Here is a 72,089-nt window from a genome sequence, read left to right as displayed (position 1 = left end):
TCAAGCCAAAAAGCCTGAGACTTCAGCCTAAAGTGAGAACTTACATCCCTGTTTTTGTGCTCAAATGTTTCCTTTTCCAAAACCACCCGTGGCCCCACCCTACCCCATCCTGTGCCTATAAAACCCCCAGACCCAGCTGGCAGAGAGAGGAGAAGCAGCTGGAGGTCAGAACTATGATTGAACATCAGAGAGAAGCAACTTGACTTCAGAGGGACAGCTTGATGGCGCAACTTTGGAGAAGAATCCAGCCAGAGATGGCCAGACTTCAGGGGAAGATTACCAACCTGCCCCATCCCTTTTTCACTGATAGCCACTTTTATCAGCAATGAAATCCCCTCCTTTTACCATCCTTCAATTTGTTCATGCAACCTCATTTCTCCTGGATGCCAGACAAGAGCTTGGGAATCATGAGTGCAGATACAAAAAGGCTGTCACACACACTTGCCCTTTGCCCTTGCTGGTGGAAGGCAACTGCCTCATAGGAAAAGGCAGAGGGTCAACTGAGCTGTTAATATTTAAGCCATCATGGACAGCAGACCTAAAAGAGCACTGTAACACTCCCTCTGGGGCTTCAGGGGTCATGAGCACCCCCCTTAGATGCTGCCATGGGCCCTGCATGGACTTTCCTCCTGCCAGCACCCAAAAGCATTTACCCTGGCTCCTGTACCCACTCACCTGCGTGTTCCTACCCACAAAGGGGTGGAGCGCAGGGGGTCTGAGTGAGTGGAATTTGTTCTGGTCAGTGCCAAAGTGGCTGGCTAGTTCCAGCACCCATGCACTTCAGTTCCCACCTTGTTTGCTGGCGGGCTCCCTCCCATGAGGAGTTGAGAGCTGCGGGCTGAGTACATGAGGCACCCTCTTCACAAGCCCCATGAAGGGTCAGGGAAATAGCCTGCTTCATACTGTTACCTAAAACTTACAGGACACATTTTTCCTGCTATAATGAATGACAGATAATATCAAATGCAGTAATGTCCTGTAAATACCAATAGAATTCAGGAAGTAGAATCAATCTGTTTCACCGAGTATTTTGGGAGTGGGGGGAATGTGTGCATGAGTTTATTAAAAAGCCTCACTACATCAGGGGAAGGTTTCTCTTTCACTTAACTAAATAAAGTTGCAGATGCTCACATGTATATTATATATAACTGTGATCTTTACTGGAGTCAAAACCAATAAATGTATTTTCAATTTCAAATAAAAATTCCTACTTTTCAATAGGAATTTTATCATTTTTACATCATTTTTAAGAATATTTTTCTAAATAGAGTATCAAGAAAAAACTATTCATTTGGAAACAAATTTCTTGAAATGTCTGGTTTTACAACTTCAGGACCAAAGATGTCATTAGTTTTTTAAGGTACTTTTTAGTGGTCTGAAACTTGAAAACTTGAAACAATATTTAAAATGAAAATATACATAGTAAAGTTCTTGGGTATATTTTTGGTTTGAAAATTATTTTTAGAACCTATGCTAAAGAATAAGGTTTTTCAGCAGCGTATTTTTAAAAATTAAATTCAAATTCACACTTGTATTGATTTATTTGGTGAGTTCAGAAAACTGAGGATGAAGTTTTAAAAAATGAAATGTTTTCTTTAAAATGCCTGATAGTAGTACAAAAATGTATTGAGTTGTAAACCCTGAATATGCAATCGCCATGGGAATCATTTAAACTTATTTCTGCTGTTTCTTTTATTTAATGATTTGGAGTCTGAAAATGAGAATCAGGTATGCCAGTTTGGTTTTTCTCTGAATAACTCACATAACTATAATACAGGAAAACAATTCTGTACTTTTCCAATGATTTGATATGCCTAGTTTAGATCTTATCAAGATGAAACTGATGTGAAACTGAATAGAACTGAAATTAATTGGAAACCTGACTGTCATATGGTGATACACACATTAGGCTCCTTGAATCCTGAAAAGTATCCTTTCATGGACTACAGTTGGCAAGAGATGATTGGGGTAGTTTTAGGAAGTACAGCTCTCAAAGGACCCATAATTAAAACCTTCTCAAATCCTCCCTTTGCTTATAACATAGCATGCTCTGTAGTCAAAGTGATGAAGGCTAAATTTACTTGTAACTCAGTACAAAGTTAGGTAACAAATAATTCTTGCTTTTATATTGTATTAGAACACATCTTTTGCTGATGTTGAGTAACATTGAATTAACAAGATAGAGAGAGTTGTCAGTAGTCACAGCACAAGGAAACACATCAGGAATTTATTAGATTTGGATTTATCAGTGCGTAGAAATTCATGATGTTTAACTTAAAGGCAAAAAGAGCAGAACACTTTGAATAATAGCTTGAAGTGGATGATTAGCTAAGGGGATGCAACATTTAATAGCCAAAATAAATTACTATAATTATTTTATTACCTATGCTAACTGATTCCATTGTTTTTATTGAAATAACAGCTCCCTGAGGAAGGGAACGGTGCTTCAATGAATCTCAGCTGTAGGCTTGTATGTTCTCCTACAGCAATCAAAAATGATGAAAAATAGCCTTCATTGATAATACTCTTATTCTCTGCATTTCTGCACTTGGAAAAAATATAACATCCAAATGCAAATATATGGAAATTTCTAGAAGTGTCCGGATAGAAGAGAAAGCCTGTTGAAGACAGTATTTTGTTTTTAGCTCTCGAGCCCTTCATATTTGCACTCTTTTATTGGTTCATGGCATCACCATGTAAGTTTTTTCTTTATTTTCCATTTTATTTTCTGGGAAAGACTTTCTTGAGATTCTGATATGTCCACCTTCTAGTAAAAATGTACACATGTGCTTGCATTCTTGTACATATGTTTCTCAAGGTAGTGGCAAGGAGGTGGAATGAGTCACGGTGCCTGAGGTGTGAAGCCATGGAAGGAAAATATTGTGTATTCCTAGAAAGTCCATTTTACTTGAAGATTTGGAAAAATAGTAAAAGAAAAATTGATGCGTTATGGAGTATGTAAACATTTCTATGCGTGAAAAAAACGGACTCCAAAATAAATTATGACCTTGTGGCAGACCGTCTTTCTTCCTCCTTTCCCAGCTTTTTCCCCTATTTCATCTTTCCTTTCCATTTTTTTTTTTTTTTTCTGTCTTTAGGGGCTTTTCATGAAAGAGCTTGATAAAGATTTCCAGCCTACTTCTTCAGTTCCTTCCACATTTTTCATCTTCAGATGAAGATACAAAAGGTCTACTGCCATTGTAGGACACAAATCCACAGAGATCATCCTTAATTTAGGAAAAGTGGAAGGGTTATAGGGCAATACTTTCAGTTCAACTTCAAAAGATTTTGTTTGACCACACTTTTTTTTTTCTTTTCTTTTTTTTTTTTTTTTTAGTGAAGTGAGGTCAATGTCTACGTTTTTGAATTTAAATATGCCATGCATTTTATGTGGATATTTTCTTTGATTTTATTTTTTAAAATATTGAGGATCATATATTTAGAATGGTTTCTTCCAAGCCTTTGCCAAAGTCTACCAGCTTAGCATTCATTCATTTACTCATACATTCATTTTTTGAGCAAATATTTACTGAGCTTCATTCTAATATGAATACCACACTAAGTTTTAGAAATACGAAGTTGGCATAGTGGATGCCTGCAAGGAACTCAAAGTCAGGAGGTGAACAAATGAACAACTAGTAATCCCATTAACAAGCACTTTTATAAGAAACATGTACAATGTGAGGCAGGGTGGGGCAGGGCATGGAGAAGAGGTAACTGAAGAGTGCAGGGATGGGGAGGTAGAAGGTGTGTGGGTGAAGGGTGAAAAAAATAGCTGGGAAATGAAGGAAGAAATTCCAAAGATTCTCCTTTTACTTCCTTGAAGAAAGGACAACGGGTTAAATAAAGGATATTGGTTTATATTTATCTTTTAAAATAAGTTGATATTCCATAAGCTGCAATGTTAAATATGCTGGATACTTACGTTGCTCTAAGTAAATTTGGCAGCTGTCTTTGTAGGGTTGTTTGAAGGAAACTGGGAGGAATTATTTACATAAAGAACCAGATTCAAGCAATGCGTCCCACCTGATGGACAAAGGGTCTACAATTCACCCAAGAATCATTTTATTGAGTAATCACATTAGAAGACAGGCCATTGTTTGGTACATTAACTATAGCATCAATGTATTGTGTAATGAAAAGGTAGCTCTTAATTCATCATATTAACCTCCAATGCATCTAGCAAGGTTTCCAGGAAATGGTGGACACAGTACAGTCTTGGAGATGGCTTGAATTTTTTTCTTTTTTCTTTTTTTTTTGGTGATGGAATCTTGCTCTGTCACCCAGGCTGGAGTGCAGTGTCATGGTCTCAGCTCACTGCAACCTCCACCTCCTGGGTTCAAGCAATTCTCCTGCCTTAGCCTCCTGAGTAGCTGGGACTACAGGTGCGTGGCCACCACGCCAGGCTAATTCTTTGTATTTTTAGTAGACATGAGGTTTCACCATTAGCCAGGATGGTCTCGATCTCCTGACCTTGTGATCCGCCCGCCTTGGCCTCCCAAAATGCTGGCACTATAGGCATGAACCACCATGCCTGCTGATGGCTTGAAATTTTCAAGTGTTATTGCTTAATTTGAAATAATATTCCACTTTGTTTCCCTGCATCCCATCTCAACACACATACACACATTCCAGTATAATTATCACCTCTTCAGTGTAGTCTCCACTGACCTCTCTATTTAAAATATGTTCCTATTACTTTATTTTACACTCTGTTTCCTTCATACCAATACAATCATTCATAATTTATTTCATTTATTTGTTTTTATGACTTCCTCACTAAATTTCAAACTTCATATTCACATGATTATTAAAAAAAATTGTACCAAAGTCCCTAACTGTTCAATGAATGTTTATTGAATGAATGAATATATCAATAAAGGGATGAACAAAGGAATAGAATCTGAAACTGGAGATGTGATGGACTGAGCATGCTAAATTCCACAAATGTTTGGGTAGTTTAAAGCAAGGAATAACAATTTAGAGTTGGGAACGGCTTCTTCTCCACTCTAAAGCAGTTAATGTGTGAATTCAAAGCTGTTCTAATTAATATTTCTTCCTCATATTTAGACTGCTGTACTACCTTATGTATTAAAGAATTACATAGACATATTTTAGGATATCTTCATGATGAGATATTTTGTCTTCCCTTCTTCTCTAGAATATGTAGTGTCCATGTCATTGCGCTATTCATCTGACCTCTCCATGCTGGGTTCAATTATGAAGATAGTCAGTGTAATGCTTAAGGTATTGAAGAAGGTAGTGTCCCTCAGGACAAATACTATTGAATTAAGAATAAAGTTCATAGAGGCAAATTATTTCTCTCATTTCTACTGATAATGTCTCCCCACACACACTCATAGAAAACAGATTTTGATGAAGGAAGTTAGGGAAAGAAATCACTGGAAGGAGTCTTCGAAATGAAAGAAGGACTTCTTTTCTCATGTCTTCATTTTTCAGAATAAGCCTAATTTTTCCTAATGGTCACATCACCAAAATCTGCTAAATGTTCATCACTTCAAAGCCCCAAAGTATCAGAGCTACTAAAAAGAATAGTGCTGCCATAGCATCAAAGTAAACTACTGAATTTTAGATTGCAATAGCCAGATGTAAGTTAAGATTTTGTTGAAACAGAACAAACGCTCTGTCAAATGATAACATCGTATTAATTTGAGGGTTTCAGGATAAAAAGGTTGGGCATACAAAGGTAAGTATAGGCCAGGCGTGGTGGCTCATGTGTGTAATCCCAGCACTTTGGGAGACTAAGACGGGGGTGGATCACCTGACGTCAGGAGTTCGAGACCAGCCTGGTCAATATGGTGAAACCAGTCTCTACTAAAAATACAAAAAAAAAAAAAAAAAAAAATTAGCCAGCTGTAGTGGCAGGTGCCTATAATCCCAGGTACTAAGGAGGCTGAGGCAGGAAAATTGCTTGAACCCAGGGGCCAGAGGTTGCAGTGAGCCGAGATCACACCACTGCAATCCAGCCTGGGCAACAGAGCAAAACTCCATCTCAAAACAAAAAACAAAAACAACAACAACAAAAAACAAAGCTAAGTACAAAGATATCTTGGAAACTGCTTATAAGTTCTTTTTGTTTGATGAAATGGGGTTGACTTTGAGTGACTTTCTTGTTGGTAGAGTTAGAATTCATGATTGAAGCATGATGCGTGTACATGATACACATTTCAACAATTAGCTATCATTTGTTAAACATATAATAGGAGTGTGTTACATGTATTATTTGTTTTCATTCCTAAGGCAGCCCTACTTTATGAAAGATAACTGCGACTCAGAAACACTAAGGGAGGTATAGACATAAATAACTAAAAGAGTTGCAAATGGGATTGAACCCAGGTCTAACTTATTACAAGATCTATTCTCTTCCCTGTACATTGTTGCTGTCTCTTTTTTGGACTTCAGTGACAACTGTGAATGACCCTAAGCTCATTCTAATTCTGAGGGAGACAAACATCGGTAAAGTGAACCAATAAATCATAATTTCTGTCAATTATGCTACTCAACCAAGGGGATCCTTGTGAAGTTCTGAAAACCAGGCACCAACTGAAAGAGGCAGGCCTCTACTATTGTATGTGTATTTACCAGTAAAAGGTGATTTATTGGCTGGGTGCGGTGACTCATACCTGTAATCCCAGTACTTTGGGAGGCCAAGGCAGGTGAATCACGAGGGCAGGAGATCGAGACCATCCTGGCTAACATGGTGAAACTCTGTCTTTACTAAAAATACAAAAAATTAGCCAGATATGGTGGCGGGTGCTTGTAGTCCCAGCTACTCAGGAGGCTGAGGCAGGAGAATGGCGCGAGCCCAGGAGGCAGAGCTTTCAGTGAGCCGAGATCGCGCCACTGCACTCCAGCCTGGGCAAAAGAGCAAGATGCCATCTCACAAAAAAAAAAAAAAAAAAAAGGTGATTTACTAGACAGGTCATCAAAGTCCAAGGAATGGGCCAAATCTGTAGATCATCAAAATGAAGTACCTTGGACATATGGGAAACGCCTTGTGGACAATATGTTACAAAAGAAAGAAGTGAGAGAGAGGCTTGGAAGGGAGAGAGAAGAAATAATAATAAGACAAGTAATTTATAATCCTATCAAAAATTCTGTAAGGTAGGAATTATTACCTTTATTTCACACCAGAGAAAACTAAGGCACAAAGGGTAAAGTGGCTTGTCCAAGTAGAACATATTATTTAGTAGGAGAATTGGAAATCATAATTGTAATTCTTTTTCTACTGCTTCGAATTTTGCTAGTTATTATTTTTGGTCTGTAGTTGATTGGGTTTAAATAATTAATTTGCCATCCTTAAATCAGTATTGTACTTTTTAGTACACGTAGGGAAAACAGAAAAGAAAGAGAATACTGACAGATTACTTTTTAAGGCAGGGTTTTTCAAACCAGACACTATTGGTACTCTGGGTCAGCTTATTCTATGTTGTGGGGGACTGGCCTATGTATTCTAGGATTACTGGCAGCACCCCTGGCCTCTATTAACTAGTTGCCAGTAGCACTATACTCCCAGTTTCAACAATGACGAATGTCTCCAGATATTGCCATATGTCCCTTGCAAGGCAAAATTCTCTTCTTTCCATTTGAGAATCATTGCTATAAAACAGACAAGGAATAAAGTTATGAGCCTACACTTCCGGCATCCAAATTGTAGTTCTGCTTGATGATTTGTGATCTCTGTAAACTTCAGAAACTTTTGAACTTATCTGAGATCCAGAGACTTTATTTAAAAAAAAAAAGAGAGAGAGAAAATTATGATTATTTATTTTATGTAATCATTAGAATGCCCTAAAATAATTGTGTGGCTTGATGTGGAAATGTTCTACATATGTAATAAGTGCTACTAATATAAATAAGCATTATTCTTATTTGCTTGTGGTGATAAAAATGGAAAACAAAAGAAAATAAAAATCAGAGAACAGGGCTTAAATCATTTTAATGAGTATACCTTGTTTCTTGAAGAGTATCAGAAATCATAGATAAAGGGGTGCTAACTCATAACTGAGACAATTGCTTCTTAAAACTGCCTTATAAGAAAACCTGGTAACTGTAATGAAGCTATTTTGGTAACCCTTAAAGTTGTTAGTTTCCATCCTATAAGTGAGACAAGAGAGTCCATTTCACTTTCAAATATGTCAAACAATAAAGAAAGTCTTGTTCTTCTGGAACTGTAAAGCAAACACTGGACTTGACTGAGTTAATTTCAGATCTGTCAAGAATTAGCTAAGTGACACTGAGCAAGTCATTTCATTTTTCTGAATTTCAATTTTGTTATTTGTTCAACGGTAAGCAAATTAAATTAACTAATTTGCAATCTAGTTGGGAGCACTCAGTGAGATAATGTATGTGAAATAGAAATGATAACACTTACAAATATAAAGTGCAGCACCAAACCCAGAAATATTACTAGAGTTGTCTTTCAACATACAAAAGCAAAAATATTTCAGAAACAGCTATTTCAAACAATGAGCTACTTCTATTTTTTCCAAAACTCTAAATCATACAATGTGCTCCACACAGGCCTGAAGAGACTAGATTTAGAGAGAAAATGGATGAATTGACTCACTTTACAAACAGGAAACTCTTGTCAAACAATCCTCTAGTTATTCAAACCATACCACAAATCATTTCAAATATCCAGAAATCAATAACTGTAAACATTTTATTATGATTTCTCTACATTGTTATTTTGCAAAATAAAAGTTGTAGAGCAGAAAGGAATAATTTTACCCAATCCCTCCTTGAGTTTTAATGATAATTCTGAAAATTAGTCAGGTTTATATGCTCCAGAAACATAAGCAAATTGTGAATAGAGGGGAGTTTGTTAATTAAAATTCCCAGAGGCAGAAGAATACCTGTAACAATGAGAAATATGATAAAACTATAAAAGGTACATGAAATTAGTGTGCTTATTTTGGAATATATATAATATATTATATATTTTATAATAATATATTATTTTATAAATTATAAACTTCTATAATTTATAAATTATATAACTTATATAATAACATATACATTATATAATGACTTATATAAAACATATAATTTATAAATTATATAAATTATAATATTTTATAATAATGCATATTATTATATATTATATAATTGGAATATATAAAGTTTTGAAATTAGAAATATGAAAGCATATTTTCAATTGTCATACATTACAGTAAAACAATTGAAGACATGCTTTCAACATATAAAAAAAAACTATGAGTATTTAACTGGCACTTCAATATCTCTATGCCTGGAGAAAATGTATTTCTGTCTGCACCCCAGAACTGATTTTCTTGTTGATATTTTTAAAAATTGCATTGCTTATTACTCTCTTTCTTGTCCTTCTTCAGCCACCCTTCAGATGGCTAAAGTCAATGGTAGTATGTTTCCATGAGACTGAATGTTTGAATATCATCTTAAAAATGTTCTGTCTTTTTCTGTTCTCAGAAGTTGTGGTTTCCAATGGTTTTACACATTTGTCTCTTTTTTTTTTTTTTTTTTAACACACATTTGTCTATTTTCCAATGGTGTTACACATTTGTCTTTTTTTTCCACATATTTGTCTCTTTTCTCACTTCCATACTTCTACTACTTCTTTATTCATTTGGTTCTTAATTCTGGAGATGTTGGGTAGATGGCTCTCATGGGCCAAAGTTTTGAGAATAAAAATTGCCTTGTACTAATAAGATACCATTCAGTACCATGGACAGCAACACCGATGTCTTGCCCTGGACCTGGCAGGACTTTTTAATCTGCTACTAAGCCTACCAATAAGATTCTGCAGGATCCATACTCACAATTAGTAGTTTATCTGTCAATTTGGGCTGGACTCTATTCCTTTTTTACTTGTTGGTGTGGTATGTTTATATAGTTCTAGGGAAGAAGTTAAGCCTTTTAAATAAATGACAAAAAGATCACAAACAGAATGTGAGTTGTAGCCTTGGCCAGTGAAAATTTCCTAGCACTCTACACAAGAATCAAATGTGTTTTGTGAAGCCTTGGACTTCAAATGCTTGTGTATAGATGACATATATATATGCTTAATCATAATGTGAATATAACATCTCTTATTTTACTTCTTATATCTTTGTACTGTGTGTCAGAAACTTCTTTGTGCTTCCTTTACATTTGCAGTCATATATTTGTCTTTTGTAAGAAATCTTTACTTGGATTTTGAAACTAAGAAACAAAGTGTGCCAGTCATATTAGTTCTCTCCCATAGGTTGTGGACTCAGCAATACTTCTGACAGATATCTACCTGATCTGGAGAGCCTTCAATATAATCTTCTAAATGTTTATTGAAGGTTAGTACACACATTTTTCCTTTTCATTGTAGAAAGGATAAAACCTGTACAACAATTGCATTTTACAACAGCCCCTTCTCAGTGTCATAAAACTGAAGTTGTAATTTAGGATTGATAGCTACAGAAAAGAACAGGAGTTCTGGATTTTTAAAGTTTAAGACAAACACTTTGCACATGCACCAGTTAAACCTCCAGCACTTACAATCCTGTGAAGTAAATTCAGGCCCTGGGGCTTGATGGGATAAGCACTACAGGTACTTTATAACAGCAAGTGAAATCATCAATTTAACACATTTGATACATGTGCTGCTCAGTTTTTGAAAAGTAAAAAGAAAGCTGTAGGAAATGAACATGGCATATGACTTGATGATAAGCATTTTGAAAATGCACATCTAGAACAGAAACATTTTGGTTTTTTTTTTGCAGTCACATGAGCCTTCTAGAGGCCTCTCTGCAAAGTCAGCAAAGTGTCATGCATTGGCAATCAGCCTGGAGGGAGGTGAGGTCACCGACCAGCTTGTAGAAGGGAGACCTTGCATTTTTGTAAAGATTTTCATCAATAACATGGAGCTGTTGTTTTCTACCTTGACTAAACTCTAACATTTGGAGAATTTGAATATTGCATAAACAACTTGGTGCCTGCTGAAAACCTAGTTACTGTCTTATTCTCCTGCTGAGGACAGTACTTCCACCTTAGTTGGTTTCAAGAGCAAAAGTACACCATAGTTAATGTGAGGTAACAAGAGAAATCATCAAGAATCAATTCTGGCTAAGAATTTTATTTTGAACTTCAGCAGCTGAGTTGAAAGAACATGACATTTATAGTAGGGAAAATAAGAAACAACAAACTCAAGTCCAAATGCTCGAGAAGAGAAACACAAGAAAGGCAAGTATCTACATTGTTTCCAGCTTATTCCATCAGCATGTACCATATGTCAAAGACTATGCAAGGTACTTGAGGTCTAAAATGAAGATCATCTTTGCCCATAGACTAGACAAGGAAAACAAAAAAAGTATGATATCATACTAGTAATATTAAAATATACAAAAAGTAAATGATTATAAAAGATAGAAAGGGCCAAGCGCGGTGGCTCATGCCTGCATCCCAGCACTTTGGGAGGCTGAGGCGGGCAGATCACGAGGTCAGGAGTTTGAGACCAGCCTGGCCAATATGGTGAAACCCTGTCTCTACTAAAAATACAAAAACTAGCCAGGTATTGTGGTTCGCATCTGCTGTCCCAGCTACTTGGGAGGCTGAGGCAGAAGAATTGCCTGAACCTGGGAGGCAGAGGTTGCCCTGAGCCAAGATCGTGCCCCTGAACTCCAGCCTGGGCAACAGAGAGAGACTCCATCTCAAAAACAAAAACAAAGATAGAATGATCAATATCTGCTATACCCAACCCATGAGATAAAGAACAGCGTTAAAGGGAGGAAGGTATAAGGGAGTAAGCTGAATCCTAGAAAGTATGACTATGTTGGAACAAGAGATCAACAGATTATGAACTACATATGAAAGCCGGAGTTTAATGGGAAAAATCTTTTGAATGTGACATAATACTGAAGATTTTAAAACAATAAAATAATGACTCAATTTTAATAAGGCTAACTCTTATAGACATGGGGCAGATTCATTTGGTGTTGACCATCAAACCCACAGTGGTAGAGTGTTAGTGAGCATTTGCCGGGGGTGTCAGTGGAAAAACGCAGTTGAACCAGTTAAGTAGATAATGTGTAGTATAGGTAAGAAATAAGAGTCTGAACTAAAGGCATGACCATGGGATCACAGGGAAGCAAAGTATTTGAGAGTAATTAAGGGGGTAAAATGAGCATCATAACTGTTAATAATCAATATTCAGTGGAAAGATTACAATTAATCTACCCAATAACTCTTGGGGCAATCATCCTTGTGAATGACAATGTTAGGTTTCAATATGAAAAGTATCAGCTCTCCAAGTGTAAGGATAAGAATAAATATTATATATGCATAGAAATACAGGGAGGAAAAGAAATCGTGTTGAAATTATACCTAGTTTCTACAAAAGGTGAACAGAAATTCAGGAAACATTGTTCTACTCTAAGATATGCATACTCAACAGAAATGTGTACAAATAGTCACCAAAACACATGTACTAGAATGTTCTTAGAAACTCTATTCGTAATTGCCTCAAAATAAAAACAAAATCTATCATCAGTAAAGCTGATAAAATGTGCCATATTTACACAATAGAATACTATTGTCAATAACTATTATGACCTCACAGAAAATACATATAAATCTCATAAAAATAGTGCTAAATGAAAGAAGCCAGAAACAGGACTGCACACTGTATGATTCTACAGATATAAAGTAGACAAAGTTTTATGAAGTTGAAAATCAGCAAAGCTGTTACTTTTGAAGGAGATAGTGACTCAAAGGGGACACAGAGAAGGAGGGGAATTCTGGTAACTTTGTTTTATGACCTGTGTGGGTTCCATGAATGTGATCAGTTTGACAAAACCCTTCCAGCTTTCCTTTTATAGTTTATGCCGCGTACTTTTCTGCATTTTCATTATACTTTAACAAAAAGTGTTGATAAAAATGATGCTTAGTGAAAATGAGAAAATCTAGTCATAGACAAGAAATGGGTTGTTGTGTAAATGGGTAGAGGCTTCTCAGATAGTCCTGTTACACCTATCTCTATGTAACATTCCACATACTAGGACAGAGAAATAAGTTAGCCTCTCTTGGGGTTAATTGTATCACTGGTTTAAAGTGATTCCTCAAAAATATATTATTTTGACTTCATAGTCACCTGCATGCTTTGAAGAGTTTAGGTTTACACAAACTGCATCAAAAAGTGTCTGCTGGTTGCTTTTTGTGTCTGTATAATCATCCCAAGGTCTTGTGTGGGCTGCCCATGGAAACTCACAAGTGGTCATGTATTGGAACAATGTTCTACTTTATCCCCTAGAAAGAATGGCTTCCAGCCAACTCATGACAAGAATGAAAGTGCTTTGTATCAGACTCCCTGCTGTGCATTAGAATTTCAGTTACAGCTGCTACCTTGTTATGTTATAACACCCACATTTCTTTACTTACAAGGCCAGCCTCACAGAAAAAAAAAAAAAAAAAAGCCTTGTATTCATTGTCTAATTATCAACTTCATATACCTTGGAAACAGACTGTAGCTCAAACATGTGTATAACTCAAAATATTATTGTAAGGTTAAGATCTGGAACAATAAAAAAATTTCTTATCACTGTTAATAGCCTCATGTAAAAATAATGACTACATAAAACTAGTGCTTTTTAAACATTTTAACTTTTTAATGGACAGATTTATTAGTAGAAATATGAAATGATTTAGATAAATGGAGAGGAAAAAAATCTAACATGGAACAAGGTGGGCCAAGAACTTGTTTCAGAGCTTTGGCAGCCTGCCGAGCACACCTCTCAATGGGGACATGCAACTTTAATCTTTATTATGGAGTGATCATAAGTGGACTGATTCTGAGCACCATCTGCTCTCGATGAAGCATTGGAGTTACAGGCTGCTCACTCTGATATGCCCTTCACCTCTGCTCTCCAATGTCACCCAAAGTCCCATTTTGAAAGGTTGAGTTTTATTAAATGGAAAAGTTTATTATAATTAATATTCTTTATGAGAGCCATTTATTTTTAATGAATAGCAGAATGGGCAGCTGAGGCTCCCTCTTCAACCCTGAAAAGCAAACTAAATGTGGTGAAAGCTATCCAGAGATTTCTATTTAGGCATTAGGGGGATGAACTTTCAGTTGGATGCCTAGATGAATCTTTGAATGTTAGACACAACATCAACTCTTTAGCCTACTTGTGTTGCAGCGTGGGTACTCAATTTAAAATAGTGACAGAGAGAGAGAGACATACGTCCTATCCTTAACATAAAATAAAAAGAAAGTTGTGTGTTCTCACTTTTAATATAATATCCTAAAGTAAACAAGGTATCCTGAATTTCATTTGTTTCATTGTGCTCTATTGAATATTACGCTCTATTGAGTAGGTATCTATAAATGTGATCTTATTTGGAAACAGAAATTATATCTACATTATGTCTGTGCAGGCATAATTAAGGATCTCAAGTTGAGAATATTCTGGATTTAGGGGTGCCCTAAGGCCCATGACTGGTGTTCTTACAAAAGAAAGGAGAAGGAGATCGGAGATACGGACATCCAGCAAGGAAGGTCATTTAAAGATGGAGGGAGAGACTGGAGTGTTGCATCAACAAGCCAAAAAGTACCAGGGATGGCTGGCAGACATCAGAAGCTAGGATAGAGGCATCGAATAGATTTTCCTGCAGTGCTTCCAGAAGGAACCAACCTTGCCGACACTACAAGTTTGGACTTCTGACCTCCAGAAGGTGAAAAAATAATTTCTGTTGTCTTAAATTACCCAGTTTGTGGTAGTTTGTTATGGCAGCCCTAAAATACTACTACAGGGATAGTTGCTGTTAATTTAGATGTTTTGGGAATCTTTTTGTGAGCTTAGGAAAACAGATTTCATTGGTGTTCAGAAGACATCAGCTGTTTCAGTAGCTACACCTAAATGTATTTGCCTTTCTCTCTCTTTCAGATTTTTTTTTTTTTTGCTCATTGACTCCTTCTCTTCCTTTCCTTTGCTGAGGAATGTTAGAATGTTTAGAAATGAAAGAAATTTGTCTTTGTGAGTGATATTTCAGATAACATAATAAAAATGAAAGATTTCGGGAAATTCATGGGGGTGGTTTTAGTAGATTCTTCAGAGATTCCATGAACAATAAGACAATGTAAGTATAAAGATGACACTACTTTTCATATAAGCCAAAAATACTACAGAAATAAGTATTATTTTTTGGATATGTTAGCACCATTGCTCACTCTGATTATGGAAATAAAACGTATTTCCCCAAAAGACAATGTACATTTACACATGAAATCAGCCTGCCTTTGTATTTTCCTGATTAGTGTCACCAGAGTGTCTGGTCTTACCCAAGGCAAACTCCTACCACCCAAATAACATATGTTACTATTTCCTGGAACTTCCATTCCCGGGGCCTCTCTGAAAGGAACCACTGAATTACTGTCAACATGCATACTTGTGGCTCAGCATAACTCGATTACCCTGACAACATTTTTTACATTTATTTTTTATTACTTAAAGATTTATTGCTTTGTCCCTTAAATAAAAACTGTGAAGCAAATAAAAAACAATTTATTCCTAATTTACAAAGGCAGTAACAAACAACCTTGACCCCTTAAAAAATGAGATTACTAAGGGTAATGTTCTAAGAATCTCTTTGTCATCAAACAGAATTTTTAAACAGAGATCTGTTTTAAGATTGAAGCAGTTCTCTTTTAAGACTATTCCTTATCTTGTGAAGTCGCCCTTGTGGAAAGTGTACAATGACAAAATAGCGAAGTATTAGGGTTGACAGAAGATAGCTGGGGGAAATGGAAAGGATTTCAATGTTAACAAATATTTTGAAGTTTTCAGTAACTCTAATGGCATATGCATAAAGGAAGATGAACAGAAAGTATTTTAAAATAATAATAGGTGCATAGCAATTAGAGGCATAATATGGATAGAAGAAACACTTCAATACAATGAAACAAAATGTGTTAAAAGAAAAAAACAACAAAACACAGGACTTCAGTTTTTCTCAAGGGAGTTAAATGCATTTAATAGATATTTGAGAACCAGTAAGTTTTATAGGGAAGTCACAAGACCTAGATTACAACAAATGCTTTGAATCCATTTTAACTGCTAGTTGACAAGTTGCATTACTTGGCTGTATTTTTCATTCCTTACCTGTGAAATGCTGGAATAAAGGAAAATGATTCTACCTTAGTTTCCTAGGGCTGTTGCAACAAATTACCATGAATTTGGTAGATTACCACAAGAGCAATTATCTCAAAGTCCTGCAGGTTGGAAGTACAAAACCAAGGTGTTATTAGATCCATGCTACCTCTGAAGGCTCTAGGGAAGAATCTTTCCTTGCCTCTTCCCAGCTTCTGCTGGCTCCTAGCAATCCGTGGCATTCTTAGGTTTGTGTATGCTCCGCTCCATCATCTGCCTTTGTCACCTTCTTCTCTGTCTCTGATTCCTCAGTGTCTGTGCACCTGTGTGTCCTCTCCTTTTCTTATAAGGACACCAGTCATTAGGGTTTGCCATAATCCACTATGACCTCATCTTCACTAACTACAAATACAAATACCCTATTTCCAAAAAAAAGGTCACATTCTGAGTTTCTGGGTGGACATGCATTGGGACGCTATGTAACCCACTATAGTTTCCAATGCAACCATACTAAAATAAATTTGCTTCATTTTTTAAATCTCCTCACTAACTGAAGCAGGGCGAAAGGAGCAACAATGTACCTCAGTTCGTTATGAACTCTCACATAAGGATGGAAAAAAAAAAAGAATCATTTGGTCTCAGGGTTTGCCTGTAAGGTAACAAAGGCTGTTGTTATAGTACCTAGTGCGAGTTAACCCAGGTAGGTAGAAGACATGATGTTGGAAGGATTCAAACTAGCTTCAGTCTCACAATACTACGAACTCTGGGCTGATACAGACAAAACACTTGCCCCTTAAAATCAGAGGCAAATGAAATACTCCAAACTTATCTATCACTACTAACTAAAAAATTAATGCAGTAACACTCTGTATTTGATGGGTGAATGAAGTTGTCTTTATAAACACCAATCGCTGTTCCAACTAACGGGAACCATATGTGAACTACCGTATTTGTGTTTTCCTCTTCAGTTCCCATTAAGTATTGTCATTTGTAATAACTATAAACAATTGCTATTCCAAAAGATATTTAATAATCTTTAATTTATGAAGCGTCCCATATATCTATTGCTTCCAGGCAATTTTCTATTCATGACCTTTTGACTCTGCAGACCAGACAGTCTGGTAAGAATACTACCATGTGGATTACATAGCTAATAGAAATATACTGATTTTTAAAGAGTTAACACACCCACTACGGATTGCCTCACTTGGTGGAAAGGACCCTAGGAATCAGAGAATTTAATAATGTCCATTTTGAGGATGAGAATATTGAGGTTAAGGATTTAATTAAACTCTTCAAGGTCACAAACCTAGTGAATGAAGGACTTTAAATTTAAAAAACAAACAGTTTTGAGTTAGAGCCCATGCACTTTACCATTGTACCATACTGCATCTCATCCTGATTTAAATCTCAAATTTGCACACAAGCTACTAGGAACCTCAGGACTTTCCTCATCTTAAACCTTTCACAGGGAATTTCTCTGCCCTTCTCATGCCACTCAGTCCCCAGTTAAGCATGCCATATCTCTTCCAGGACACTAGTCTTGGATTTGGCTCTAGTTTCTGAATCAAGTATCTCTTAAGGCCCCTACTCCCTCAGGCTACTTCCTTGCCATCTAAATGAAAAATCTAGGAGTGCATTATTTTGCTGTTGGGGTTTTGTTACTCTTCTCAGAATGGGGAAACAAAATAGTAACGGACATGGTGAAATTACAGCAGTTTCATGAGAATGTAACTTCTTCCTTTCCTGGATTTTTCTTCATGGGAAGCTTAAAGAATATCTAAAAATTATTTAACATAAAGGATTACTGAATCAGTTCCACAGAACTGCAATGGCCAGTCTAAATTGGCTTTGACAGAGTTAAAGCCATCTCAGCTTCAATGTTTTGTTGTTGTTGATTTTTCCCCCTTTGAGCATCTGATCTTTAAAATCCTTGGAAGGCTCGAAATCATGCTCACTCTGGTTTTGGACCGCCAGAGCAAACCTTGGATTCCCTCTGCCATCTTATAACCTGTGAGAGAATGCACAGTCTTCACATTTCCTTTTGCTTCAGGGAAGCCATAGGTCAGTTCTCCTCCTGTCAAGTCCTCAGGAATTGTCCACAGTGGAGTTATCTGTAGCGTTAGGCTTACTTTACCCCACCTTCCCAAGTTTCACCTTTGCAACTTTACACTGCTGAGATTCTACTAAAGTACTGATATTCCTGTTTTCACTTTATCCTGCTGGATAGTTTTAGAGGAGCAAGAGCCCAGGAGAGGTTGGTGGCCTAATACCAAGGAAAGACTAATCTTGTGAAAACAGGCTAATGAGAAATCTATCTTAGTGATAGTATATTTACTTCCAGGACAGTGTTTCCTAATAGGCAGTGAGTATAAAACCAGTGACAATGTTTTTGGTCATGCATGGATGAATATGACAAAACTGTAAAATTGTGTATTCATCATAATATATAGCACAAAGGAAAACACAACTATTCAATCATGCCTGTGTGTGGTAGGACTAGGAAAAGTGGACACAATGAGTAGCTCTAAAGTCCATTTAAAGGGGAGAAAAACACTAAACAGTAACATAAGCACTACACAGCAATGGCAAGATATGGAATGCTACTATGTGAATAACAGGAGTTGGAAAGTCTTGTTTGAAAATATCAAAAAACATTAAAAGCAGGAAATAAACATGCACATTCAGACTCTGAAGTGAGATGAATCACCAACTGAGTCACCTTAGACAAAATTGTTTTAATTTCTATGGCCTCCTCCGCTTCCTTCCAAATGTTGGAAAGTCTTTCTCAAAGTGCATTTGTGAGGATTAAATAACACAGCTATGTAATAAGGTCCATCATACATAGTTCATAAAATTTTGTTCACGTTCCTTCCCCCTACACCCACCTGCTAAAATAATAAGCATACTAAGTAATGGCTATGGGTGGCCGGAGATCTACAAATGTTTTTCTTTCTCCTCTGTCCTGCCTCTTTCCTTTCTCTCCCACAGACGACCTCCGTTAGTCCTTGAAAGGAAGATTTATTCTGTGAAGATTTTTGGATTCATATTACAAAGAAAGAAACCCATGAACTTCAAACTCTTTTAATATCTGTTCTAAGCTGTTTTGTTTATTTTGGAAGATAGGAATTGGCCACTTTTATTTTCCAGTGGCTGTTTAGAAGCTGGGTCACTAGAGGTTAACTTCTTAAAGAAATAAAAACAAGTTGCCTTTTCCAGAAAAAAAAAAAAAATTGACTTTCAGTGAGAATAAAGCAATGTTCCAGTAATACTGAGTAGTTCTTTAACAATTTTTCAATACTCATCAGTGATAAATCTTTTATAAGGAATGTAATTCAGTGGTTCTTCAATTTAAATATACTTTTGAACTATCAGTATAAGTAAAAAATTGATTTCATAGGAATATGGAATTATTTGACTGAAAATTATAAAATAATTAATTGAAGCAGAAATTATTTTAATAGAGAGATATGTGAATAATTTTCCATCATTCTTTGCATAAAGTACGTTAATTTCGTAAAGTGTTTATTTTTATATATAACGAAAAGTTTGTTTACAAAACACTTTTAAAGGAAGACAGACTTAGTTAGCTTTTCTATTTAAAAAAATGTTGAATAATTATATACAGACTTATCTGTGTACTGTGTTTTAAATCACAGACATTAGATAGAAATTAATCTTATAACTCTAACCTTTTAAAAAAGTTTTCAATCTCTCTTTTCAAGAGGATATTTACCTAATAAAACTAAAAAGAAAAAAAGCATCTAAGGCACTGTAAATACTCAGAAGACAGTGCTAAGGAAGCTCAGAGAAGCTTTCCCTTGGAGAAGATAACCTACTCATACTGGGACTTGGAGTTGAAAATCCTTTAGAGATATGGCAAGGAAGGAGATAGCTATAAGGCAAATGTCAGTTGTTTGGGACTCACCATTGGAAGAAGAAGACCATGACTCTATTGTTTCTAGGAGGAAAATATCACAATATTCTTATAAACTGACCTGGCTAATTTACCTCTTTATAACTCCTACTAAGTGAACTAAAATATTCTTCTCTCATAAAATAAAGTTGTGTGTGTATACACATAAAATATATATAAAAACACATATATGCATACATATATTTAAATATCATAAAATATCACATATTGAAAATATAAAATATCAGTATCATGAAATATCAATAGACTTTATAGTTCTTCAAACAATAATTAGAACAGATAATGAAAGGAAAAGAAACTCCATATACAGTAGCAAGTTTAAATATTAAATAGGAATAAGATTGATTAAAATGAACAAAATATAAAGACAATTTTTAAATTTCCCAAAAGATCAAAAGTAGATTTGGACAAATGAAATGCCAAACACTATTGTTAGATAGGTTAAATCAATATTATAAAAACATCAATTATCTCCCAGTTGTAAAATACAATAGAATCATAATAAATATAGCAATTTATTATCTGGAGCTAGACAAGTTTACTATAATAACCTTGTTTAAAAATACATACCAAATAAGAATGACTAGAAGAAAAACCTGAAAAAAAATGAGTAATGGGGGACAAGATAGACCTATCAGAAATTAAAACATGTTAGAAGCCCTCTATAATATGCTTTTTTCAAAACATACAGGCAATAGCACATTAATAGTCAGCAATTTTTTAGAATAGAAAAGTCCAGAATTGACCAAGGGCATAAAGAAATATGACATGAATTTTCAGGGACATTTGAAGTCACTGAGGAAAGTAAACTTTTTAATCAGTAATGCTGGCACAACTGGATAATCATTTACAAAAGGCTATAACTGGATCTAGTTCCCACACTTCACAGCCGAGTAATTCCAAATAGATTGGAGATTTTTAAAATACAAGTGTTCCTGGTCACAGCGGCTCATGCCTGTATCCCAGTGCTTTGGGAAGCCCAGGTGGGAGGACTCCTTGAGGCCAGAAGTTTGAGACCTGCCTGGGCCACAAGTGAGACCCCATATCTACAAAAACATTTTTAAAATAGTTGGGTATGGTAGTGTGTGCCTGTAGTCTCAGCTACTCAGGAGACTGAAGCAGGAGGAGTCACGTTAAGTCTAGGAGTTTAAGACTGCTGTGAGCTATGATCTCTCCATTGCACTCCAAACTAAGTGACAGACAAATATTGGATAAAATCATAGATGGATTACTTTATATCCAAGGAATGAAGATAATCTTGTTAGCATTCAAAATCCAGAAGCAGCAAAAGTCAAGACTAATACATTAAGTCTTAAAAGAACAGTAAAGCACCACAGAGAAGTGACAAACACCAACAAAAAAATGCAAATGATACTACAGGCAAATGGTTTCTTTTCCCATTATATAAAATGCTAAAAATTAAAAGAAAATTGTCAAAAATCTAATTTAAAAATGAGACCTAAAACGTGAAGAGAGTTCCCAAAAAAAAGCTAAGCAGATGACACTTAAGTTTATGAAAAAAAGTGAGCAGTCACATTTGTATGATATATACAAATTAAACTACAAAAAGATGCCACTATTAAATAGACAAAAATCCAGAAGTCTTACAATATGCTCTGTGGGCAATGCTATAGAGAAATAGGCCCTCCATAACATTGCTGGAAATGATTGCAAAATGGCATAACTACCACAGAGGAGAATTTGGCAATATCAAACAAAATTGCGTATGCATTAACCCCTTGACTCAGCATTCCCACTATAAAGATTTCACCTTGGAGAGAAAGAAAACCATCCAGGTATGAAATACCAAGGGAAATGGTTACTCCTAGCAGAATTATTTGAAACAGCAGAAGATTGGAATAAAGCCAAATATTCAAATTAAAGGATTGGTTTAATGAACTACTTCACTTCCACAAAAAGAATGTATTTCACAGCTATAAAAAGTAGAATGATGACCAGTATTTATGTACTGAAGCAAATTATTTCCAGGACATAGTAAATGAAAATTTTAAAGAAGTTGAAATATGAATATACATGTGCATGTATTTGCTTATTTTTATAAAAAATAAACACTGAGAAAGCAACAAGAAATAATAAAAATGTTTACTTATAAAGGGATAGGAAATAAAATGAAAGCAAGATTTCTGAGAATAATTTAAAACATTTTTCTCTTTTAAACTATGTAAATGGTTTTATTTACTTTTTAAAACATAAATAAATCACAAGAAATAATCCTAAAATTAAAAACAAAGTAAAATAAATAAATAAAATTCCGCATATTATATTCTAGGACAAAAAGGACTACAAAAATGTCTTGCATTTCACTTAGTGGGTTATTTATTTTAGGTAGCATTGTTGATATCATTATGAAATGTAGGATAGGCCTGGCGCAGTGGCTCACATCTGTAATCCCAGCACTTTGGGAGGCTGAGGTGGGCTGATCATGAGGTCAGGAGATCAAGACCATTCTGGCCAACATGGTGAAACCCCGTCTCTACTAAAAACACAAAAATTAGCTGGGTGTGGTGGCATTTGCCTGTAATCTCAGCTACTCAGGAGGCTGAGGCAGGAGAATCCCTTGTACCAGGGAGTCGGAGATTGCAGCGAACTGAGATTGTGCCACTGCACTTCAACCTGGCAACAGAGCAAGACTATTTCTCAAAAAAACAAATAAAAAGAAAGTAGGATAAATTAAGTAAATACATAGGGAAATATTATTAGAAATAAGTATTTCAACATAAGAGAAAAAAAGAACAAATATAAAGAACTTTAAAGAACAAACCCTATGGTATTCCATTTGTATTAGGAATATCATATACAGGTATATCTCTATATACATGTCTCTGTATATATATATCTATTCCATCTCTATATCTCTCTAACTCTAACTCTGTCTCCATTTTTATCTTTTTCCATCTATCTCTTTCCAACTCTGTTCACTAAAATGGCCTAGAAGCAATACCTAGCTAGTAACAATGAGCACATCAGCATTGGTTCCTAAAAGAATTTCTCAGTAAGCGGACCAGAGTTCCTTGCAAAAATGACGGTATCGGGTCTGAAGCAGAAAAGGAAGAGGAGCACATTGGCTACTGTTTGTGAGAATCACAGACAACCAATGGGAACTTAACAAGAGGACGCAGGAGTTAGCTAGCCAACTGTAAAACAATTTGACCATCAAAAAGAAAAATGACCGTACCTGATTAAAAACATAAATAAATACAACTATGTAAGCTTTTAATAATCCTTTTTGCATAATACCAATCCATCCAACAAACTACTCCAATACCAGGGAGAAAACATGCATTTGTGGGCCATGTATAGGAGCAGACACACACACTCATGCATGTGCATGCTCACACACACACACCACTTTGCAGTGGTCATATCTGGTGGTCCATACCTTTACCAAATGATCTACTTGGGAGTGACAAGTTGACATTTTGTGCTTTGTGATACGATGCATTTTGAAGACAACTTCATTAGCTATTTAGCATTCTCAAAATGTTAAACTGAATATATAATCTCATAGTTCTAACTTCCAGTTTATAGAAAATACACAGTAAACAGGAAAGTTCAATGACCAATGAAGAGATAAACAAATTCAGAGTATGGAGCATTCTACAGGTCAGATCTCTGCAAAGAATTAACATCATAGGACAAAACAAAGCAAAACAGAACAAATACTAATATTTCCATAGATTTTAAAAGAATAACAAACCAAAGCAGCAAAATAGGATGTGTGAATCTTGATTGGCTCATTGTTAGGAGAAAAAAGTTATAGAAGATATTGGTGGCAGGAATAAAGAAATTCATATATGGTCTAGAATTAGATAATAGCCAATATTATTGATTTCATTATTGTAATAATATTATTATAGTCATGAAGAAAAATCCTCTCATTCTTAGAAGACACAGTAAAATTTTTAGAGGAAAAGTGTCATGGTGTTACTTGCCTTCAAATGACTCACCAAAAAAAATATAAAAAGGAAACATATATGGCAAAATGTTAACTTTTTTATGCTAGATATACATTTTCACTGCACTATCCTTTCAAGTTTTTAGTGTGCTTTATATTTTTTATTATAAAACGTTGGGATAAAAGTCTCCTGCAGATTTGTTACCCTGTTGACAGGTTGTATAAAAATTATCCATTTAGGCTGGGTGTGATGACTCACCCTTGTAATCCTAGTACTTTGGGAGGCCAAGGTGGGTGGATCACCTGAGTATAGGAGTTCGAGACCAGACTGAGCAACATGGCAAAACCCTGTCTCTACAAAAACTACAAAAATTAGCCAGGGGTGGTGGTGCATGCTTGTAGTCTCAGCTACTCTGAAGGCTGAGGTGGAAAGATCACTTGAGCCCTGGAGACGAAGGTTGTAGTGAGCTGAGATCATGCCACTGCACCCCTGCCTGAGTGACAGAGTGAAACCCCATCTCAAAAAAAAAAAGAAAGTAAGAAATCATCCATTTACATAGTTAATATTCCATGCCACTTGGTTTTAAACAGAAATCAGAAGAAACACAACTTTTTTTTGTTTGTTTGTTTTGAGATGGAGTCTTGCTCTGTCGCCCAGCCTGGAGTGCAGTGGTGCGATCTCCACTCACTGCAAGCTCTGCCGCCTCCCAGGTTCACGCCATTCTCCTGCCTCAGCCTCCCAAGAAGCCAGCCTCCCAAGAAGCTGGGACTACAGGTGCCCGCCACCACGCCTGGCTAATTTTTTTTGTATTTTTTAGTAGAGATGGGGTTTCACCATGTTTTGTCAGGATGGTCTCGATCTCCTGACCTCGTGATCCACCTGCCTCAGCCTCCCAAAGTGCTGGGATTACAGGCGTGAGCCACCATGCCCGGCTAACACAACTATTTTTTAAATTTAATTTGGTTGTGTTAGGTCTTCCCTTTCAAGATATTACTGTCTATATTAATACACAGATAGGACACGAGAAACTCTTAAATAGAATCATCATTGTAAGCTGCTAAGTCATGGAGTAGCATGGACATTCAGGGCATGAAGGCCAGTAGGTTGATGAAGTTAAACTGAAACTTGTCCCCTAAAGATCTGATTTGTCTTTCTATCTTGCATTATCTGAAGCAGTTGGAGTTTTCTGTTTTAACTTCAGAGGCTCAGAGTGTCAGAGTGGGGCAAGCAACAACGAGGCTTTAGATGGGGCAAGAACCACAGAAAGCAGAAATTTCCTGCATCACTATTACAACATATTGCGCCAACTGCTTTACCACTCCAGTCATGATTAACATTCCCCAAGATAACCGGGCCCAGCATAGGTTACACGCAGTGCTGCTCATCCCTCCTGATCAACAACTATACTGTAGACTCTGGGGGAAGAATAGGCTTCCTGAAAATAACATCAAAGCATCTTCAGAGAGAAAATGTCTGTGGGATAATAAAATTTCCGAAGTCATCCATGAATCATATGCATATCATAAGGATTTTGAAAAATCTTTGACTCTGCATTTAAAAATTGTTTTATGAATAAGCTTTGTTTTTTAGAGCAGTTTCAGGTTCACAGCAAAATTTAGTGGGAAATACAGACAATTCCCATATACTCCATGTCTCCACCCAGACTCGATCTCCTCCACCATCAGCATCCCATACCACAATGGTTCATTTGTTATAATCGATGAACCTACTGATAAGGTACAGGACACAATACCCCAAAATATGGCTCCCTGGCATCTGAGAAAACAGCAGAAGCATGGAGGCCATTCTCGTGTTTCTTTCTTCCCCAAAGCAAGCCTTGAAACCTAAGAAGGTCACTCTCTAACCTTTCCCTCCTTTCTCCTCTGAGGATACTCAAGTATCCTACACTGTGTCCAGATGGAAAGAATATCACATGGGAATGCCAAGAAGAATCTGAACAGACTGTGCTTAGCTTCCCCCAGTTTATTACCATTAGATCTTACCCTTTTATGCTTCAATCATACTTCTGAATGACTGTCCATAGAAATACGCAGATTTCCCTGTTTCTTTGGATCTTCATTTCTAAATGCTCCTGTGTCATATAAAACTTGTACTAAATAAATTTGTATGCTTTTTCACTTTTTCTTCTTTTTTAGACGGAGTCTTTGTCAACAGGCTGGAGAGCAGTGGCACAATCTCGGCCCACTGCAACCTCCATCTCCCAGGTTCAAGTGATTCTCCTGCCTCAGCCTCCCAAAGTGCTGGGATCACAGGAGTGTGCCACATGCCACCACATCCAGCTAATTTTTGTATTTTTAGTAGAGATGGGGTTTCACCATGTTGGCCAGGATAGTCTCGATCTCTTGACCTCGTGATGGGCCCGACTCAGCCTCCCAAAGTGCTGGGATTACAGGTGTGAGCCACCACACCCAACCACTTTTTCACCTGTTAATCTGTCTTTTCCTTACAGGAGTTTCAGCCATGAATACTGTGATAACTTAGAAAAAGATGTTACTTTTTTTCCCCCCTATATTACATTCACACCTCATTATCATGCAAAGTTCATAGTTTACACTAAGGTTCAATCTTGGGGTTTTATATGCTTTGGGCTTTGACAAATGTATCTGCCACATATCCACCATTGTAGTATCACACAGAGTAGTTTCATTGCACTAGAAATCCTCTGTGCTACACTTATTCTTCTCTCTTTCCTTGAAAATCCCTGGCAACCACTTTTTTTTTTTTTTTTTTTGAGACAGAGTTTTGCTCTTGTCACCAGGCTGGAGTGCAGTGGCATGATCTCAGCTCACTGCAACCTCTGCCTCCTGGCTTCAAGCAATTCTCTGGCCTTAGCTCCCGAGTAGCTGGGATTACAGGTGCCCGCCACCACTCCCAGCTAATTTTTGTATTTTTAGTAGAGACAAGGTTTCGCCATGTTGGTCAGGCTGGTCTCAAACTCCTGACCTCAGGTGATCTGCCCACCTCGGCCTACCAAAGAGCTGGTCTTTTTTCTGTCTGCATAGTGTTACCCTTTCTAAAACACAATGTAGTTGGAATGGTGCACTATGTAGCCTTTTGAGATGGCTTCTTCCATCTAGCAATAATTTAACTTTGACCATGTATGTTTTTAAGTTGACATCTAAAATTTTTTCATAACTTTCAATTGTTTCAAAGCATACAACTTGTATGATATTATGATACTGACATTTAAAATTAAATGGTTATATTTATTAAAATATAATTTTTTTCAATGGGTAAAAGCATGACTCTCATATTGCTATAAAAATAAGCACATTATGTTTTATTTTCCTTTTTAATGAGGAAACTGGGAAGATGTTATAACCAGTTTAAAAGAGAATCTAAAGAACAGATATATTTGTAAATCAGGAATGTGGAAGGGAATATGCAAATAGAGACCAGACTCTTATTCTACACAGGAAGGAAGACTGTGCCTCCACTGAACAGAGTTCATTAGCGTGTCTACAGAGAAAAATTATTTTACATTGCTTCTAGTTATCTACAACCTAAAGAATTGTAAAATAGACAATTCTTAGTTTTTGCTATACAACATTTTGTAAATGCAACAAAAAGAATATAAAGCCAACAGCAATTTGATACACACCTTCATATATATAGAGACACATACTTAAATATTCAAAAGGTTATTTCCATTTGAAAGTTGTCTTTTTATATAATTTCAGTTTGTAATACTTTACTTCATACCCCTCCACAAAATATAAATGTATTCAAACTGAATTTTTTTTCTAGGGTCATAGGCTTTAAGAGTTAACAATTTTGAGGGAGATTAGTTAACATTATAATAATCATTACTATACAATTGACAAAACATATATATATACACACACACGAATTTTGAAAAAATAGTTTCTATGTACAAAAAGTAAAATTGTAATGACAGTCCATCTCTCAGTGAGATAGACTGTGGGGGTGAGGTGTCTTATTAGTTCCCAACATCAATTGCACATGTATTTTGAAAGATTTTCTTTTTGTCACATCAGAAGGATCTTTTCCCCTTTGGAACAATGCAATTAGAAAATGTAGGATGTGGGATGGATCAGATATCTGAATTTCTTTTGAAAATTTAGGATAACGCAACTATAACAGAGGAGGATCACAAGAGGAATCATAGGTGGATCACTTTTAAAAAGGGATCCAGGCCGAGCCCTGTGGCTTACGCCTGTAATCCAGCACTTTGGGAGGCCGAGGCAGGCGGATCACCTGAAGTCATGAGATCGAGACCATCCTGGCTAGCATGCTGAAACCCTGTCTCTACTAAAAATACAAAAAAAATTAGCCGGGCGTGGTGGCGGGCACCTGCAGTCCCAGTTTCTCGGGAGGCTGAGGCAGGAGAATGGCGTGAACCCGGGAGGTGGAGCTTGCAGTGAGCTGAGATCTGGCCACTGCACACTCCAGCCTGGGCGACAGAGCGAGACTCCGTCTCAAAAAAAAAAAAAAAAAAAGAGATCCATAGAAAAAGTTGAGGATTCGGAAGTGAAACTTCTTTAAACTGTCCAGGCTTTATGTAGACTCAAGAATTCATATATCTAGATTAAAGACTGCTGTCCTAAACTACCCTACATCACAGTTACATAATTTAATCAGAGGCGGCATTCTCCTTCTCTCATTTTTTCCCCTTTTCTTCTCTTTAGTTGTAATCCCTCTTCACAATGTGGTTATTCCTAATAAAAACAGAACCTCACTGCCAAGAAAATTCTGGAGTGTACCTAGATTATAGATTTTTCATACAGCAACCAGCTTTTATAATTTCACTTTGATTTAAAGCTACCTAACTTGTTATTTTTGTCTAAAAAAACATTGGTCTTTAAATAATAGCTGTGTTAACAAGAACTATACTGATTGCCCGCGTTATGTCAGGCATTATACTGATATATATCATTTGGTCCTCATACACTTCAATTTGGATTTTATAGATGGAAGTACCAAGGTTGGGTTAACAAAATAGTATTCCAGGCCGGCAGGGTGCGGTGGCTCACGCCTGTAATCCCAGCACTTTGGGAGGCCTGTAATCCCAGCACTTTGGGAGGCTGAGGCAGAAGGATCACAAGGTCAGGTGATCGAGACCATCCTGGCTAATACAGTGAAACCCTGTCTCTACTAAAAATACAAAAAATTAGCCGAGCGTGGTGTCAGGCGCCTGTAGTCCCAGCTACTCGGGAGGCTGAGGCAGGAGAATGGCATGAACCCGGGAGGCGGAGCTTGCAGTGAGCCGAGATAGCGCCACTACACTCCAGCCTGGGCAGCAGAGTGAGACTCCGTCTCAAAAAAAAAAAACAAAAACAAAAATGTATTCCATGTCCAAGGGGTCACACAACTAGTAAAGTAGGATTCAACATACATCCAGCTTCAAACTTTGTCCATCTAACTGTTGCACTGTGCTGTTACGGTTCCTTGATTTCAAGTTGAAACTTTATTCTTCCACATTTTAGAGGCTCTAATACTTTCTGTATCACATTTGATAGTTCTTTATCTTAAGTTTGAATGAATTCATTTTATACTGTGTTTTTCAAATTCCTCATCTCTAAAATACTTGATTTGGACAAGTTGATTCTGAGGTTCCCTTCCAGGACTAAAGCTCTATGGTTCTATATTCTTTAGTCAGTCACTTATTAGAAGCATTTCAGATTAAACAATTATTGCAATAACAAAACCAATCTGCAAGTCATTTCCTTTCGAGCTGACAAAAGCAGCTTCTCCCAGCTAAATCCAGTTGTTATTTTATTCTGCCTCTTGCTTCTTGCCACTCCTTTCTCCTCTCAACTTTGTTAAAAGCTGCTTCCTTACATTTTGTTTTTGTTACTGTTCCTGCCTCTTTACTGGTCACTGATTTGTAGAGTCAAGGAGACCTGCCAACCAATTATTTTGAAAGTTGGCTCTAATCCTTGTTTGCCTTTTCAGCAAAAGAAGGCTCATACTATTAGGGAAAGTATTGGCTCCTCACAGGAGTTATTTCCTTATGAAATTTGGTTTTAAAAGAGAGAAAAACAACTCCAAAATATTTCTCAGTCTTCCGCTGTGATACCTGAAATATTTGATATTAGCGTTCTCCTTTTACACGAAGGCACTGAGGTTTTGGTAAGATCCTTCTAAAATGCGCACGTGGTAAACGCATGAAGGGCGAGGGAACAGGATGAGGAGGTAAAGGAGAGTAAACCATAATCACTTATTAAGTTATTAAAATGATTTTACTTAAATAACCACTTCCCACAATCATGGAGACCCTGAGGGAACAGGGCACCAAACCAAATAGATTTTGAATGTTAAGATTGAAGAGTGCCGGATGAAGTGAGGGGTAGAATAACGCTTGGGAGTCAGGGAACAGCCTGAGGGCATTCTGGTGAAATGACAAATGGAACTGGGAACTTTGCCTACTTAACAATTTTGCCCAAGGCCAGCCTATCTATGGAGGTCATCTTCTTCAACCCCAGACCTGCAGACTTGATTGCATCGAAACCGCATAGGACAGTTGGGTTGCTATTCAATACAAAAATATCTACAGTGAAGGAGATCCAATAACCTTGGCCCAGAGAAAATTTATCACAAACTGTTTACTCCACATTTTTGAAAGCATAAATACCCACAGCTAGGCAATAATGACAACTCTTTTTAAAGGATGCTACTGCCACTCTCTGAGATGACCCAGGCGCTGTACAAGCAATAAAAACACAATACACTTGCTCCCTTGCAAATTAAGCTGTGAAGATTTGCCTCAAACCTTCCGAAGAGATTTTTCAATGAAAGAGGAAGTGTCTGCATATTCAGCCCTGTAGTACACTAACAGCACCAAGATTTCTAATTAAAAAAACCTATTCTTACTAAAAATAACCCTCAGGCACACACATCTGCAGCAGAAACCCCCACTGATAACTGAATTTTGGCTCTTTTAGAAGGGTAAGACCTTAGTAGAGGCATTGGGTAACAGATAAGAGTTTGGAGAAACATTGCACAGGAGAGGTACATAAGTCTAAGCCTCTCTAATTTTCTAACGGTGACTATGTCAGAATACCTAAGTACTTAGTCAAAAACAGTGCATTAGAAACTGAAATGGGGAATGATTACGATTTATTATACCCAACATCTCATCTTGCTAGGGTGCATAAACTATTCCTGAAAAGCAGAAAACAGTACAAAAATGTATCATCAAGAAATGTGTTCTTTTGCCTTTAACAACGCTTGCTGTCTGGGGCTCACCTAACAGCAGTCTTGTTTATTAGAAGCTGCTTTATTCCCGCATGAGGGGCAATAACGTTAACATGGGTGGCAAGATACTAAACTTAAAATATGCACCAGCATGCAGAATTAAAGCAGAGATGCAAGTCCTCATTGCTCTATTCACCTATGGAGGAAAATATTAGCACACTACTTTAATTGGATTTTTCTATGATCAATTTTTAAAAGTAAATCATGCGACTCTAAAATATCAGCATAGGAAGTCAACATATATGCATGCAGCATTAGAAATCCTTTCATGATCTTTTATGGTTAAAGAGGGGGATATAGATTACTTGATTTTCATTTGTCAGATTTTTCTTCTTTTTAAGACAGACATGCAAGTCAATCACTGTAAGGTGATTCCTTTTTAAACCTAATCCCACATTCATACAGTAAGCCTTAATGAGTCCACTAGGAGTAAACAAATTAGTCTCCAGGATGTATTGTGCATTAATTAATCAAACTAATAGTATTGTATAATGTGCAATAGATGAAAATTAGGTCCAAGTACAATACTCACATACAAGAAGTGAACTGGAGAAAAATATGGAGTAATAAAGAAAAATCAGTTTCTACAAATACAATTCAAATAGCTCTGCTTTCCCTCCCTATATTTCAGGCCCTTCAAAGGCAAACAGAGCATTAAAAGGTGGCCTTTACAGCTGAGATATCTACGTGATATAAAAGCTGTGAGGAGGAAAAAAAGCAGCTTTGAGTAATAATACCTCCAGGTCTACAGGAAGGGTCAGCAAACTATGCTCTGGTACCAGATTTGTACGACTCAGGAGCAAATAAGTGTTTCTACATTTCAAATGGTTGAGAAACATCAAAAGAAGAATAACATTTCTTGACACATAAAAATTACAGGAAAATCCAATTTCAATGTCTACAAACAAAGTTTTATTGGGCCATACTCACATATGTTCCTTATATATTGTCATAGTTGCTCTTACGGTACAATAACTGGTTAAGTAGTTGTGACAGAGACCTTCTGGCCTTCAAACTCAAATATATTGACTCTCTGGCTCTTTACAGGAAAAGTTCTAGTCCAGAGAAAACAAAAATCCTCAGCAGTGATCGCACTGGTATATACATAGTATAAGGATGCATTTTAAACATGGGAGGAGAAGGCAGATCCCATCTCATATAATGCGCTAGAAAGAATAAAACTGGTGTGGTGGCGGGCACCTGTGATTCCAGCTACTTGGGAGGCTGAGGCTGGACAATCGCTTGAACCGGGGAGGCAGAGGTTGCAGTGAGCCAAGACTGCACTACTGCACTCCACCCTGGGCAACAAGAGTGAAACTCCATCTCAAAAAAAAGAAAAAGAAAAAAGAAAGAACTAGAAAGAATAAAACATCACTTTTTGCTCCACCTGCCAAATTCCTCAGTCTAACTCTGAGAAAAAAATCAGACAAATCCAAATGGAGGGAAAATATACAAATGTGCCCTCCTGTACTTTAAAGAAAAGCCTAGCTCATGAAAGACAAAGGCAATCTGAAAAACCAGTCCAGACTAAAGGCCACCAGAGAGACACGACAACCAAATTCAGCTTGTGGCCTTGGATTGGAATGTGGACCAGACCTTCAAAGAATTTTTTGGCCACAAAGGATATTATAACAACAGTTAAGTAAAATTTAAATAAGTGTTAGAGATTATGTAGTATTGTCTCAAAGATCTTGTTTTGATCATTGTAGCAGGGTTATGTAGGAGGATATCATTGCTCTTAGGAAACACACACAGAAGAATTTGGCACTTCATAGATACTGTGTTTTTTATAAACTGAAGATAAAAGGGCTGTAAGTGTATCATTAGCCTCAAGTGCTTTAGGGAAAAAATATGTGTGTGTATGTATATGCAGTATATATGTATGTAGACATATATACTATGTGTATATATAGAGAGAAGGAGAATATACAAATTTGGCAAAATGATAATGGAAAAATCTGGGTAGAGGATATAGTGGAATTGTTCGTACATTTCTTACAACTTTTCTATAATTCTGAATTTATGTAAATGTAGAAAGTTTTGAAAAATGGGAGAAGAGCACTTCTAATTGCTCCTCCATCCTCATGAACGTGAACCCCACGGGGCCATTTCTCCATCTCCTTTTTATTAGTAATACTTCGGTTCTGAGTTCTAAATTGGTAGGGTGACTTTGTACCATATCAACGTAACCAATCTGGAATTGCCTTCCCCAGATCTCCCCTCCCGCAGGGTTCAGAGTCAGTGCTGGACACAAGGAATTCATACAAGATGTTGGAAGTTAGAAGGGAAGTAGCAGTTGTTATATTCACCCTGAAAGTCAGTGCCGAATGCAGGCACTGTGGCAGCTCACATTCTCTTACTGACCTGGTAGCTCACCTTATTGGCATGAGACATCAACCAGACCCACAGGGGCTCCAGCTCCCACCAGACCTCCTCCTACAGCTTCTCCTAGTCCTGGGCCAATGTGTGTACAGCCTCACAGTGAAGACTAGAGAAAAAGCTACTCCTGCTGGTCACCATGGCAGCAGTTGCTGGCCATGAGAGATAGATGTGGACTCATTTGTCCTTGCTCTCATCCACATCCCACTCTCCTTTACTGTCTCTACCTGCTCACAAGAGTTGTACAAGGTCTAATCTATTTTATTTTATTTTTTGAGATGCAGCTTCGCTCTCGTTGCCCAGGCTGGAGTGCAATGGAGTGATCTCGGCTCACTGCAACCTCTACCTCCCAGGTTCAAGAGATTCTCCTGCCTCAGCCTCCTGAGTAACTAGGATTACAGGTGCCTGCCACCATGTCCAGCTAATTTTTTTTGTATTTTTAGTAGAGACGGGGTTTCACCATGTTGACCAGGCTGGTCTCGAACTCCTGACCTCAGATGATCCACTCGCCTCGGCCTCCCAAAGTGCTGGGATTACAGGCGTGAGCCACCACACCAGGCCTCATCTCTGTTTCAAAAGAAACCTTATTCCAGGGCTGTGAGTGGTGGCTTGGGCCTGTAATCCCAGCACTTTGGGAGGTTGAGGTGGGCAGATCACTTGAGACCAGGAATTGAAAACCAGTCTGGCAAACATGATGAAAGTCTGTCTCTACTAAAAAAAACAAAAAAAAAACAAAAAGTTAGCCGGGCATGATAGCATTCACCTCTAATCCCAGCTATTCAGGAGGCTGAGGCATGAGAGCTGCTTGAACCTGGGAGGTAGTGTCTGCAGTGTGCCGAGATCGCGCCATTGTACTCCAGCTTGTGCAACAGAGTGAGACCCTCTCTCAAAAAAAAACAAAACAGAACCCTTATTCTATATCATCTTAGTGGCACTGTTTCTGTCGTCAAACGTTGGCTCATACCCTCAGTTTCCTGAAATACAGCAAAAGTCACATAAGCAATCTCTTCATCTGTCCATCTCAACTCAAACCTCGCATCATTACTTTATCCCTTCAAAGCATCTTATTACCTAGAACTCCCAGGAGATTATACTGAGAACTGCATAATAAATAAAAATGAATAAAATCATCATTTGTTGTGCTTATACAGGCATACCTCATTTTACTGCACTTCACTTTATAGCACTTCATAGATACTGTTGTTTTTTACACTGAATATTTGTGGCAACCCTGCATTAAGCAAATCTATAGTTTCCATTTTTTTCCAACAGCATGTGCTCACTTGGGTCTCTGCTACATTTTTGTAATTTTTGCATCCTTCAAGCTTTTTCGTTATTATTATATCTGTTATGGTGATCTGTGGTCAGTGATCTTTGTGGTTGCCATTGTAACTGTTTTGTGGATACCACGAACTGGACTCAGATAAGACAGTGAACTTAATTGATGAATGTTGTGTGTGTTCTGACTGATTCATTGACTGGCCATTCACCCCTCTCTCTTCTTCTCAGCCCTCACTATTTTCTGAGACATAATACTATTGAAATTAGGGCAATTAATAACCCTACAATGACTTCTAAGTGTCCAAGTGAAAGAAAGATTCTCACATCTCTTCAAATAAAAAAAACTATAAATGATTAAGCTTGGTGAGGAAGGCATGTTGAAAACTATGACAGGTTGAACATCAGGACAGGCCCCATGAGCCAAACAGTTAGGGAAAAGTTCTTGAAGGACATCAAAAGTACCACTCCAGTGAACACATGAATGATGAAAAAGCAAAACAGCTTTATTGCTGATGAAGAATTTGAGTGGTCTGGATAGAACAAACCAGACACAACATTTTCTTAAGCCAAAGCCTACTCCAAAGCCAGGCCCTAACACTCTTCAAGTCTATGAAGCCTGATAAGGAAGCTGCAGAAGAAAAGTTTGAAGCTAGCAGAGGCTGATTCATAAGGTTTAAGGAAAGAAGCTGTCTCCATAACATAAAAGTACAAGGTGAAGGAGCAAGAACTGATGTAGAAGCTGCACAAGTTATCCAGAAGATCTAGCTAAGATAACTGGTGAAGGTGGCTACATGAAACAACAGATTTTCCATGTAGATTAAACAGCTTTATATTGGAAGGCGATGCCATCTAGGACTTTCACAGCTAGAAAGGAGAGTCAATGACTGGCTCCAAAGCTTCAAAGGACGGGCTCTTTTGTTAGAGGGTAATGTGGCTGGTGACTTGAAGTTGAAGCCAATGCTTGTGCAACGTCCAGAAAGTCCTAAGACCGTTAAGAGTTATATAATCACTCTGCTTGTGCTTTATTAATGGAACAATAAAGTCTGGATGGCAGCACATCCATTTATAAAATAGTTTACTGAATATTTTAAACCTGCTATTGAGACCCACTGCTTAGAAAAAAAGATGACTTTCAAAATACTACTGCTCATTGACAAGGCAACTAGTCACCCAAGAGCTCTGATGGAGATACAGAAGGAGATTAATGTTGTTTTCATGCCTGCTAACACAAAATCCATTCTACAGCCGATGGTTCAAGGAGTAATGTTGACTTGCAATTCTTATTATTTGAGAAATACATTTTGTAAGGCTAAAGCTGTCATAACTAGTGATTCTTTTGATCACTCTGATTCTGGGAAAATAAAATTGAAAACCTTCTGGAAAGGATTTACCATTATAGATCCCTTTAATAACATTCATGATTCATGGGAGGAAGTCAAAATATCAACATTAAGAGGTTGGAAGACGTTGATTCTGACCCTCACGGATGACTTTGAGGGTTCAAGACTTCAGTCAAGGAAGTAACAGCAGATATGGTGGAAATAGCAAGAGAACTAGAATTAGAAGGAAAGCCTAAAGATGTGACTGAATTCCTGTCATCTCATGATACAATATGAACAAATGAGGAATTGCTTCTTATAAATGAGCAAATAAAGTGGTTTTTTGGGATGGAATCTACTGCTGGAAAACATGCTCTGAACGTTGCTGAAATGACAACAAGAGATTTCAAATATTACATAACTTAGTGGATAAAACAGCAGCGGAATTACAGAGGATTGAGTCCAATTTTGAAAGAAGTTCTATTGTTGGTAAGAGGCTATCAAACAGCATGGCATGCTACAGAGAAATCTTTCTTGAAAGGAAGAGTCAATTAATGTGGCAAACTTCATTATTGTCTTATTTTAGGAAATTGCCACAGACACGTCAACCTTCAGCAACTACCACCCCAATCAGTCAGTAGCTATCAACTTCAAGGTAAGACCAGCAAAAGGCTTACAAATCACTGAAGGCTCAGATGATCATGGAGAATTTTTTGGAATACTTTAATTAAAGTATGTGCACTATTTTTCAGGTATAATGCCACTGCACACTCAATAGACTACAATTTGATATAAACATAAATTGTATATGCATTGGAAAACAACAAATAAATTCATGACTTTCTCATGATACTCTCTTTATCATGGTGGTCCAGAACAAAATCTACAATATATTTGGGGAATGCCTGTATGTGAAAAAAATTTTGTGGCATATATTATCCCTAGAAGTCCCTAATACCCCACATGCTAGTTATCATCCCTATTTCTATAGATGAGAAACTGAGGGTCGGAGAGGTGAAGTCAATTGTCCATCTCACAGATAAGTAATGATGAAGCTAGAACTCAAATGCAGTTCTGTTAAAATCTCAAGTTCCTATATTTTAATTGCACCAAGCTGTCATCTTAGGAAAAAGAAGTAGCCCTCACGTTCTCCAGAGGATATCTGCTTTGTGACTGCTCAGAAATTAATTTAATCCCAATATTTCATTCTTGCTTATTTACATCATAGAGTTATATATTTGAAGAGATACAGCAAGTGGATATGTATTTTCACTTTAAGGCAGTCCTTGTGTCCTAGAAAACAAAATACCAGTAATTCTTGATTTATACAATAAGAAATATCACAAAACCCTCTACAAAAGAACTATTTAGTTGGTCTCAACATATAGATGGTTTTACTTAATATTTACTGAAGAGCTTGCTTAGTCAAGAAATGTTTATATGCTGAGTATTAATATTAATATTCTGCTGATCCACAGAATATTTTACTATTCTACAAACATTTTACTGAATTCAATACTTTTTTTGATGTATTTCTACATCTATGATCTCATTTAAGTTTTATAGGAATGAGCCTGGAAAATATATAGAATTTGTATTATTAGTGCTTCTTTTACAGATGCAGAGATTAAATCCTAAAAGATTACATAAATTATCTCAAGTGGAATCTGTTCTTTTAAATCTACCTAGTTTCCTTTCTCCTTTAATCTCATAAGAGCACCCAGATTTTACTTGAAGACTACCCTCTTATCGTTTGCCTAGGGCTGGCTCCATCCATCATAACTGGCAACAGAGATATTATCCAGGCCTGGAAAATCATCATATACCATGCACTCAATCATAATGTTGTATTTAAAATGGGCTTGTAACCCAGGCCAATTTATTCAGGGCTAATCCCAGAAGGAAGACAATGAAGAAAGCACTCTCTTTCCTAGAACTTGGAGGAAAATAAAAAAAAAAGTCTCTAGTTGCATAGGTCAACATAGACTCATGAATAAACTTGAAGTCAACACAGAAGTAAGAAAACATAAGATGAAGAGAGAGATGATTTCATATTACTTGAACAATGGAATCCAGCCACACTTAAAGCAAGTATCTTGGAATTTCTCCATTTACATTTAAAGTAGATTCTTTCCCTCCCTGTCTTGTTCTCCCTCACCCTCTCTCTCTCCCCTCCTCTCTTTATACTAAGCTTTGCAGTTAAAAGTCTTAAATAATACAGAGTTAAGTTTCAAGTCTTAACGGCAGAATATGGAATTGGCTTTATTAATACTCAGCATATAAACATTTCTTGACTAAGCAAGCTCTTCAGTAAATGACACTTTTGTTTCTCCTTTGGCTGGGATCTCCTTCCAACCTAAGCATTCATTCCTATATTGCTTCACTAGAGATTGCTCTCACTTGCATATCCATTGGAAGAATTAATGCTTGTGGAACCTGACATTTTTCTAAGCCGTATAATTGCATATGCAGTATAAAGGATACCAATAAGGCAAGACTGATTTGAATGCTATATTTCTGTTGAAGAAATCCAGTTGGTTTATGTTATAATCAAAGCCCAGAGATTGAATTATAACACCAGTCATCAACGTCTCCGTTAATCAATTAAATTCACTATGTTTAGGGAAGATTTATAAGCAGAAACAAGCATTTCTGAATTGTTTCTGTGTGGTATTTTCTTCTCCTTTTTTTGTTCTTTTAAACTAGAGACTGATAAATCCTGTACAGTACTAAGACAAGAATTTACTACATTATGATGAGAGAGAACTGAGAACATTTTTGTCTGAATGATGAAGGAGTAGGCAATATGTAATTTATAGCAAAATAAAACTGATACTGCATTATGCTATAAAACCATCAATTGGATTATTACGGAATAAGCTGTGCAATGTTTACTTCTATGTAACTGAAATGTTGAACAAGAGAGATGTGTAGAATGCAATCAGAAAACAACTTTATTTCACCCCTCATTGCTTGTTCATGTCGTCTTCATGTAACCAGTTCTTCCTCTGTACCTAGAAAAACTCTTGGGTAGATCACATAGCTTAGCTCCTTAACCTTACGAGGTACACAATTCTTCAATCTCAGGCATAAAAATCATCTCCTTTTCATAATTACGTTGTTCATTCTGTTGTATTGATCAAAAATTCAGAAAGTCATCCAAAATTAAAAGTTTCTCCTTCTGAGCCCCTCCTCCAACCTGCTCAGTGCTTCTTCCAGAGAATCCTTTCTCTCAAATCCACTCCCCTTTACTCCTAGGAGATGTCATCAATGTTCCTCTTACTTGGTGATGCCTCTCCTCCAGCTGGCTGTTTACCACTCCTCCTTAGTTCTACACCTCACCATGTGTCCCCAGCCTCTTCTGCTCATCACTTGCCACTGGGCAGATGTTCTCAGGAAAGCAGCCTTAAGTAAATATTCCTACTGTGGAATGCCAATTAGTTACCCTTGACTTGCCTTTCAGGAGAAGGCGCCTGCTTCCAAATGCCCTCCTGTTCTCTGCTGGCTTGAGATATTGTGGACAGCGTCTGCTGTAGCCTTTTTGTCCAGGCTTGGACCATATCATTAATTCCAGGATATCCATCTCTTGGGTCTACATGAGTCTCCTTGCAACCTTTCTAACTAGATTTGAGGTGAAAAGAAAATCATCAATCCACCCTCCATCATAAGAAAGTCTTTCAGGAAATTCTTTTATTTCCAACCATTGGACCCTCCAAATTAAAAGTTTTTATAAGATTGGCAAAACTAGTTTGCCCCACTTCTTTCTTTGCAAGTCCTGTTTGTGTGGTCTACCTCCTCCTTTCAGAATTTGGAGAACTGTTAACTTACTTTCTTAGAACTTTGCCTAAACTTGAGTCACATTAAATAGCCTATTTATGTGAATCTTCTCCACTCAAAGCAGTTTCACTAAATATCACAGCAATTTCCATTCTAAAAATTATTTTATAGTTAAGTCAACCTATAGTTGTCTATGCATGGATAATTAGGAATAACTAAAGAATTTTTATCGTACTTGTATAAGTTTAATGTTTATATTTAGTTTTAAATCAACTAACCTGTTTGCCAGCTACCTGCTGAGTAGAATAATGTTAACTCTGAAGGAATAAATGAACTAACCAGTTGCAGAATGTGAGGAAATTTCCCACAAGAACAGTTCCCATGAAATAGCTGCCTCTCAGTATGGAGGTATTCTGCCACTCACCCCAGGAGAGTAGATCTTGAAAAGGTTCCTTTTGTTTTTCCATGACTGGATGTAAGCTAAAAAGTTTGTTGAGATTTTAGTTTTAGGGATAAGGAAGTCCCAGGGGACTCCCGGTTACTATACAAAGAAAGACTCCCGCTTACTATATAAAGAAAGACGTTACTACAGCACAGTCGTCGTCAGTCAGGGATGGTTTTGTGCCCCCTCCCCCAGGGGAGACATTTGGCAATGTCTGGAGGTATTTTTGGTTATCATAACTGGGGGAGAGGGAGCGCTATCGGCCTCTAGTGGGTAGAGGCCAGGGATATTGCTAAATATTCTACAATGCAAAGGACAGTCCCCACAACAAAGAATTCTCTGGTCTAAAATGTCAACAATATTGCGATTGAGAAACCCTGCTTTACATGAAGAAGAATGTCATAAATTACCAAGAAAGGATAATGAATATAAAAAACAGTAGTTTTCAACCCAAAACTTGTAACCACCTTCCTTTCCTTTATTCATTCTATTTGGAAAGAACTTTACAGATTGTGAGCTGATCTCCTAATAAGAAAGTCAATTCAAGGGAGTCTTGAGCTCTCTCCAACCAATCAGTTTTAAAGTAGAACCCTAGCACGGTGATCTTCAAAATGTTTAATTATGTATTCTCCGAAAGAATTTTGAAAAATCACATATGTCTTTACACATTTTAAATCTGATATCTACATTTTAAATTATCATTTGTTCAAAGAGTAACAAGTTATGAGATTCCCAGCAGTGAGGTATATTACACATGTTCTTCAAATATAGATTTTTGTCAAAAGTTTACAGCTTCAGATTCGGTTCATTCAACTTACGGAAAATGCCCACTGAAGAAGCTAATTGGCAATGCTAACTCTCATTGTCAAACCAGTACTTCACATCAAATGTACCTTCAATCAGAAAACATGTCTGACTTCAGTTTTTAATTAAAGAAAGTGATAATATGCATCCCTGTGACAACTCTCTCACTTATTAATTTTCACTTAAGCTGAGTTGAAAAAGGGAAGGAAGGCAGTTCACTTACCACTAGAACATAAGCTCTGAAAGGGCAGGGATTTTTATCTGTTGCTCACTGATATGTTTTCCATGCAATAAGAATATAGTAGGTACTTAATATTTGAAATATTTTGTGAATACTGGATGGAAAAGAAGATGACAGATAATAGATGATAGATAGACAGACAGATGTAAATAGACACTGAGCTCCACCATGAGTGTGTAGCCAGGATAAAATGGCTATCTCCTGCAGTTACTATCTTTGGATTGCCTCAGTGGTCCTTTTGTGTTGATTCGGTTCTTTAACACCTGCATTGTCAATACTTTATACTTAATTTCTTCTGTAGAAATACACACCTAGGGTAGTTTCTGGTTTCTTCACTGGAGCTGGATTAACACAGGGCTAGAGTGTGCTGATAGTATAAATCACACGACTATGACCCAGTAAAGATTCACACTATATACATACTGTATATGCTGAGTTGGAATTCAAGGCAGAATCTGGGAAATTACTGTGGAGACGGGTCACACAACCCTGAGTCCAGATGAAGATAGTTTATATTATTAAGAAGATTTAGTATATATTTCTCAATATATTATTATATGTTTGATATGTATCTCAATATACTATGTATTTATATATCTTAAGAGTGTTCCTAAAAGATAACATTGTACTATAATTCAATAAATAATACTTACATATTCTTGAAATATATCAAGTTTTATGCAAAAACGTATAACTTGTCTATAGGTCTCTGGAATTGAGTTTTAGTAGCTCTCAAGAGAGGGAAAAAAAGTCTTCATGTGTCTGCATCTCACAGAAGACCACTAATATTTGAGGCACTAGCAAATTTACTTATAAACTCTATAATGGCTAAAACTATATTGTTTTGCCCTTTGTCTCTAAGAAAACAAATATTTTTCTGGCTAATGCTTCTCCTTTTACAAGTGTTTTGCTAATATGATACTTTACGTTTGAATAGAGTCTTATTACATACGAAGTACATCTGTATTTATTACCATCCATAATTCATACCACAAATCCATAAATCAGTATTTCTTCCATTTTATTTTGGAGAATGTAACACTTAGAAAGATTCAAGAATTTACTCAAGTCTCTAGATTCAGAGGTGGAACTGGACATGGTATCTCAGAACTCGCCATCCAAGTACTACTTTGCTTTGCTCCACTGTTTGTTAACTTGATTCTTCCATAGGAAGTATGTTGTCAAACATGGGAATCTCATCATGGCCCAGCTATGTTGAAAATCCCCACATTGACAATATTTTAAAAACATGACCACACTTCTTATATAGCTTATTTTGTAAAAACTGCATTTAAGAGGTTTATCAGAGACAGGACTCTAAGAAACCAAATGGAAGGGATAATTACCTTCAGGGGTATTTTATTATTAAAAGGTATAATGAGAGGTACTATGAGAGTAGATTAAACTATTAGGGAACCTGCCACAAGTGACTTAGTAATTTGAAAGATCATTTATCATTTTCAATCATGACTTTCAGTTCACTTTTCTGGGTGATATTTCAAAATACTCCAGAAATTCTCTCTTTTTTGATTGCTAAATATGCAAATTGTTCTATTTATATGTAGAGAAAATAAAAGTACATTTGATAATTAATCTAGTTACACAAATGCCCTTTGTATTTATAACAACATCCTTACAATTCATCATCATAAAGCTATTGGATACTTAATTCTTATCTGTTCCTGTGACCTGAGTTTAATTTTCTCTTGGCCTTTTTTAACTTGCTAAAAAAATAATTGTAATCTACTAGCAAATCTTGACCAAAAAGTGAAAACTAAAAATAAGATATAATTTTATCTATTGATAATGACTTACATATATTTTTAATGTTTATACATACACACAAGGTTTTGACAGAAGCTGCTCCTTTCCCACTCAGTACCAATTTCCTGCTGCTCCCATGTTGGAAAGTGCCTGTATTGCTAGAAGTAGCAATATATCTGGCTAAAAATTGTATTTCCAACCCTCCTCTAAAGACAGAGGTAGCCAGTGATGTGTCAAAAATAGCTATTGTGTAGAGCTTCCTTTTTTTTGTTTTTTAAATTTTTTTGAGATAGAGTTTTGCTCTGTCACCCAGGCTGGAATGCAGTGGCATGATCTTGGCTCATTGCAACTTCCACCTCCCAGGTTCAAGCGATTCTCCTGCCTCAGCCTCCTGAGTAGCTGGGATTACAGCTGCCAGCCACCACGCTTATCTAATTTTTCTATTTTTAGTAGAGACAGGGTTTCACCATGTTGGCCAGGCTGGTCTTGAACTCCTGACCTCAGGTGATCCACCCGCCTTGGCCTCCAAAAGTGCTGGGATTACAGGCATGAGCCATCATGCCTGGCCTGAAGCACTTTAAGAGTGCTTACTCAGGACTCAGATGGCAGGTTTTTACAACTTTATAAATCCATTTCCTTCGTCTTTTGTTCTGACACATTGATGTAGATGTAGATCCAATGGCTGGTGCTATAGTAGCCATATTGTGACTGTAAAGCAAATTTAAGGAAAGAGGCCATATTCCAAAAGAAACCAAAGAGATAGAAGGATCAAGGAGCTACCATATGTCTATGAAGTGCCTCTCTTTGATTTTATTTATTTTATTTATTTATTTTGCTGTAAGAGAAGCCAGTGTAATTTCAGAACTTTTATTAGCATAACACACAGTTTCTTAATGAACACACAAAATCTCTAAGCTAAGGGTTGTTCATATTTCTGGTAGGAGAATACACTGCTATACAGCTTTGAAGGTAAGTCACCGTGAAATAGCAAAAGTCTAAAAATGTACATACATTTTGAGTCAGTAATTTTACTTCTACTAATTTACTTAAAGGAAATAACTAAAGTAGAATCTAATATGTACTTATAGTGATGTGATATTCAATTCAAAATTGCTTACAAATATTGGAATATCTGAAAAAACTTGAATGCTCAAAAATATAAAAATTAGTAAATAAATTATAGTAAAATTATACACAATTTAGCCACTAAAATTGATGTGTGTAATATTGTGACACAGAAGAATATTTATGACATTGTGAACTATTTTAAAGTAGCATCATACATTTCATTAATACACATTCAATGTGCTAAGGTGCACGTTTTGATGCTGACAATGCTAATCTATAAAACATGACACATATGCACAAAAACTATCAGCATGGACATATGCCAAAAGCTGAGATTAGTTACCTTTGGGCCCTTCAGCACTGAGTAATTTATATCTGTGCTTAACTTTGAAATATATATATAATAAACATGTATCTTATATAGTAAGAGAAGACTATGCTAGAAAAAATATATTGGACAGTTGGGTGCTACATGACTAGAAATAAATAGGTTAGAGAATTGAAGTAACTATAATTCTTCTAATGATACCTAAAGAAATCTGAAACTATCTCAGTTTTTTTTTTTTTAACTATATCTTAGAAGGAGATATCTGAAAACGTTTTCTAATGAAATGAAGACAAATTTCTGTGGCTTTCTTTTGGCCAGGGTTCACACCGTGTTGGTCCACTAACTTACAATTCCAGGTAACAACATGTGACATAAGGAGACATGTCCTTATTACAAATTATAATGCATCAACTTGCCTATGGAACCCTTGAGAAAATCATCTGTATCTCGTCCAGTTTTATTTATTTTTATTTTGAGACAGGGTCTCACTCTTTCACCCAGTGGCGCGATCACGAGTCACTGCAGCATCAACCTCCCAGGCTCAAGCAATCCTCTTGCCTCAGCTCCCCAAGTAACTGGGACTACAGGGTCATGCCACCACGCCTTACTAATTTTTGTATTTCTTTGTAGAGATTGAGTTTTTCCATGTTGCCCAGGCTGGTCTTGAACTCCCGGGCAAAAGCTATTCTCCAGCCTCGGCCTCCAATCTTTACACCCTGTGTCGACACAGCATAGCTTTGAGCATGTGAGAATAGATTGTCTATGCAACGTGAGAATAGATTGCCTATGCAATTGCATCTATCTTTTTTTTTTTTTAAGACAGAGTCTTGCTCTGTTGCCAGGCTGGAATGCAGTGGCACGATCTTGGCTCACTGCAACCTCCGCCTCCCAGGTTCAAGCAATTCCCCTGCTTCAGCTCCCCGAGTAGCTGGGACTACAGGCACATGCCACCACACCCAGCTAATTTTTGTACTTTTAGTAGAGATGGGGCTTCACCATGTTGGCCAGGATGGTCTCAATCTTTTGACCTTGTGATCTGCCCACCTCGGCCTCTGAAAGTGCTGGGATTACAGGTGTGAGCCGCCGTGCCCAGCCGCATCCACCTTTTAGTCCTAGGATGTGCTAGGGTCTTTCTTTGGTATGTCCTTTTAAGCAAAATGTTCTTATTCCTGATTCACTGCATAGAAATCGTGGTAGAGAAAAATTTAAAAAGGAAAAGATAATATAAATAGAAAAATTGTATTTCCAAAGTAGGTAGCACATTTATGTGAGAAATTGTTGAACTACTGTAATAGGCAGTTTTTTGGGCTGCTTATTGTTGGATGGGTCGAAAAGCTTAAGACTGGCTAATGAGTTATGAGCTGAAGTGACTTGTTGGCTGAGAATTTAGTTACCTGTGTGAGATCATCAAAAGTGTACTCTCCTCTTTGGATGGTAACCAACAATTTTCAAGATGTTACTTGCTTAGTCACTGGGATCCCTAAGTGACTATAGTGTACAAAGACCCACTTCTGTGCTGGTCTTCAACAAATCTATAGCATGACCAAGGAACAAGTCTTTTTTGTTTTAAGCTGCTAAGATTTTAGAGTTGTTTGCAACTACAGAATAATTTAGACTGTTGTGATTATATATAATATATTTAGCCACATGGACTACATTGTTTATATTATAAATTATACATATCTTGAACTCAGTGTTGACTTATGATCCCATTATATAATGATGAAATAAGTTTATTATTGAAAGAAAAATACACATATATATATATCGCATTATGTGAAACCCAGGAGATATCCAAAAGCATGTGAGCATAAACACATAGACACAAACATTTGTAAAAACTCAACTTGAATGCCATTACCCAGAAACAGCTTTCACTAGTGTTATGTAAATGTAATTTCAGGCATCTCTTTATACATATATACAAATAGAAAGCTAAACAGATAGGCATACAGAAATGAATAATTTTTCAAAATGATATTGCAGAAAGCATTACATCTGAATTTAATCAGATTTTAAACAAGAGACTTAAATTGAAATAAAAATAAAATTAACACCAAATTATTGACATTTAAGAAAAATGTTTTTTCATTAGAGATTCTCGTCGTCTTTTGTATGCATTGAATATATTTGATGATAGTAAAGAATTAATTTTTAAGTATGATAATGGTATATATGTTTACACTAGCCAAAAGGGTTTTTATGACTTAGAGTTACACACTGAAATTAATGCTCAAATTACAGCATGTCTGCTATCACTCAATCCAAAAAGGGGTGTGGATGAAAAAGTAGATGGAGTGAAATTGGTCATAGGGGACTGTTTCAGCCCTAGGTCATGGTTATGGGTGGATTCATTATAATACCCTGTGTACTTCCATGTATGTTTGCAATTATCCACAATTTCAAATTAAAATAGAAAAGAGACCTGGGGACGGTGGCTCATGCCTGTAATCCTGGCACTTTGGGAGGCCAAGGCAGGTGGATCACCTGAAGCCAGGAGTTCGAGACCAGGCTGGTCAACATGGTGAAACCCCATCTCTACTAAAAATACAGAAATTAGCCAGGTGTGGTGGCTTGCACCTGTAATCCCAGCTACTCAGGAGGCTGAGACAAGAGAATTGCTTGAACCTGGGAGGCAGAAGTTGCAGTGAGCCAAGATCACCCCACTGCACTACAGTTTGGGCAACAGAGTGACACTTGGTCTCAAAAAAAAAAAAAAAACAAGAAAGAAAGAAAGAAAAGAGATTCTATTTTATGAGCTGTAAGTCCATTTAAAACAACCTGGCCACCCCACTGAAGAGTCTCTTTTGAACAAATGCTTGAGAGTCAGACTGAAAGGTAAGATAAAGGTTTTGAGAAAGTGGACAAATGTCCACTAGGAACTGATATGACAGTGCTGAAACCGATGTCACCCGATACTGCAGCTGTCCACGTTTCCAGAAGTGAGTGGTGATACTCCAAACCCAACTATCCTGCCTTCTGTTCTGCTGGCTGACCATTGGATTGATGGTAGAGCAAAGGTAACAAAATTAAACAAAACTGGGATTTCATGTAAAACGAATTTCTCTCTGCCTTTGTAATAAGGTATATCATCATCATTATAAAATATTTCAACTAAGTGAGGCATTTTATATTACCTGTAAAATATATTTTAAAGTGCTAACCTTGAGAAGAATAACCCTAATTAATTACAGTTTCCAATAATTAATTCATTTTTAAAATTTTTATTCAATTGTAATTCTTCCTAGCTAGTTTCCACTAATCATTCATGTTCAGTAAGAATAAAATACGCAGAAATGGACCTAATTCTGCAACCTGAATATAGCAGCACTAATTACAAAAGTAAACTGTGTAAAATGTCAAAAATAATTTGACATATATTTTTCCTGTGACAACTTAAGAAATCAATAGGTTCAACTCAAATGTATCACTTAAAGTTCTGCATATATACCCTTATCTATGCATACATCTCTCAAGATCTGCTAGGAAATAAGCTCTTTGTAACTTAAGGGTTTTTAAACAATCCCCCAAATAATAAATATTTAAAAATACATACACAGATTCACAGCTGAATTCTACCAGGCAGTCAAAGAAGAATTGGTACCAATCCTATTGACACTATTCCACAAGATAGAGAAAGAGGGAATCTTCCCTAAATCATTCTATGAAGTCTGTATCACCCTAATATCAAAACCAGGAAAGGACATAACCAAAAAAAAAGAACGACAGACCAATACTCCTGATGAACACATAGGAAAAAATTCTTAACAAAATAACTAGCTAACTAAATCCAACAACATATCAAAAAGATAAGCCACCATGATCAAGTAGGCTTCATACCAGGGATGCAGGGATGGTTTCACATATGCAAGTCAATAAATGTGATACACCACATAAACAGAATTAAAAACAAAAATCACATGATCATCTCAATAGACTCAGAAAAAGCAATTGATAAAATCCAGCATCACTTTATGATTAAAACTCTCGGCTGGGCGTGGTGACTCATGCCTGTAATCCCAACACTTTGAGAGGCCAAGGTGGGCAGATCACGTGAGGTCAGGAGTTTGAGACCAGCCTGGCTAATATGATGAAAGCCCGTCTCTACTAAGGATACAAAAAAATTAACTGGGTGTGGTGGTGTGTGCCTGTAATCCCAGCTACTTAGGAGGCTGAGGCAGGAGAATTGCTTCAACCTGAGAGGCAGAGATTGCAGTGAGCCAAGATTGCATCACTGCACTCCAGTCTAGGCTACAGAGCAAGACCCTGTCTCAAAAATAAATAAATGATAAAACTCTTAGCAAAATTGGCATGCAAGGGATATAACTCAATATAATAAAATCCATCTATGACAAATCCACAGCCAACATAATACTCAACGGGGAAAGGTTGAAAGCATTCCCTCTGAGAACTGGAATGAGACAAGAATGCCCACTATCAACACTTCTCTTCAACATAGTACTAGAAATCCTAGCCAGAGCAATCAGACAAGAGAAAGAAATAAAGGGCATCCAAGCAGTAAAGAGGAAGTCAAAGTCAAACCACTGCTGTTAGCTGATGATATGATTATATACCTAGGAAACCCTAAGATTCCTCCAATAAGCTTCTTGAACTGATAAAAGAATTCAGCAAACTTTCTGGATACAAAATTAATGCACACAAATCAGTAGCTTTCCTATACATCAACAGCAACCAAGTTGAGAATCAAATAGAAAACTCAACTCTCATTACAGTAGCTGGAAAAAAACAAAACAAAACAAACAAAAAAAACTTAGGAACATAACTGACCAAGGAAGTGAAAGACTTCTATAAGGAAAGCTATAAAACATTTCTGAAAGAAATCATATAGGACACAAACAAACGGAAACACATCCCATGCTCATGGATGGGTAGCATCAATATTGTGAAAATGACCACACTGCCAAACGCAATCTAGAAATTCAATGCAATTCCCATCAAAATACCACCATTATTCTTCACAGAATTTTTTTTAAAAATCCTAAAAATTATATGGAATCAAACAAGAGCCCGCATAGCCAAAGCAAAACTAAGCAAGAAGAACAAATCTAGAGGCATCACATTATCTGTTTTCAAACTGTACTATAAGGCCATAGTCAACAAAACAGCATGGACTGGTATAAAAATAGGTACATAGACTAATGGAAGAGAATAGAGAACCCAGAAATAAACCGAAATACTTACAGCCAACTGATCTTCAACAAAGTGAACAAAAACATAAAGTAGGGAAAGGACACCCTTTTCAACAAATGGTGCTGGGATAATTGGCAAGCCACATGTAGGAGAATGCAACTGGATCCTCATCCTTATATAAAAATCAACTCAAGATGGATCAAGGACTTAAATCTAAGACCTGAAACTATAAAAATTCTAGAAGATAACATCGAAAAAACCCTTCTAGACATTGGCTTAGCCAAGGATTTCATGACCAAGTACCCAAAAGCAAATGCAATAAAAACAAAGATAAATAGCTGGGACTTAATTAAACTAAAGAGCTTTTGCACAGCAAAAGGAACAGTCAGCAGAGTAAACAACCCACAGAGTGGGAGAAAATCTTTACAATCTATACATCTGACAAAGGACTAATATCCAGAATCTATAAGGAACGTAACAAATTAGCAAGGAAAAAAGAAACAATTCCATGTAAAACTGGGCTAAGGACATGAATGGGACAATTCTCAAAAAAAGATATACAGATGGCCAACAAACATATGAAAAAATGTTCAACATCACTAATCATTAGGAACATGCAAATCAAAACCACGATGCAATACCACCTTACTCCTACAAGAATGGCCATAAAAAAAAATAATAGATGTTGGTGTGGCTATGGGGAACAGGGAACACTTCTACACTGCTGGTGGCAATGTAACTAATGCAGTCACTATGAAAAGCAGGGTGGAGATTCCTTTAAGAATTAAAAGTAGAACTACCATTTGATCCAGCCATCTCACTACTGGGTATCTACCCAGAGGAAAAGAAGTCATTATATGAAAAAGATACTTGCACACACGTGTTTATAGCAGCACAATTCACAATTGCAAAATTGTGGAACCAACCCAAATGCTCATCAATCAATGAATGGATAAAGAAACAGTGAAATATATATATATACACACACATAGATGTACATATACATATATACACACACACACACATATATATACACACACACATATTAGAATACTACTCAGTCATAAAAAGGAATGAATTAATGGCATTCACAGCCACCTGGATGAGATTGGAGACTATTATTCTAAGTGAAGTAACTCAGGAATGGAAAATCAAACATTGTATGTTCTCACAAAAATGTGGGAGCTAAGCTATGAGGATGCAAAGGTATAAGAATGACACAACGAACTTTGGGGACTCAGGAGAAAGGGTGGGAAGGGGTGAGGGATAAAAGACTACAAATTGAGTACAGTGTATACTGCTCAGGTGATGATAGGTGCACCACAATCCCACAAATCACCACTAAAGAACTTACTCTTGTAACTAAACACCACCTGTTCCCCAATAACTTATGGAAATAAAAAAAAATGCACATCACATCTGCTTACACAAAGAGCCAAACAAACAAACAAACAAAAAGAATAAAATAATTTATTAGTTGGGAACAATCAACTCCTCTGCAAAGATTAGCTAGGAATTTTCTTGTAGAAGCACTTGGGGACAAACTTTACTTTAAAGGTTTTTCTTGATTAGATGAAAACAAACACATAGAAAATAAGGGGAAAGAAGAGTCAATCCAGACAAACACAACTGAAGAGATAAATTGTTATTGGGGTGGTAGAGACAAGGAAAGCTTTGAAAAAAATTTTCTCTAGAGTGAAAACTATAAATTCAAGCTGAACAGATTTTTCTTAAGAAACATGATAAAGGACTAGCTTTAGAAGACAAAGGATTGTGTTAGACATTATTTGTTATACAGTTGTGGGGCTGAAAGTATCATATATTAAAGGAAGTGATGAAAGGAATCTAGAAAAGAGTGCCAACCATTTGTTGAGGGTACTGAAGAACTGATTTATCACCATGGGAAATCTGGGAGAGGGGTGGCATGGTGCTAATATGTGGAGCTAGGAAGTTACATCTTCCAGAGTGCTTAGGACCCATCCAGGATGCTGTTCGGCAGAATCATCTGATTCCTCACCAAGAAGTTGGAAGTGGGGACTAACACAGGCCAGAGGAGCTATCTTGACATCCACTACCCAGACATCATTTCTAAGATTGCTACTGTCATGTCAGTTCCTATCAAGGCCTTTACCTTTCAGTCTTTCTGTAAAGCATTTGTTCAAAGGAGGTTCTTTAGTGGGGTGGCCAGGTTGTTTCAAATGGGCTTATATTTCAGAAACTAGAATATCTTTTTCATTTTCCTTGGAAGCTATGGAGAATTGCAAACATACATGAAAGTACATACTTTATGTATCCTACTCATATACTCATGACCACATATACTCATGACCCAGGACCAAAACAATCTACTATGACCAATTCTATTGCATTTGCTTCTTCCTCCAAACCCTTTTTGGATTAATAAGAATGATAGTAGACATGATATAATTTAAACATTGATAATCTCAGTATGTAACTCTGAGACATAAAAATAGTTTAGCATAACCATATATATATACCCCATTATCATACTTAAAATTAATAATTTCTAAAACTAGTTTCTGAAAGGAATGTGGAGATCACCAATTCTGAAAGTTGGTACAACTTAAATTGACTTCAGGCTAAAACAGCAATTACTTTCTTTTAGCAAACCATTTTACATGAGATTGAAATGAGAAGTAACTAAAAGCTAGAAACTCCATAAATGGTGCCAAAGTGATCTGTGATGAGACTTTTGTGAAATTAGAGACAACAATCTAAATGTCATTGATGTATATATTTTTAATCAGATAGTAACTTTTAGTTTTTACCCTTCCTTAGTTTTTCAGTAACTATTTCTTAAAAAATACCTTCTGAGTCTCTAGGAACTAAGAATGGAATAGGTGAGTCCACACTTACTAAACATAGAAAAATTGAGTTCCTCCTAGAGAATGAGTGTGGTGCCCCAGTTTGGTGACCAAAAGGGATCCCCTTGGAAAGTGTTTCAGAGAAGAAGGGATACAAATGAAGCCCTCTAGTGCCTTTCTAATAAGGCTGTTTTCCTCACTAAGTGATGCTTACAGTAAATAGAGACGTCTTGGTTCCCAGGCCCATCATCCTCTGTGCAATTCATCCTGAGATGGAGGCCATTCTATTTTCAACATGAGACATAAAAGAGACAACGATCTAGATTTAGAGAACAAAATATACTCATATACAAGCACCTCTCCCCTTAAGGACAGGAGCAAAGTATGCATATTACCTTCCCATCTCAAGTTTAAGTCATTTGGAGATAGGAAACATACAAACACATACACATACATCAGTTGCATATGTAGTTGTATGTCTCTATATGTGTATATATATCAAGATATTATAGCATTATGGATGGCTATTATTATGCAGTCATACAATTTTTCTACTAATGAAATATTACGATATGGCCATTATTATCCTCTATTTATAGGTGAAGGTATCAATCAATTCCTGCTACCTGCCCTCAGATGGAATCTGAAAACTCTCTTTTAGATATTCTTGCCCTTTAGATCTTCCATACAATATGATAACTGTTCACTGAACCCTTGGTTAAAAATGTTGGCATCCTGTTTGTCTTTTTAGAAGGCTCTTCTTAATATGGACCTGCCTTCTCATTCATGGATTTGGTAAACCGCCCTTTAAATCAGCTGTCCTATTCTGACCAGTCTTTACTCAACCTTTGGAATTACACCTTATTTGGAAAACATTTTTAGCTTTCACCACAAAAAAAAGAAAAAAAAATGTGATAGTTAAGCTCAGCATTTCAGTGGGGAAAGACAGACTCAGGGAGTGTGAACAGAAAAGAATTTACATTGAGTTTATCTTTTTCTCTACTGGGAGACTGTAATAAACAATGATGTTTAGATGGTAATAGTATCTGAAGCCAAGGTTTGGATGGGGGTAATTTAAATTACAAACAGAAGCTATTAGAATGAAAAGAACTATTGGCTAAATTACCAGCTGAAAGCACTCTTTATGGAAAACATATACAAAGTTCCTCACACAATATTGATGGACACAGAATGAACCACTACTCAGCAGGCACCAAATCCATTTCACTAATCCCCTTGGTCAGAAGAAAAGACACTAACCCAGAATGGGGCCAATCAGCACAGCCAAGGTGCACTATGCAAACTGCACACACTGGCAAATCCATAAATCTATTGTAATTGAGGTAGGCTCTTTATTTAGAGAACAAAGAACATTTTGAAATGTTCTGTTCTCTATTAAAGAACTACAGAGATTATAAGCCTAATAATCTTTCATGAATTAATTTTTTTTTGAGACAGAATCTCGCTCTGTCACTCAGGCTGGAGTGCAGTGGCACGATCTCAACTCACTGCAACCTCCACCTCCTAGGTTCAAGCGATCCTCCTGCCTCTGCCTCCTGAGTAGCTGGGACTACAGGTACATACCACCACGCTTGGCTAATTTCTTTTATTTTTAGTAGAGATAGGGTTTCACCATGTTGGCCAGGCTGGTCTTGAACTCCTGACCTCAGATAATTTGCCTACCTTAGCATCCCAAAGTGCTGGGATTACAGGCATGAGCCACCATGCCCAGCCCCATTAATCTATTTTTAAGAAAAAAATATTTAAATTTTAAAGTTGGTGATAAAAATAATAATAAATACTAGTTACTAAGTTAATGTCCAGCATGATGTAGGTTGTATGCCATTTACGTACACATTATTTAATTTAATGATAAGGGAATGCAGTGATATGTCCAGGTTCCCACCACTGTGCTGGTAATACAGGCTCAGATGGTCTCATAATGAAGCCTTCCTTCAAAATCAGTTACGTAGAAGAAAGGAGCCAAGACCCAGGTTGATGCTTTTTTTCTTATATCTAATGCCTAGGATAATTCAGAGATCTAACTTCTGAAAGTTAATTCATGTTTTTCTGATGATCCAACTATTTTTAAAAGCATAATAATCATATCAAATAACGATGAGGCCAAGTAGTAAAACATCCAAAGAGAAAAGCCAATTATTTCAATGTTTACTGATTTATCCATTTATTCAAAAATGGACCCAACATTATAAAGCACTGGGCTGTGTAAGCAGGTTTTTTTCTAAGTGATAACATAGACTTTCTACTTATTTTTTCCACACGAAAATAAGATATATTCACTGCAAAATCAATTCTGGTTCCCTTTACCTGAAGTGAATTATGGATATTGTGATAATATGAATAATATTCAAATTTCTAAGTGGGCCTCAATAGTGAGGACAACAGAAAGACTCAATTTTGTATAGAGGGGAAATGGACAATTAGTTCATTAACTCTTTATTAGATTGCTAATAGAAGGTTAATTGGTAATTCAATAGTTTTCACCGTAACCATGGTACTCTGTTGGCTTGGAATACAGGAAGAACATAATCATTAGCATAGAGGAACTCACAGATAAGTCAATTCTAAAAGTTAGTAGTCAAAACTAAATAAAGAAAAAACTATAGCCATTCTGTTTTGAGAGCTTCTAGCCAACAAATAAAACCCTGAACAGAATATAATGCCAACCCGCTGCCTGGAGCATGAAGTGGAGGCCCAAACAGAAATGCTGTGGAACTGAAGTTACCCCGATAGCATAGTTATAAACAAAGCAAATAGTAGAGCATTATTTTGAGTTGGAGGTGCTTTAATACCTACATTCTCTTTATTCTTTAAAAAGAGACCTGATTCTAGGGAAGACTGTTTATTTTAAGAAAAGTTAAAACATTATGGCTTCAGACTAGAATGATTTTATATTTCTAGACATTCTGCTGATGGGTTAGTTCTATAAGAATTGTGCCCTATACAGGGCATAATGGCTTACACCTGTAACCCAGCTACTTGGGAGGTTGAGGTGGGAGAATTGCTTGAGGCCAGGAGTTTGAGACCAGCCTGGGCAACATAGTGAGGACTCATCATTACAAAATTAAAAAAAAAAAAAAATTGCCAAGCATGGTTGTGCATGCCCATGGTCCCAGCTGCTTGGGAGGCTGGGGTGGGAGGATCTCCTGAGCCCAGGAGTTCAAAACTGCATTGGGCCTTGATGATGCCTCTGCACTCCATCCTGGGCAACAGAGACAGAGCAAGACCCTGTCTTTAAAAAAAGAAAAAAAAAATGTGTCCTCATTTCACTCTTTTTTTTTTTTTTGAGACAGAGTTTTGCTCTTGTTGCCCAGGCTGGAGTGCAATGGTGCAATCTTGGCTCACCACAACCTCTGCCTCCCAGGGTCAAGCGATTCTCCTGCCTCAGCCTCCCAAGTAGCTGGGATTACAGGCATGTGCCAGCATGCCAGGCTAGTTTTGTATTTTTAGTAGAGACAGAGTTTCTCCATTTTGGTCAGGTTGTCTCGAACTCCCGACCTCAAGTGATCTGTCTACCTCAGCCTCCCAAAGTGCTGGGATTACGGGCATGAGCCATGGCACCTGGCCCTCACTTCACTTTCTTTAGGCAATTTAAGCTATAATACGATTCTGGTGGAAGCCCAGTGAGAGTCATTAGATAGCTCAGCTCTAATGTAAATATCTATAAACAGGACACTGAGCAAAAACTTGAAATATAAATGAAAATTGCATGATTCTTTCTCATTCATTACATTAGACTCTAAGACCTTTGAGAAAAAAGGGAGAAAAAATATCTTTAAAAAGATAGATTTTAACAAGGTCAGCCATACTATTCTTGACCATGTAATGAATTAATGAATCCATTCCTTCATTCATTCATGTGATATCACAAGTCCTGATCATCTAAGGTTGGCCAACAATTTGAGTTAGGCAACATGGATATAATGGTTAACACAATACAGTTCCTATCCTCAAGGAATTTAAAGTGCAGTGGAAAAAGACACAATACCAATCATATGATTATAATTTAGTCATACACATGCCAATCAAGGGCATTTTTGAGTAGGCAAGTGATGGTACAGGAACCAGATAATATCAATTTTAATTCACACAATTGCATTTAGGGCTAAGCTGTTAGGAGTGTCACAACTCTTTTAGAATTTATCTAGCATAATAATACATAAATTTTAGGATTTATTTATTGTAGATAAATCTAGAATTTATTTATGGTAGATAAATCTAGAATTTGTCCAGCAATTTTAACTGAATCCCCTGCCCTGCCATGGGGGGAAAAAAGATGTTGCTGGGGGTAGAAGTGGTCACCTTTTCTCATAACTATGTTCAGGGGGAAAGTACCTCTGTAATTTAGTCAATAAAAATAGAGAAGAGTGGAAGAAAATGAAGGATGAGAAGAAAAAAAGGAAGGTCTAAAGCATGACTGAAAGGTTTGCAAGGCAAACAAACAAAAAAAAAAGGATATGTAAAGGGGAATGTAATATAATGGAATATAGAATCTGGATATTTCTTTCATCACCAAGGACTCGTGGACCGTGGTGACTCTTGACACAGTGTGGAGACACCTGAATATACCTGAGCCTTATCCAATGGGATGTTTTCTTACTATGGAGAAAATGACGACTGTGGAGGAGTGTGTGTGTATGTGTGTTTGTGAGATAAAAGAACTGTACAGCTAAGAGATGTAACACTCTGGAACCTAGATAAGTTTGCTGAAAGAAATTTACTTCATGGGGATACTTTTATCTGGCAGATTTGCAGCCTTCTTTTCTGAGGACTAAGGAGCAGGCAGTTTGACCAGCATCATTACTTTCAAAGGTTTTTAACTGCATATAATTTTGGTCTGAACCACATTGCCAGTGAGGATGGAAAAAAATGCACACCTTCCAGAGATGTTAAAGGGGTGGTATTAGTTATGTATTGTTGCATAACAAATTACCCTAACACTTAGCTGCTTAAATCAACAAACATTTCATATGTCACATGGTTCTGTTGTCCAGGAATCTGGAAGCAACTTAGCTGAGTGGTCTGGTTTAGGGTCTCTCAAAAGGTTGCAGTCGTGATGTTGACCAGAAATGCAGTCAATTGGAAGGCTTTAACAGGGCTGGAGGATGTGTTTCCATGGCGGCTCATACATATATCATGCTGATTGTTGGCAGGAGGCTTCAGTTCCTCACCATGTAGACCCCTCTATAAGGTTATTTGAGTGTTTCTATTAGAGTAAGTTGGCTTTCTCCAGAGCAAGTAATCCAAGGGAGCAAAAGGAAATCAGCCATGGAAGTCACAAGCCATCATGTCTGCAATATCCTCTGGGTTACTACCCTCTTTAATGTCAGAAGAGACTATACAGTGGTGTGAATATCAAGAGGCAAAATTCATTAGGGGCCACCTTGGAGCCTGGCTACAATAGAAGAAAAGTGAAACATTTGTTTGTTGGTAGATTGGATATAAGAAAGAATGGGGAAATCAGGTACGAAACTCAGGAGCCTGGCTTTTGACAGTATTATTGCTTTTGTTTAGAAGTGCTTTGCATTTGCACTTTCCTGCTGTGTATTTCTGAACATGTATACATGATAACTATTATTTCTCTAGGGTAAGTCACTGGGGTGATTTGTTAGATCGCAATGAGGTTGTTAATTTGTTATCAGAAAGGTAAGGGAAAGTATCCTAGGGACTGTTACAAAACTATTTCCCCAAATTAATGAAACTAGAATGTGTGTATTTTTAAGGTATATCACAAGTATAGGAACTGAAAATTGGTTAGTAGTTTTTAGCACTGGAGAACAAAGCTAATGGCTGTATGATATGAAAAATGCTGATTTTCTCTAAATCAAGGTTTCTTAAACGTGACATTATTAACATATTAGACTGCATAATTTTTTATTTTTGCTATCGGAGGACTTTCCTGTGTATTGTAGAATGTCTAACAGCATTCTTTGCCTCTATTCACAAGATGTCATTAGCACCACCTTTCCATTGTGACAGAAAAATATGACTCTAACATAGCCAAATGTTTTCTTGGAAGCGGGTGGAGGTCAGGGGCGAGGTGGACAGTAAAATCACATTTGGTCAATAACTTAGGCTGTAAACATATTTTTAATCTTTTGGTTAAGGCTTTGCAAAATTATGTTAATACAAAAATCTGGCTTTGGTGAAATCTTGTAATTAACCAAAAGTCAATGCCAGTCATAAAAATATAATTTTTCTCTAATTCAATTGAAAATACAGGGCAAGAAACTCATTCAGATAAAAATGAAAACAAAATTTTATGTCAGGCCAGCCTCCAAAAATTGAATGCCTGTGGCCTAAGCCTTCTAATAACTTGGGCGTTTTGAATTGGAAAAAAAAAAAAAAAAAAAAACACTTTCTCACCTCCTTTACTATTGAACTGAAATAAACATGAAATTGTGTGATGGGACAGAAAGAGACTCCACATTTGAAAGAGTGGTAGTAGTATTAAGGAGTAGTATTAAGAAAAATGTTTATAAGAAAAGTCAAGTGTCTTTCATAAAAAGACAAGCCAAGTCATGCTATTGTTTCTATAATTATTCCATGGTTCTTCTAGGACAGACTGCAATGATTGTGGTGCTGGGCATTGTGGCTCATGTCTGCAATCCCAGAACTTTGGGAGAGAGGTGACAGACTCTCTTGAGGCTGGCAGTTTGAGACCAGCCTGGGCAACACAGCGCAACCCTGTCTCTACAAAAAAATTTTAAAAAGTAGCTGGGCATGATGGCACTTGCCTGTAGTCCCTGTTACTAGGGAGGCTGAGGTGGGAGGATTGCTTCAGCCCAGGAATTTGAGGCTGTAGTGAGCTATGATTGTGCCAATGCACTACAGCACAAGCAACAGAGCAAGACCTTGTTTTTAAACAAACAAACGAACAAAAACCCTGAAAAAAGAAATAACGAAATGCTTGTCGTTTTACCTGAAACACTGAAACATCAAAAACCAGTAAGAATATATCACTGCTCTTATTTGTACAAGGCATAACAGAAACATTAGATCCTACTAGAAGGCAGATTAGATAATAGCTAGTTTATTTCTTCCAGAATGTAGTATAGCACTAAGATTATGCTGTACAAAGTATAAAATGACTTTAAGAATGGCAGAGCAAGCAGTTTTATGCACTCTCTTTCCAGGAAAAGAAGCCTAACTAGTGAAAACTATTAGAAACAACAAATACCACCATATAAAGTCTGTGAAAATTAATTGATTATAGGGCAAATGATAAAATATTTATTTAAGAAAATCTACCATTTCTTGTTAAGAAGAGCAAGTGTCTGTGGAATTTGAGTCAATTATCCCATCCTGACCCCAGCTCAGCCTCATGGAAGCCTTACCCAAGGTAAGCGCAGCCAAAAACCCAGGGTATCCTTTCCCCTTGGCTCCCAGTCTAGGACTATAAGTGCCCTGAGGGAGAACCGGGTCACCAGCATTTTTCGTCCTTCCCTGCTGTGTCTTTGCAGAATCTCCTTTTTTCAAGCAACAATGCTAAAAAGTCTGGGGCTCTCTCTATGACTCAGTGCCCATTTATACGGCATAAACTCTACTCCAAGAGTGACTGATTGAGAATACTGAGACACATATCACCCCTATCACAGCTCACCTGCCAATTGAAGATTCTATGTCAGAAGCAAGGTGGGAACACCAGTGGCTACCAGTCCACTCAGTGCCTTACTCCTAAAGCTGGGGTGTCACTCTTGGAGAAAAAGATGACTTTTCCTTTCTATCACTATAGTACAGTGGTGGAGAAGGTTTGCCTAGGGGGGGACAGAGAAGCCATAATAACAGCTTTGACACTCTCCCCAAGAAAAGTGATTTTTTTGGAAACAATACCTGGGAAGTTCAAACCAAAGGATACCCTTAAGAATAATGGAGAGATTGGTGGTAAGCAATTAAGAGGAGACTAATAGCTTCATGAGAACAACAAGATAGGTTATAAATGAACTAGAAATGTATGAGGGAGAACCAGAAAAAGAGTCAGCTAAGAAGGTTCTCCTGGAGTTGGAGCAAACCTCGGAGACTGACCTAAGGGCTACCCCTGCAAAAGGACTGCATTTCCCTGGATCAGACACTGGAGCAATTTATGCTCTGAGGCATTGTTGAAGACATTTGGCAATGAATGGAGGCTAATACCTGGGTATGATATCAACAAGAGCTGACAGCTTAATAGAGAAATCAGGGAAAGAGACAATCAAAGGTAGTTCTGCTAAACCCACTGTCATCCTAGAGAGATGTGTTCATGCCAAGGATTGGCCCTCTAAGGAGTGACATCAGAAACGATACCCTTTTGCAGAAATAAACTTCACTCAAATGGTCCACCCAAACCACTAAACAAATAAACAGGCAAATAACAACAAAAACAAGATTCTTAAAGTGCCATTCGTTTCCAGAGTTTAGACAATGTGTTTCCTGAAATGTAAGGTTTTCAACAAAAATGTTGCACATGGACAGAAATAGGAAAGTGAGTCTCATCAATGGGATGAGCAGATGGCAGAAACTGCTAATGGTAAGTCTTGACTCATAACCAAAGAAACATAAACTAAAAACTAAAGGAAACCAGTATTAAAGAAGTAAAGAAAGGTATGATGACAATACCTTATTAAACAAAGAAAATCAATAAAGTTATAGAAATTCTAAAAAGAAACTAAATGGAATTTTTACAGTTTAAAAGTATAAAAACTGAAATGAATATATCACTACAGAGGCTCAAAGCTAGATTTGAGCTGGCAGAGAAGAGAATCAGTGAACTGGATAATATATAGACAGTAATTATGCAATCTGAAGAACAAAGAGAAAAAAGAAGAAAAATGAGCATTGTCTCGGAGAATTGTAAGGTACTGTTCCCAAATTTGGCTGCACATTCATATCACCAGGGGAGTTTTGAAAAATCCTGAGGCCTAACTTGCACTCTACATTAATTAACAGGTCTAGTAGTGGGAGCCTGACACCAGTTTTTTTTTTTTTTTTTGAAATGGAGTCTTGCTCTGTTGCCCAGGCTGGAGTGCAGTGGTGCAATCTCGGCTCACTGCAACCTCTATCTCCCAGGTTCAAGCAATTCTCCCTGCCTCAGCCTCCCAAGTAGCTGACATTACAAGCACCCACCACCACACTTGGCTAATTTTTGTATTTTAGTAGAGACTGGGTTTCACCATGTTGCCCAGGCTGGTTTCAAACTCTTGACCTCAGGTGATCCCCCCGACCTTGGCCTCCCAAAGTGCTGAGATTACAGGCCTGAGCCACCGCACCTGGCCCAGACACCAGTATTTTTTTTTTAATTCCCGAAGTGGTTCCAATGTGCAGCAAAGTTTGGGGATCACTAGCATATACCAAAGCTAAGATACAGAGTTAAGTGGCTTTGTTTAAATATGTCATAATGGATCTTTAAATAAAGCAAGGCTTTCTTTACACTTTCTCATGTTATTAAAAGCAGACTTTGGGGGTTGTTTAACCTTATAACAAAGATGCTAAGTAGAAATTTTATTCCACAGAGATTCTCTATAAATAGTAGATAATCTAGGTCCTTATTTTCTATTGTTCTTGCTCCACTATTAACATTTTTGTTTTTAATTTTAAGCAGGGTGCAGTGGCTCACACCTGTAATCCCAGCACTTTGGGAGGCCAAGGCAGGCAGATCACCTGAGGCCAGGAGTTCGAGACCAGCCTGCCCAACATGGTGAAATCCTGTCTGTACTAAAAATACAAAAATTAGCTGGGCATGGTGGCAGGCACTTGTAGTCTCAGCTACTCAGGGAGGCTGAGGCAGGAGACTCGCTTGAACCCAGGAGGCAGAGGTTGCAGTGAGTTGAGATGGCACCATTGTACTCCAGCCTGGGCAACAGAGCAAGACTCTCTCTCAAAAAAAAAAAAAAAATTGTTTTTAAGTTTTAAAATCACATCAGCCACCTTCTAATTATGAGTATTACAAATCTGCCTCATGTTTTTTTTTAATCTCCTGAACCTGTTATTCTGAGAACTCATAAGTAAAATTCAGTCAAGATTTTTTAAAAATCCACATAAGTTTAATGAGAATACCAAGTGTAAGGAGACAAGATAGAGATGGAGTGAAAAACAAAATGTTTGAAGGAATAATGATGAAAACCTTTGCAAGGTAGGCTGGCAATATGGCTGAATAGGAATAGCTCCGGTCTGCAGCCCCCAGTGACATCAACACAGAAGGTGGGTGATTTCTGCATTTCCAACTGAGGCATCTGGCCCATCTCACTGGGACTGGTTAGACAGTGAGCGCAGCCCACGGAGGGCAAGCTGAATCAGGGTGGGGCACCGCCTCAACTGGGAAGCGCGAGGGGTTGGGGAACTTCCTCCCCTAGCCAAGGGAAGCCGTGAGGGACTGTGCCATGAGGGATGGAGCTGTTCGGCCCAGGTACTAAACTTTTCCCATGGTCTTTGCAATCTGCAGACCAGGAGATTCCCTCAGGTGTAGGCACCTGAAGGCACACCAAGGCCCTGAGTTTCAAGCACAAAACTAGGCAGCCCTTTGGGCAGACACCAAGTTAGGTACAGGAGTTTTTTTTTTTCATACCCCAGTGGCACCTGGAACACCAGTGAGACAGAACCGTTCACTCCCCTGGAAAGGGGACTGAAGCCAGGGAGCCACATGGTCTAACTCAGTGAATCCCACCCCCATGGAGCCCAGCAAGCTTAAATTCACTGGCTTGAAATTTTGGCTGCCAGGACAGCAGTCTGAAGTCCACCAGGGACACCTGAGCTTGGTGGGGGGAGGGGCATCCCCCATTACTGAGGCTTGAGTAGGTGGTTTTCCTCTCACACTGTAAACAAAGCTGCTGGAGAGTTCCAACTGGGCGGAGCCCACCAAAGCTCCACAGAGCAGCTGTAGCCAGACTGCCTCTCTAGATTCCTCCTCTCTGGGCAGGGCATCTCTGAAAGAAAGGCAGCAGCCCCATTCAGGGGCTTATAGATAAAACTCCCATCTCCCTGGGACAGAGCACCTGGGGGAAGGGGCAGCTGTGGGCGCAGCTTCAGCACACTTAATGTTCCTGCCTGCTGGCTCTGAAGAGAGTAGTGGATCTCCCAGCACAGTGCTCAAGCTCTGTTAAGGGACAGATTGCCTCCTCAAGTGGGTCCCTGACCCCTGAGCCTCCTGACTGGGAGACACCTCCTAGCAGGGGTTGACAGACACCTCATACAGGAGAGCTCCAGCTGGCATCCAGTAGGTGCCCCTCTGGGATGTAGCTTCCAGAGGAAGGAAGAAGCAGCAATCTTTGCTGTTCTGCAGCCTCCGCTGGTGATACCCAGGCAAACAGAGTCGGAAGTGGACCTCCAGCAAACTCCAGCAGACCTGCAGCAGAGGGGCTTGACTGTTAGAAAGAAAACTAACAAACAGAAAGGAATAGCATCAACATCAACAAAAAGGATGTCCACACCAAAACGCCATCCAAAGGTCACCAACAGCAAAGACCAAAGGTAGATAAATCCATGAAGATGAGGAAAAAGCAGCACAAAAAGGCTGAAAATTCCAAAAACCAGAATTTTGCTTCTCCTCCAAAGGATCATAACTCCTTAGCAGCAAGAGAACAAAACTGGACAGAGAATGAGTTTGATGATTTGACAGAAGTAGGCTTCAGAAGGTGGGTAATAATAAACTCCTCCAAGCTAAAGGAGCATGTTATAACCCAATGCAAGAAGTTAAGAACCTTGAAAACAGGTTAGAGGAATTGCTAACTAGAATAACCAGTTTAGAGATGAACATAAATGACCTGATGGAGCTGAAAAACATGGCACGAGAACTTTGTGAAGCATATAGAAGTATCAATAGCCTAATTGATCAAGCAGAAGAAAGAATATCAGAGATTGAAGATCAACTTAATGAAATAAAGCATGAAGACAAGATTAGAGAAAGAATAATGAAAAGGAACAAACAAAGCCTCCAAGAAACATAGGACTATGTGAAAAGACCAAACCTATGTTTGAATTGGTATACCTGAAAGTGACGGGGAGAATGGAAACAAGTTGGAAAACACTCTTCAGGATATTATCCAGAAGAACTTCCCCAACCTAGAAAGACAGGCCAACATTCAAATTCAGGAAGTACAGAGAACACCATAAAGGTACTCCTCAAGAATAGCAACCCCCAAGCCACATAATTGTCAGAATCACCAAGGTTAAAATTAAGAGAAAATGTTTACGGCAGCCAGAGAGAAAGGCTGGGTTACCTGCAAAGGGAAGCCCATCAGACTAACAGCATATCTCTCTGCAGAAACCCAACAAGCTAGACGATAGTGGGGCCAATATTTGACACTCTTAAAGAATTTTCAACCCAGAATTTCATATTCAGACAAACTAAACTTCATAAGTGAAGGAGAAATAAAACCCTTGACAGACAAGCAAATGCTGACACATTTTGTCACCACCAGGCCTGTCTTACAAGAGCTCCTGAAGGAAGCACTAAATTTGGAAAGGAAAAACCAGTAGTAGCTGCTGAAAAAAACATACCAAAGTGTAAAGACCATCAACACTATAAAGAAACTGCATCAACTAACAGGCAAAATAACCAGCTAGCATCATAATGACAAGATCAAATTCACATATAACAATATTAACCTTAAATGTAAATGGGCTAAATGTCCCAATTAAAATACACAGATTGGCAAATTGGATAAAGGGTCAAGACCCATTGGTGTGCTGTATTCAAGAGACCCATCTCACGTGCAAAGACACACATAGGCTCAAAATAAAGGAATAGAGGAATATTTACCAAGCAAAAGGAAAGCAAAAGAAAGCAGGAGTTGCAGTCCAAGCCTCTGATAAAACAGACTTTAAACCAACATAGATCAAAAGAGACAAAGAAGGGCATTATATAATGGTAAAGGGATCAATGCAACAAGAAGAGCTAACTATCCTAAATATATATTCACCCAATACAGGTGCACCCAGATTCATAAAGCAAGTTTTTAGAGACCTACACAGAGACTTAGACTCCCACACAATAACAGGAGACTTTAACACCCCATTGTCAATATTAGACAGATCAATGAGACAGAAAATTAACAAGGATATTCAGGAATTGAACCCAATTCTGGGCCAAGTGGACCTAATAGACATCTACAGAACTCTCCACCCCAGATCATCAGAATATACATTCTTCTCAGCACCATATCACACTTATTCTAAAATTGGTCACATAATTGGAAGTAAAACCCTTCTCAGCAAATGTAAAATAACAGAAATCATAACAGTCTCTCAGACCCCAGTGCAATCAAATTAGAACTCAGGATAAAGAAACTCACTCTAAACCACAAAACTACATGCAAACTAAACAACCTAGTCCTAAATGATTACTGGGTAAATAACAAAATGAAGGCATAAATAAAGATGTTCTTTGAAACCAATGAGCACAAAGACACAACATACCAGAATCTCTGGGACACAGCTAAAGCAGTGTTTAGAGGGAAATTTATAGCACTAAATGCCCACAGGAGAAAGCAGGAAAGATCTAAAATTGACACCCTAACTTCCCAATAAAAAGAAGTAGAGAAGCAAGAGCAAACAAATTCAAAAGCTAGCAGAAGACAAGAAATAACTAAGATCAGAGCAGAACTGAAGGAAATAGAGACATGAAAAACCATTCAAAACATCAATGAATCCAGGAGCTGGATTTTTGAAAAGATTAACAAAATAGCTAGACTGGTAGCCAGACTAATAAAGAAGAAAAAGAGAAGAATCAAATAGAAACCATAGAAAATGATAAAGGGGATATCACCACTGATCCCACAGAAATACAAACTACCATCAAAGAATACTATAAACACCTCTATGCAAATAAACTAGAAAATCTAGAACAAATGGCTAAATTCCTGGACTCATACACTCTCCCAAGACTAAACTAGGAAGAAGTCAAATCCCTGAATAGAACAATAATAAGCTCTGAAATTGAGGCAGTAATTAATAGCCTACCAACCAAAAAAAGCCCAGGACCAGGCAGATTCACAGCTGAATTCTATCAGAGGTACAAAGAGGAGCTGGTACCATTCCTTCTGAAACTATTCCAAACAATAGAAAAAGAGGCACTCCTCCCTAACTCATTTTATGAGGCCAGCATCATCCTGATACCAAAACCTGCCAGAGACATAATAAAAAAAGAGAATTTCAGGCCAATATCCCTGATGAATATTGATGTGAAAATCTTCAATAAAATACTGGCAAACTGAATCCAGCAGCACCTCAAAAAGCTGATCCACCACATTCAAGTTGACTTCATCCCTGGCATGAAAGACTGGTTCAATATATGCAAATCAATAAATGTAATCCATCACACAAAAAGAATAAATGACCAAAACCATATGATTATCTCAATAGATACAGAAAAGGCCTTCAATAAAATTCAACACCTCTTCATGCCAACAACTCTCAATAAAGTAGATATTGATGGAACATATCTCAAAATAATAAGAGCTATTTATCAAAAACCTACAGCCAATATTATATTGAATGGGCAAAACCTGGAAGCATTCCCTTTGAAAACCAGCACAAAACAAGGATGCCCTGTGTCACCACTCCTATTCAAAATAGTATTGGAACTTCTGGCCAGGGCAATCAGGCAAGAGAAAGAAATAAAGGGTATTCAAATAGAAAGCGAGGAAGTCAAATCTCTCTGTTTGCAGATGACATGATTGTATATTTAGAAAACTCCATCGTCTCAGCCCAAAATCTACTTAAACTTTTAAGCAAAATCTCAGGACACAAAATCAATGTGGAAAAATCATAAGCATTCCTATACACCAATAATAGACAAACAGAGAGCCACATCATGAGTGAACTCCCATTCACAAATGCTACAAAGAGAATAAAATGCCTAGGAATACAACTTACAAGGGATGTGAAGGACCTCTTCAAGGAGAATTACAAACCACTGCTCAAGGAAATAAGAGAGGACACAAACAAATGGAAAATCATTCTGTGCCCATGGATAGGAAGAATCAGTATCGTGAAAATGGCCATACTGCCCTGAGTAATTTATATATTCAATGTTATCCCCATCAAGTTACCTTTGACTTTCATAGAATTAGAAAAAACTACTTTAAATTTCATATGGAACCAAAAAAGAACCCACATTCCCAAGACAATCCTAAGCCAAAAGAACAAAGGTGGAGGCATCAAAGCTACCTGACTTCAAACTAGACTAAAAGGCTACAGTTACCAAAAGAGTATGGTACTTGTGCTAAAACAGATACATAGACCAATGGAACAGAACAGAGGCCTCAGAAATAACACCACACATCTACAACCATCTGATCTTTTACAAACCTGACAAAAGCAATAGGGGAAGGATTCCCTATTTAATAAAGAGTGTTGAGGAAAACTGGGTAACCATATGCATAAAACTGAAACTGGACCCCTTCCTTACACCATATACAAAAATGAACTCAAAATGGTTTAAAGACTTAAACGTAAGACCTAAAACCATTGAAACCCTAGAAGAAAATGCAGGCAATACAATTCGATACAATTCAAGACATAGGCATGGGCAGACTTCATGACTGAAACACCAAAAACAATGGCAACAAAATCCAAAATAGACAAATGGTATCTAATCAAACTAAAGAGCTTCTGAAAAGTAAAAGAAACTATTATCAGCGTGAACAGGTAACCTGCAGAATGGAAGAAAATTTTTGCAATCTATCCTTCTGACAAAGGGCTAATATCCAGAATCTACAAGGAACTCAAACAAATTTACAAGAAAAAAACAACCCTATCAAAAAGTGGGAGAAAGGTATGAACAGACACTTCTCAAAAGAAGACATTTATATGGCCAAAAAACAGATGAAAAAAGGCTCATCATCATTGGTCATTAGAGAAATGCAAATCAAAACCACAATGAGATATCATCTCATGGCAGTTAGAAAGGCGATCATTAAAAAATCAGGAAACAACAGATGCTGGAGAGGATGTGAAGAAATAGGAATGCTTTTACACTGTTGATGGGAGTGTAAATTAGTTCAACCATTGTGGAAGACAGTGTGGCGATTCCTTAAGGATCTAGAACCAGAAATACCATTTGACTCAGCAATCCCACTACTGGGTATGTACCCCCAAAGGATTATAAATCATTTTACTATAAAGACACATGCACACATATGTTTATTACAGCACAATTCACAATAGCAAAGACTTGGAACCAACTCAAATGCCCATCAATGATAGACTGGATAAAGAAAATGTGGCACATATACACCATGGAATACTATGCAGCCATAAAAAAGGATGAGTTCATGTCCTTTGCAGGGACATGGATGAAGCTGGAAACCATCATTCTCAGCAAGCCAACACAGGAGCAGAAAACCAAACACCTCATGTTCTCACTAATAAGTAGGAGTTGAACAATGAGAACACGTGACACAGGGAGGGAAACATCACATACACAGGCCTGTCGGCGGGGGTGGGGGATGAGGGGAGGGAGAGCATTAGGACAAATAGCTAATGTAGCTGATGGCTTGATGGGTGCAGCAAACCACCATGGCACATGTATGTCTATGTAACAAACCTGCATGCTCTGCACATGTATCTCAGAACTTAAAGTATATATATATAAAACTTGACAAATTTGATTTAAAAAACAATTATCCACATATCCACAAAGCCCCAAAATTTTGAAATAGGATAAGTTCAAAAAGATCTACACACAGACACATCAGAGTAAAAAGGTTATAAGCCAGAGACAAAGAGAAGATATTAAATCTGCAAGAGAAAAGTGATTCATATTCAAGAAAATTTTAATAAGATTAACAGTGGACTTCTCATCAGAGACAATGAAGTCCAAAGGTAGTTGGATGACACATTCACAGTGCTGAAAGAGAAACACTGTCAAACAATAGTGTTAAAAGTACGGCAGGAGAAGTATCTTTCAAAAATGAAAGGGAAATAATAAAAACCCTCTTAGATGAATGAGAAGTGGGAGAATTTGTTGATAGCAGGCCTGACTTACAAAAAATACTAAAATAATTTCTTTAGACTGAAAGCAAGTGAACCCAGGCAGTAATTCAAATCCACATGAAGAAATGAAGCATGCTTGTAAAAGTAATTATGTACTTACAAAATGATAGTTTAAGTTCATGTTTGTTCTCCCTGATTTTCTCAACTGATTTATAAAGCAATTATATAAAAATTATGTGTATAATTGTATTGTTAGATTTTAACATACAGATAGGTGATACTTTTGACAGTAGCAGAAGACAAGCAGGAACAAAGTTGTATTGAAGCAAGGAAGTGACACCAGATGAGAACTTTAATCCACCAAAATAAATTGCGGAAAGTAGATATTGTAAATGACCAAGTGAACATAACAAATTGTGTAAATATATAATTATTCTCTTTTATTCTCTCAGAATCTATGAGACATATATAGTTATAACAATGTACTATTGCTGTGGTAACAATATATAGATGCAATATGTATATAATAATAGCAAAAAATGAAGAAGAAATAGAGTTATATAGGAGTAACGTTTCTATATCTCACTAGAATTAGCTTTGTATAAATCTAACCTGCATTCTCATAAGTTAAGATGTAGCTAAGTAGATGCTGTCCTGTCCTCAAGAAAAATACTTTACATCACAGATAAAAATAGATTGAAAAAAATTGGTTGAAAGTAAAATAAGGAAAAAAATATATTATGCAAATAGCTATAACATGAATGCTGCAGTGGCTAGTGTACTATCAGTCAAAATAAACTTTAAAATTTAAAATTACAAGAGCTTGAGAAATTTTATAATGATAAATGTCTCAATTTATTGCATGATATAATTATAAACTTATACTGGCCTAAATACAGATGCAAACAGAGCCTCAGATTACATGAAGCAAAAAGTGAAAGAATTAAAGGGAATTCCCAAAATAGGGAATTCAGTAATGATAGTTGGGTACTTTAATACTTCAGTTTCAATTGTAGTGAGAACTGCTTGGCAGGAAATCAACAAGATAATATAAAACTTGAGGAACACGATAAGCCAACTGGACCTAAAAGACACCTATGGAACATTCTACACAACTGCAACAGAGTATTCTCTCAAGTCCACGTGGAAAACTCTGGGATAGACCATCTGCTACATAATAAAACAAGTCCTCCATACATTTAAAATGAGTTAAATTATGCACAATATGTTTTCAACCACATGGAACAAAATTTGAAGTCAATAACAGGAGTCAAGTTACATGTGTGTTGAAAGTAAATAACATACCCCAACATCGGCCGGGCGCGGTGGCTCAAGCCTGTAATCCCAGCACTTTGGGAGGCCGAGACGGGCGGATCACAAGGTCAGGAGATCGAGACCATCCTGGTTAACACGGTGAAACCCCGTCTCTACTAAAAAAATACAAAAAACTAGCCGGCCGGGGTGGCGGACGCCTGTAGTCCCAGCTACTCGGGAGGCGGAGGCAGGAGAATGGCCTGAACCCGGGAGGCGGAGCTTGCAGTGAGCTGAGATCCGGCCACTGCACTCCAGCCTGGGTGACAGCGTGAGACTCCGTCTCAAAAAAAAAAAAAAAAAAATAACATACCCCAACATAAGCAATGGGTGAAAGAAGAAATAATGAAGAAAATTAGAAAATACTTCAATATGAATGCAAATGAAGACACAACATACAGAAACTCATGGGATGCAGGTAAAGCAGTGTTTACAGAGGAATATATGGCCATAAACATCTATTTTTTTTTAAAAAAAGAACAACCTCAAGGATACAATGTACTTTCTACCTTTATGACACTGGAAAAAGAAGAACATTGTTAATCTAAAGCAAATAGACAAAGGAAATAATGAAAATTAGAGTGAGATTAATGAACTAGGAAATAGAAAAACAAACAAAAATCAACAAAACTGAAAGTAGGTTCTTTGAAAAGGTCAATAAAATTGAAAAAACTTTTAACTACACTGAACAACAAGAAGAAAAATAATAGAGAGAAAAGACTCAAATTAATAAAATCAAGAATGGAATAGGGGTAAGGGGTTGGTCATCACTGCTGGGCTTCCAGAAATAAAAAGGATCATCAGGGAATAGCTCTATACCAACTAATTAGATAACTTAGAAAAACTGACACTTTCTTAGAAAGAGAAAAACTACTGAAACTGAACTGAAACAGGAATAGAAAATCTGAATAAATCTATAAAAACAAAGAGATCAAATTAGTAACTAAAAAATCCCCACAAAAAACAAAAGGGCCAAAATCCAGACAGCTTTACCGGTAAGTTGTACCAAACATTTAAGAAGAATTAAAACCAATTCTTACAAACTCTTCCAAAAAATAGAAAAATAACACTCCCTGGCTTGTTCTATGAAGTCAGTGTTAATTTTCATGTCAAAACCTGAAAAAGAAAATCACAAGAAAAATAAAACTACAGATAAATGTTGCTTATGAATATAGTTTGGAAACTCCTCCACTAACAACCAAACAAAATCTAACATATAAAAATAATTACACAAGATGACCAAGTAGAATTCATTCCAC

The sequence above is a fragment of the Theropithecus gelada genome, chromosome 6, assembly GCF_003255815.1.
Source record: "Theropithecus gelada isolate Dixy chromosome 6, Tgel_1.0, whole genome shotgun sequence".
Taxonomy (NCBI): Eukaryota; Metazoa; Chordata; class Mammalia; order Primates; family Cercopithecidae; genus Theropithecus; species Theropithecus gelada.
This window is presented reverse-complemented; position numbering follows the sequence as displayed.